The sequence below is a fragment of the Zea mays genome, chromosome 8 (genome assembly GCF_902167145.1).
Source record: "Zea mays cultivar B73 chromosome 8, Zm-B73-REFERENCE-NAM-5.0, whole genome shotgun sequence".
NCBI classification, from domain to species: Eukaryota; Viridiplantae; Streptophyta; class Magnoliopsida; order Poales; family Poaceae; genus Zea; species Zea mays.
Window position 1 is genome coordinate 120,641,254 of NC_050103.1, and position 72,089 is coordinate 120,713,342.

Here is a 72,089-nt window from a genome sequence, read left to right on the forward strand (position 1 = left end):
CTTGGAGAGGATTTGATCTTTTGATTGTGTCTTGGAGTGTACGTCTTTGCTCTAGTATTGAATGTGAAGGTCTAAAAACTTGGATGGCCTGAATGGTGATGGTTTGGGGTTATTTATAGCCTTAGCCACTATTATAGTCGTTGTTGTCGACGGGTGAAAGGGAAATAGGGTTAACCTTTTCCCAGTTTTAATTTTGGTGGTTGAATGCCCAACACAAATATTGGACTAACTAGTTTGCTCTAGATTATATGTTCTACAGGTGCATAAAGGTTCAACACAAACCAATAAAAGATTGAAGTTAGGGATCAAATTCAAAGGAGCAAAGAAACCGAGTGTGCTCTGGTCTGGCGCACCGGACTGTCCGGTGTGCCACCGGATAGTGTCCGGTGCACCAGGACCGTACAGAGTCCAACGAGCCACTCTCGGGTTTCTTCAGGCGCACTCCGCTATAATTCACTAGACTTTTCGGTGTAACACCGGAATGTCCGGTGCACCAGCGGAGCAATGGTTACTTGGCGCAACGGTCGACTGCAAAAGCTGAAGAACAGAGGAACAATGCGCAATAGAGTCAGAGCGCAGAGTCAGAGGCGCATCGGACAGTGAATAGTGCATGTCCGATGTGGCACCGGACCGTCCGGTGCCGCATGAGGACAAAGCCTCCAACGGTCGACAGCTCCCGAACCCTAACGGTTGGGTGACGTGGCTGGCGCACCGGACAGCAGCCACCCCCAACGGCTTGTTGGTGGTTGAGGGCTATAAATACCCCCAACCACCACAACTCCAAGCATCCAAGATTTCTGAGTATCACCTTCAATACAAGAGCTCTAGCATTCACTCCTAGACACATTTCAAAATATCAAAGCCTCTCCAAGTCCCTAATTCATCTCAAACACTTAGTGACTTGTGAGAGAGAGATTTTGTGTTCTTTTGAGCTCTTGCCTCTTGGATTGCCTTCTTCCTTTCTCATTTCTTTTCTCAAGTGATTTGTAATCGAAGCAAGAGACACCTAAGTGTGTGGTGGTCCTTGCGGGGTCTAAATGACCCGGGAGATTAAGGAAAAGGCTCACTCGGTCTAAGTGACTGTTTAAGAGAGCGAAAGGGTTGAAAGAGACCCGGTCTTTGTGACAACCTCAATGGGGACTAGGTTCTTTAGAACCGAACCTCAGTAAAACAAATCACCGTGTTCATCCACTTTATTTCTTAGTTGATTTGTTTTCCCATCTCTTTCGGAATCGAATTCATTTCTAACGCTAACCCCGGCTTGTAGTGTGTGCTTAAGTTTATAATTTTCAGATTCCGCCTATTCACCCTCTCTCTAGGCGACTTTCAATTGGTATCAAAGCCCGGTGCTTCATTAGAGTCTAACAACTCGAAGTGATGTCGGGAGGATCCACCAAGAGGGAGATGGAAACCGGCAAGAAGGCCACAAGCCACGGGAAGGCTCCATCAAGGGAGTCCGGCACCAAAGCCAAGGATGGATCCCCTCCCCGCGTTAAGTTGCATCAGAGTGGCGACAAGAAGAAGAAGATGAAGAAAGTGGTCTACTACGAGACCGACTCTTCGTCGCCCTCCACATTCGGCTCCGATGCGGCGTCCGCCACTTCTAAGTGCCATGAGCGCAAGAAGTATAGTAAGATGCCACTTCGTTATCCTCGTATTTCTAAGCGCGCTCCTCTACTCTCCGTTCCATTAGGCAAACCACCATATTTTGATGGTGAGGATTATTGTATGTGAATGATAAAATGAGGCTTCACCTAACCTCACTCCACGCAAGCATTTGGGAAATTGTTGATTTTGGAGCGCAGGTACCTACGGTGGGGGACGAGGGCTACGACTTGAACGAGGTCGCCCAAATACGACACTTTAACTCCCAAGCAACTACTATACTCCTCGCCTCCTTGTGTCGAGAGGAGTATAATAAGGTGCAAGGGTTAAAAAGTGCCAAGGAAATTTGGGACATCCTAAAAACCGCACACGAAGGAGATGAGGTGACTAAGATCACCAAGCGAGAGACGATCGAGGGGGAGCTCGGTCGATTCATCCTCAACCAAGGAGAGGAGCCACAAGCGATGTACAACCGGCTCAAGACCTTGGTCAATCAAGTGCGCAACCTCGGGAGCACAAAATGGGATGACCATGAAATGGTCAAGGTTATTCTTAGATCCCTCGTATTTCGTAATCCCACTCAAGTTCAATTAATACGTGGTGATCCTAGATATAAGCTAATGTCTCCCGAGGAAGTAATTGAAAAGTTTGTGAGCTTTGAGCTAATGATCAAAGACTCCAAACATATCATCAACTTGGAGCAAGGCGCCACCTCCATACCTGAGGTGCAACCCGTCGCATTCAAAACGACAGAAGAGAAGAAAGAGGAGTCTACATCAAGTAGGCTTCCCATCGACGCCTCTAAGGTCGACAACGAGGAGATGGAGCTCATCATCAAGAGCTTCCGTCAAATCCTCAAGCAAAGGAGGGGAAGGATTACAAACCCTCCTCCAAGAGGGTGTGCTACAAGTGTGGTAAGCCCGGTCATTTTATTGCCAAATGTCCAATGTCTAGTGATAGTGACAGGGGCGACGACAAGAGGGGGAAGAAAAAGGAGAAGAAGATGTACTACAAGTAGAAGGGAGGCGATGCCCATGTGTGTCGGGAATGGGATTCTGATGAGAGCTCCACCGACTCCTCCTCCGATGAGGATGCCGTCAACATCGCCGTCAACAAGGGACTTCTCTTCCCCAACGTCGGCCACAAGTGCTTCATGGCAAAGGATGACAAAAAGAAGAAGGTACAATATAGAACCAACCCCAAATATATTACATATAGTGATGAGGGTAGTTTTAGTGAAGACGAAGATGATTTGGTTACTCTTTTTGCCAACCTTAACATGCAACAAAAAGAAAAATTAAATGAATTGATAGGAGCCATTCATGAGAAGGATGAACTTTTGGATAGCCAAGAGGAATTGCTTATTAAAGAAACAAAAAACATGTTAAATTGAAAAATGCTTATGCTCAGGAAGTTGAAAAATGTGAAATCTTAGCTAAGGAGCTTAGCATTTGCCATGATTCAATTACCAATCTTAGAAATAAAAATGCTAGTTTAAATGCTAAGATTGATAAATTGAATGAATCTATTTCTAGCCTTAGAAACGAAAATGCTAGTTTAATTTCTAAGGTTAAAGATTTAAATGTTTGCAATGATTCTATTTCCTGTCTTAGAGATGAAAATGCCATGCTAGAATCTAATATAGATGAATTAAATGTTTGCAAACCCTCTACATCTACTGTCGAACACATTTCTATTTGTACTATATGTAGAGATGTTAATATTGATGCTATAAATGATCACCTTGCTTTAATTAAACAACAAAATGATCATATAGCTCAACTAACTGCTAAAATTAATGAGCGTGAAATTGAAAATGAAAAATTTAAATTTGCTAGAAGTATGCTCTATAATGGGAGACGTCCTGGCATTAAGGATCAAAGACTTGTGTTTAATATTTCATTCAAAACTTTTGATGCTTCTTATGTGCTCACTAACAAACCAGGCAAAATAGTTGCCAAATATGTTGGGGGCAAACACAAGGGATCAAAGACTTGTGTTTGGGTACCCAAGGTGCTTGTTTCTAACGTGAAAGAACCCAAGATTGTTTGGGTACCTAAGAACAAGGCCTAAATTGTTTTGTAGCTTTATGCATATGGGAGCTCAAGTTTGATAATTGATAGCGGATGCACAAACCACATGACAGGGGAGAAAATGATGTTCTCCTCCTACGAGAAAAACGAAGATCCCCAAAGAGCTATCACATTCGGGGATGGAAATCAAGGTTTGGTCAAAGGACTTGGTAAAATTGCTATATCACCTGACCATTCTATTTCTAATGTTTTTCTTGTAGATTCTTTAGGCTATAATTTGCTTTCTGTTTCTCAATTATGCAAATGGGTTACAACTGTCTTTTTACAGATGTAGGTGTTACTGTCTTTATAAGAAGTGATGATTCAATAACATTTAAGGGAGTATTAGAGGGTCGGCTATACTTAGTTGATTTTAACAAAGCTGAACTCGATACTTGCTTAATTGCTAAGACTAATATGGGTTGGCTCTGGCATCGCCGACTAGCCCATGTTGGGATGAACAATCTTCACAAGCTAGGACTAACAAATGTTCATTTTGAGAATGACAGGGTTTGTAGCGCACGTCAAGCAAGAAAGCAAGTTGGCGCTCACCATCCACACAAGAACATAATGACAACGGGCAGGCCACTGGAACTACTCCACATGGATCTATTCGGCCTGATAGCTTACATAAGCATCAGCGGGAGTAAGTACTGTCTAGTAATTGTGGATGACTATTCTCGCTTCACTTGGGTATTCTTTTTGCAGGAAAAATCACAAACCCAAGAGACTTTGAAGGGATTCTTGAGACGGGTTCAAAATGAGTTTAGATTGAGAATCAAAAAGATAAGAAGCGACAACGGGACGGAGTTCAAGAACTCACAAATAGAAAGATTTCTTGAGGATGAGGGCATCAAGCATGAGTTCTCTTCTCCCTACACACCTTAACAAAATGGTGTAGTGGAGAGGAAGAATAGAACTCTACTGGACATGGTGAGGACCATGCTTGATGAGTATAAGACACCAGACCGGTTTTGGGCGGAAGCAATCAACAGTGATTGCTACTCCATCAACTGGCTCTACCTTCACCGAATCCTCAAGAAGACATCTTATGAACTCCTCACCGGTAAAAATCCCATTGTTTTATATTTTAGAGTCTTTGGTAGCAAATGCTTTATTCTTGTTAAAAGAGGTAGAAAATCTAAATTTGCTCCTAAGGCTGCAGAAGGCTTTTTACTTGGTTATGACTCAAACACAAGGGCATATAGAGTCTTCAACAAATCCACTGAATTACTTGAGGTTTCTTGTGAAATTGTGTTTGATGAGACTAATGGCTCCCAAGTGGAGCAAGTTGATCTTGATGAACTAGATGATGAAGAGGCTCCGTGCGTCGTGCTAAGGAACATGTCCATTGGGATGTATGTCCTAAGGAATCCGAAGAGCCTCCACAAGCACAAGATCAACCGACATCTTCCAACCAAGCATCCCCACCGACTCAAGATGAGGATCAGGATCAAGACAATGAAGATGAAGATCAAGATGATGAGCCACCTCAAGAGGAGGACAATGATCAAGGGGGAGATGAAGTTGATCAAGACAAGGAAGATGATCAAGAGATTCAGGGTCAAAGACCACCACACCCAAGAGTCCATCAAGCAATTCAACAAGATCACCCCGTGAACTCCATTCTCGGTGACATTCATAAGGGGGTAACCACTAGATCTCGAGTTGCTCATTTATGTGAACATTACTCTTTTGTCTCCTCTATTGAGCCATATAGGGTAGAGGATGCACTAAGAGATTCGGACTGGGTGCTGGCTATGCAAGAGGAGCTCAACAACTTCACGAGGAATGAGGTATGTCATTTAGTTCCACGTGCTAATCAAAATGTTGTAGGTACCAAATGGATATTCCGCAACAAGCAAGATGAGCATGGTGTGGTGACAAGGAACAAAGTCCGACTTGTGGCCAAAGGTTATTCACAAGTCGAAGGTTTGGACTTTGATGAAACTTTTGCACCCGTTGCTAGGCTTGAGTCAATTCGTATATTACTTGCCTATGCTACTTACCATGGCTTCAAGCTTTATCAAATGGACGTGAAAAGTGCCTTCCTCAATGGACCAATCAAGGAAGAGGTCTATGTTGAGCAACCTCCCGGCTTTGAAGATAGTGAGTACCCTAACCATGTCTATAAACTCTCAAAGGCGCTCTATGGGCTTAAGCAAGCACCAAGAGCATAGTATGAATGCCTGCGAGATTTCCTTATCACTAATGGCTTCAAAGTCGGAAAAGCCGATCCTACACTCTTTACTAAAACTATTGCAAAAGATTTGTTTGTATGCCAAGTTTATGTTGATGATATCATATTTGGGTCTACTAACAAATTTACTTGTGAAGAGTTTAGTATGATCGTGATACAAAAAATTGAGACATCTATGATGGGGGAGTTGAAGTATTTCCTAGGATTTCAAGTCAAGCAACTCCAAGACGGCACCTTCATCTGTCAAACAAAGTACATTTAAGACATACTTAATAAGTTTGGATGAAGGATGCCAAGCCCATCAAGACACCCATGGGAACAAATGGGCATCTCGACCTCGACACGGGAGGTAAATCCGTAGATCAAAAGGTATATCGGTCAATGATAGGATCTTTACTCTATTTATGTGCATCTCGATCGGATATTATGCTCTCCGTATGCATGTGTGCAAGGTTCCAAGCCGATCCTAAGGAAGTTCACCTTAGGGCCGTGAAAATAATCATGAGATATTTAGTTTACACTTCTAAATTTGGGCTTTGATACCCCAAGGGATCCACTTTTGATTTAATAGGATATTCAGATGCTGATTGGGCAGGGTGTAAAATTGATAGAAAGAGCACATCAGAGACTTGTCAGTTTCTGGGAAGATCCCAGGTGTCATGGGCTTCAAAGAAACAAAACTCAGTAGCTCTTTCCACCGCCGAAGCCGAGTACATTGTTGCAGGTCATTGTTGTGCGCAATTATTTTGGATGAGGCAAACCCTCAAGGACTATGACTACAAATTGAGCAAAGTCCCTCTCCTATGTGACAATGAGAGTGCAATCCGCATGGCGGATAATCCCGTTGAACACAGCCGCACTAAGCACATAGACATTCAATATCACTTTCTGAGGGATCACCAACAAAAGGGGGATATCCAAATTGCTTATGTTAGCACCAAAGAACAATTACCCGATATCTTTACTAAGCCATTAGATGAGAAAACCTTTAGCAAACTTAGGAATGAGCTAAATATTCTTGATTCTCGGAATTTTGATTGAAACATTACACACATAGATCATTTGTATACCTTTGATCATATCTCTTTCATGACTACGACTAATTTGTTTTCAAGTGTATTTCTATGCTAAGTCGTAGATTGAAAGGGAAATGGAGTACTCGACGAAGACAAGGCTTCCACTCCACTCTACCAGTATCTTTTATCCTTCGTCGTCACTCCACACCACTCTTCGATTGGTATATTTTTTCACTCATATTTACTTGTACCAATGGGGGAGAAAGTAAAAAGGGCTCACAAAGTCTCCATTTTTGGCGATTAATGCCAAATGGGGAGAAAGTATAGCCCAAAGCAAAAGGACCGCACCACCATCAATTTAAAACTTCATCTCGAAAGTTTTTCAAATTGGAATCTAACCATGTTTCCAAATAGTTTTCAATTGGTTAGTATTTTCAAAAATTGGTAAAACCCTCTTGAAAACTAAGAGGAGAATTTCATTCAGGGGAGTTTTGTTTTAAGTCAAAGGAAAATCATTTGAAACAGGGGGAGAAATTTCAAATCTTGAAAATGCTTCTTGCAACCTTATGCATATATCTTTGACTAATTGCAAAAGGATTTTGAAAAGACTTTCCAAAAAGAATTTGTAAAAACAAAACAAGTGGTGCAAGCGTGGTCCAAAATGTTAAATAAAAGAAAGCAATCCATGCATATCTAGTGAAACTATAAATTGGTTTAATTCCAAGTAACCTATGCACTTACCTTATGCAAACTAGTTCAATTCTGCACTTATATATTTGCTTTGGTTTGTGTTGTCATCAATCACCAAAAAGGGGAGACTGAAAGGGAAATAGGGTTAACCTTTTCCCAATATTAATTCTGGTGGTTGAATGCCCAACACAAATACTGGACTAACTAGTTTGCTCTAGATTATATGTTTTACAGGTGCATAAAGGTTTAATACAAACCAATAAAAGATTGAAGTTAGGGATCAAATTCAAAGGAGCAAAGAAATCGAGTGTGCTCTGGTCTGGCGCACCGGAATGTCTGGTGTGCCATCGGACAGTGTCCGGTGCACCAGGACCGTATAGAGTCCAATGAGCCACTCTCGTGTTTCTTCAGGCGCACTCCGCTATAATTCACCGGACTGTCTGGTGTGACACCGGACTGTCCGGTGCATCACCGGACTGTCCGGTGCACCAGCGGAGCAATGGCTATTTGGCGCAACGGTAGACTGCAAAAGCTGAAGAACAGAGGAACAATGCGCAACAGTGCGCGACAGAGTTAGAGCGCAGAGTCAGAGGCGCACCGGAAAGTGAACAGTGTCTGTCCGGTGTGGCACCGGACCGTCCGGTGCCGCATGAGGATAAAGCCTCCAACGGTCAACAGCTCCCGAACCCTAACGATTGGGTGACGTGGCTGGCGCACCGGACATTGTCCGGTGGCGCACCAGACATCAGCCACCCCAACGGCTTGTTGGTGGTTGAGGGCTATAAATACCCCCAACCACCACAATTCCAATCATCCAAGATTTCTGAGTATCACATTCATTACAAGAGCTCTAGCATTCACTCCTAGACACATTTCAAAAGATCAAAGCCTCTCCAAGTCCCCAATTCATCTCAAACACTTAATGACTTGTGAGAGAGAGATTTTGTGTTCTTTTGAGATCTTGCCTCTTGGATTGCCTTCTTCCTTTCTCATTTCTTTTCTCAAGTGATTTGTAATCGAAGCAAGAGACACCTAAGTGTGTGGTGGTCCTTGCGAGGTCTAAGTGACCCGGGAGATTAAGGAAAAGGCTCACTCGGTCTAAGTGACCGTTTGAGAGAGAGAGAAAGGGTTGAAAGAGACCCGGTCTTTGTGACCACCTCAACGGGGACTAGGTTCTTTAGAACCGAACCTCAGTAAAACAAATCATCCGCTTTATTTCTTGGTTGATTTGTTTTCCCGTGTCTTTCGGACTCGAATTCATTTCTAACGCTAACCCCATCTTGTAGTGTGTGTTTAAGTTTATAATTTTCAGATTCCACCTATTCACCCCCCTCTAGGCGACTTTCAACACCGGACAGTCCGGTGGTGCACCAGACACTACAATGTTCACTGTCCGATGCGTGCCATGTCAGCCGACCATTGGGGTTTGGAGTGGTTGACCGTGGAAGTCCTTTGTCCTTTTGCGGTAGCGGACAGTTCGGTGGCACACCGGACAGTCCGGTGCAATCTGTCTTTGCAGTTCAGACTTTTGACTTCTGCACTATTCACTGTTCACTCGTCAGCGCAAATGATCGTTGCTCCGTTGGCTCACCGGACAGTCCAGTGAATTACAGCGGAGTTACTCTTAGAAAACCCGAGAGCGGCCAGTTCGCGATGTGCATCGACCTGGGCACCGGACAGTGTCCGGTCCGCCACTGGCTGCACCTAAACTCGTTTTTGCTCCAAACTTTGTAGAGTTGCCCATGTCATTTTCTTTGTTGGTTTATGTTGAACTTTATGCACCTGAGATAAATGACAACTAGGCAAACTAGTTAGTCCACGTGGTTTGTGATGGACGTCGAACACCAAAATCGATTATAGGAAATGTTTAAGTCCATTTCCCTTTCAATCACTAGATGTTGAACATTGGAGCATGAGGAGGGCACCGTCAGCATCAGTTGGGAATCTGCCTCCTATGGGGAAGTAAGCATACTGTTGTGCCATTGTAATTTTGTACATGTATTTGATTTTGGCATCAAATGATGCGAGGGTGATACATTACTTTGAAATTGTTAGGCCAATCTCTTCTTCGTAGCAAGCATTAGGTTTGTGTATTGATGATTGTTTTAGTTTATGATATGTAATTGTGTTGTTCTGTACTGAACATCAGAGTATGAGGATGGCACCATCAGCATCATAGACTCTAACCTACCACGTATGGGGATGTAGGCATAATGTTGTGCTATTGTAATTTGTAAAAGTAATTGTTTTTGGCATCAGATATTTAGATGCGAGTGTGACATATTACTTTGAAATTGTCAGGCCAATCTCTTCTTCACATTAAGCATCAGGTTTGTGCATTGGTGATCGTTTCAATCTATGGTATGTAATTGTGTTGTTAGCGGTGATTCAATTGATAGGTTGTTCAACCAAACTCAATCTGAAGCCGTCGTCGTCCACGTCTGCGTGGATGTTCATTCCCGTCCTGCATGACCTCTCCACACTCTTCCGGGCACGGTCCCCCCAAGAAGCGGATATGAGTGTTGTGATGCTGATCTGGCCGTGATTTACCACTGGCTTTCTAGGCTTGGTCGATTTCTAGAAGAATTCTTCTGAGTTCGTAGCTTCGTCTTCTCCCCCTCTTTCCTTTTCTTCTTTGAGTTACTGCTACCCACATGACATGGCTTTGGTATAAATTAAATTATATTTTCTTAGTATAAATAGCATATGTTTTTTGCATGTTCATTTCTTTTTTTATTGGTGTGAACAAGATTGTAGGTCTAGAAATGAGTTTCTTCTAATAGTTACCAGTGAAATAAGTTTGTTAATATTATCTTCTAATTTATTATTTTTGAACATGTGCCACTAGTACCTGAAGTCCAATAAAGTTGTCGCTCTAAATGGAACCGGTTAATGGGCTGACTTGATCCTAGAATCAATATGGTTTTCTCGAGATGAAGTGACAAAATAATATAAGGGTTGTCAACGTAGGATTGTTCTTTCCATGGTATAACGTTGTTGCTATGCACATGTTTTCTTTCTTACTTATTTATGGGATTTTTGCCTAAGCAATATTGTGTACTAATATTTTATTGAATAGTTCTTGTGTAGTTGCAATGCACGAGCAGTGTACTAATGAGTCCTAACACATGAGTGGAGGTCTAAATAAATGCATACTAAGGGTATGTACAACCTAGATACTACGTTGCAGTTCTCCAAACACTAGATACATCATACATCTAAGATACCTCTACATACAACCCAATGTATCTAAGTTCTTATATCTTATTCACTAGAACGTTTGACGATACGACTCATTTTATGTGGGTTGTATAGGTAGAATCGTATCTAGACTTAGAGAACTGTGCTAGAGACGTTCCTTCATCAAAATATCATCTCTTGTGTTTTTTGCACTTACCCCTTAATACTCCTTAAGGTATGGGGCATTTATCTCTCATGCTTTTGATTTTTATGTCTATATTTAAATAGATGACATTAAATCTAGACACATATCCCAAACACATACATCAATTGTATGAATCCATTAAAAAGCTAAAACGAATTTTAATTTAGGACAGATGGAGTATATAATATGTATATATATTAAAATTGTTTAATTTATTTTATTATGTGTGGTTGAAAATAAATAGATTTTGAAAAAAAATCAGATTCTTCGGCAACTAGGGCTAGATATCAAGTCGGCTCGACTCGACGCGTTAAGTACCGAGCCAAAGAATCAGCTCGGCTCGTTTGGAAGCTCGAGCTGGCTCGTTTAGCTTGCGAGCCAAAAAAATTGTATACACATATATACAACAATATAATCGATTATTAGTGTGCGGTGGTGAGGTGTTACGACAGCGGCGATGTAGAACGGTGGAAGACGACTGGTGGGAGAATGCGATGCGGAGGAGAGAAAGCACACACAGGGCGATATAGCCTAGCTTGACGCCAAGATCTATGACACCGGGCTAGATGCCACGTCGGACGCCAGCGCAAAATAGCTCAGCAGGCTGGCTCGGTACCTCGACGCCATAGTTTACGACGCCAAGACGTGTTACCTCAACGCCATGATTTGTGGCGGCGAGTAAAGTGTCAATAATAAGAATATCTCGTTGTCGGTGTTTTGACCCGAGGATCCTACTGAAAGTTGCCTAGAGGGGGGTGAATAGACGGAATCTGAAAATTATAAACTTAAGCACACACTACAAGCCAGGGTTAGCGTTGGAAATGAATTCAAGTCCGAAAGAGAGGGGAAAACAAATCAACCAAGAAATAAAGCGGATGAACACGATGATTTGTTTTACCGAGGTTTGGTTCTAAAGAACCTAGTCCCCGTTGAGGTGGTCACAAAGACCGGGTCTCTTTCAACCCTTTCTCTCTCTCAAACGGTCACTTAGACCGAGTGAGCGTTTTCCTTAATCTCCTGGGTCACTTAGACCCCGCAAGGACCACCACACACTTAGGTGTCTCTTGCTTTGATTACAAATCACTTGAGAAAAGAAATGAGAAAGTAAGAAGGCAATCCAAGAGGCAAGAGCTCAAAAGAACACAAAAACTCTCTCTCACAAGTCACTAAGTGTTTGAGATGAATTGGGGACTTAGAGAGGCTTTGATTTTTTGAATTGTGTCTAGGAGTGAATGCTAGAGCTCTTGTAATGAATGTGATACTCAGAAATCTTGGATGCTTGGAGTAGTGGTGGTTGGGGGGTATTTATAGCACTCAACCACCAACAAGCCGTTGGGGTTGGCTGCTGTCGATGGGCGCATCGGACACTGTCCGGTGCGCCAGTCACGTCACCCAACCGTTAGGGTTCGGGAGCTGTCGACCATTGGAGGTTTTGTCTTCTAGTGGCACCGGACAGTCCGGTGTCGCACCGGACAGGTACTGTTCACTGTCTGTTGCGCCTCTGACCTCTGTTCTGACTTCTGCCGCGTACTGTAGCGCTGTCAGGGGCACTATTGCAGTCGACCGTTGCGCTGGTAGCCGTTACTTCGCTGGGGCACCGGACAGTCCGATGATTTTTAGCGGAGTGTGCCTGGAGAAACCCGAGAGTGGCCAATTGATTCTTGTACGGTCCTGGTGCACTGGACACTGTCCGGTGGCACACCAGACAGTTTGGTGCACCAGACCTGGGCACACTCGGTTTCTTGCTCCTTTGTATTTGAACCCTTTCTTCAATCTTTTATTGGTTTGTGTTGAACCTTTATGCACCTGTAGAACATATAATCTAGAGCAAACTAGTTAGTCCAATATTTGTGTTGAGCATTCAACCACCAAAATTAATATTGGGAAAAGGTTAACCCTATTTCCCTTTCACCTACCAACTAGTGAATTAGTGTTGCGTGCCCAGATCCAGATGGGTATGCAAGGAGACACAAGTCTTTATCCTGGTTTGGGCAAGAGAAAACTCTACTTCCATAGAGGGGAAATGGGACTTATATTACTTGCACTTAAGTGCTTGTAGTAGGGGATACAAGTTGGTCAGAGAGGGAGAAGTTCCCAGGTGGTGATTGAGGCAAGTGCCAATATCAGCATGGGGGTGAAAACCGTGAAGTGTTCTCCCTCCTCGCAATGAAGCCATGGACTCCTCATTTTATAGCCTCAAGGAGGGCTCCAAGGAGCGCCATGGTTTGTCGCGTATGGGAGAGAAGACGTGTCCGAGTCCTTGTAGCAAGTACAGCTGTCGATATGGTCTTCGTACTTGTTGTTGACTTGAGCTAGGAGGAGGATGTTCGATCCCTTTATCTGCATCTTTGACCATGCAGAGAACCGAGGCTAGGGTCTAGGCTCGGACGCGTAGCCGAGCTTGCCTGATGTAGGAGCTATCCGAGTCGTAGTTGTTGGCACAGTGATAAGCATGGTGAAAAGCGTGTGGTAATCTGCCCCGTATGGCGCAAAACAAACTTGACGTGGCCCTGTAGCCATTCCGTGGCCGACACCCTTCGCGGAGGAGTTGGTGAAGTCCTTTGGTCGATGTTATCTAGGTCGAGGCCAGGCTCCGACGAGACGGAGGTCCTCCCGAGGCCTTGGTCGAGCCTATCTCGGGGCATACAATCATACAGGGAGGAGGTAGCATAGTTGTAGGAGTGGCCCCCATGGGATTCACGGGGAGTGGTTTCCTGGTGGTTGGCCGAATCCGAGCTCGGGCGAAACAGAGTTTTCTCCGAGGCTGAGGCTGACTTCGGTCGAGGCGGAGTTCCCTCTCGAGGGTGCAACCATGCTCTGTCGTGCGCACATCACATCCGGAGTTGTTTGAACTCAGCAGACGACATGAGGGATCAATGATCATTATTCCCGTGAGTGCGTCATCATAGTAGGGAAAGTGGATGGGACTGCGGTCCTGTCACTCCCTGTTTGACTGCGGCGTCACATGGGGTAGGTATTTGTATTAAATGCTCATGTCCCCGACTCCCCGCGGTTCCCGTGACCTTTGACTGGGGCCGAGCCTGGGGTTGTCCTCCTGTCCGAGACGGGCTCGGGTGAGGCGGAAACCACTATTTCGTGGAGAGGGGATCTCGGGCGAGACGAGGATTTCCCTGAGCGTTGCCTATGCCCGAGGACAGGCTCAGGCGAGGCAGAGCAAGCGACCGCCGAGTGGGGTCTCGGGCGAATCATGGCTTATCCTTTCTTGGTATCAGGGAACATGTCTTATGGTAGTTTAGATGTTAAGTATGTTTAGGGAATCTGGATACCTCTAATTACGACACTCGACACTCGTGCATGTAGAAAACATAAAAAATTCAAAAAGGGTTAAATTGCAAAAAAAAAACGGTCCCTGCACTAGAGATTGCAACGGGTACAAACCCGTCGGGTTTTGTCATCCCAAACCCATACCCGTGAAAATATCTATACCCATTAAAAATCTCGTACCCATGATGGGTTTGAAATTTTGCCCAAACCCGTACCCATCGGGTTAGCGGGTACCCACGGGTTACCCGCAGGTTTCATCTTCAATATGCTTGTTCTTCTCATAATCAATAAGCATCGTAATGATTAATGAGATCATGGTCCAAAATTTACGTGATGAACAACGAGTTCATGATTTGGTATAAAAATTATTAGTAGAGAGAATGAAATACAAATAATCAAGTGACCTTGCACTAAGTTATTCATCAACCACGTATATAACGCTAGTAAAAACTATAATAGCAAGTAAGCATCACTCTCACCAACTACTTGTACATTCACCATTTGATAAAAATAGGAAGTAAACATGGAGATAACAAGTTTGTTGTTCGTTTATAAAATAAAATGATATTATGCACTAGGTTTGGTCGGGTTTAAAAAACCCACATGTTCACGAGTTTATGTACTATATGAATAAATCCGTACCTATAAACCTGTCGAGTATAGATTTATACCTATTAACGAACCCATAAATATAAAAATTGACTCAAACCCAAGGTAAAAACCAATCAGGTTCGAGGACCCTGCCATCACTACCCTGCACCAGATCGGTACAGGGCACCCAAGATGCCCGACGACCGGCGGTTGGTACTCCCACTGATGAATGGGACTCACATACCCTGATTCGGTCCACCTTGCAGTGTACACACAGTTACACAGAGGAGGTTTCCTCCCTGCGAATCTGCGATACTGACTCTGCCTTCTTCGTTCCAGCGCCGAAAGAGAGGGAGAGCCAAGCCGCCTCCCGCCGCGACGCACGATGGATCGCGCGCAGTTGCTCCTCGTCGGACTCCCGGCCTTGCTCTTCTTCTCCGACCTCACTCACATCTTCGCGCCGCCGCCTCCCCACCTCCGCCACCCCCATCACCACCCTCCTCACCACCAACATCCGCATCCGCCGCATCATCCCCACTCGCCTCATCCCCATCCGCACCCGCCGCATCATCCCCACCCGCACCCGCCGCACCACCACCAGCACCCCGACCCCTCCACGGCAATCATACAGGTAGGTCATGAACCTTACCTGCCCGGAATTCGAATCGCGACCCGGTATCCGATCTGGACGGCGAACTGATGTGTTGCTTCGATGCAATTGCAGGAGCCACGTGTGGATGAGGCTGGATTCGGCAGCACAGTGGAGCTGCAATTCTGTGCCTCCTGCTCGTACAAGTGAGCCTGCTCGTCCACTGTGTCTTGGGGTTGCGCGTACTGTTGGTTGTTTGCTTAATTCCTTTGGTTATTTGTTATGTATGAGCGTTGTGACTTTGTCTGCTTTCTGCAAATAACCGTACTCGGTGTCGGTGATCCATTACCGGGAGGTTGACAACCATAGAAAAAAGCATCTCTAGTGGATGCGGCTCCGCGAGTACAAGTACCTTGTTGTTTACTTGTTTGTTACATGATGGGCTTGGCCACTTAGCAGTGAGAATCAGTGTTTACAAGTCGTCTGATTAATCACGATCAATCGGCCTAGTCGGTCTCTCGAGGTCGACCAGGGTTGCCGAGGCGACTAGCTCGACTAGAAACCTAGTTGTTGTCTAACAGTGATTAGTCATCTGACTAGGAGGGTGACAACCGAGCTGGATCTGTGATTTCCTGTCCTATTAGGTTAGCATAAGCGTGTTCAGACTCCACAAAAAGTACATAGAACAGAGGCAGAACTAGGGGTGGTAATGGGCTCTAAACTTTGCACTATCAAATTTAAGGATTAGATTGGATTAGTATGAGGCTCTATTTCTATTCAATTTTGAACTAAAAATCATTAAGGGCTCAAACAAATTGTGAAGAAACATTTGGATCGCGATCCAAGATCCATTACAACCCTTAGGCAGTACTGATTTTCTTCTCGCAGCCACTGTAATTCATCCCCTAGGCACTATTCTTCATTTTCCGCTCGCCTTTCCTCCTCTTCTGCGCGCCATTTTTCGTCTCCTGTGCGCTATTCTTTGTCCAATGCCGTTCCTGTGGTGAAGCCACCGCCCCTCTTCATGATGACTCCGCCAACTGTGAGTGTGCCCTTTCCCTCCCCCATCTTCTTCCCTCACTGTGCAGCTAGCGCCGCTCCCTTGCTTGCTGTGCTGCTGCCCTTCTGCTAGTTGGGTTGCTTGCTGTACTGCCTGTCTGCTACTCTACCTGCTTGCTAGTACTCTATCCCAAGGTGCTGTATTGCTGTTGTGTATATGTGCAGATGTGGAACAGTGCAGAAATAAACTAGCCACTAATGTAGTCTTGACACTTGCTTTATTGTGTATACTACTATATAGTATATATAGGTATATTTTATAATATGTCCTTAAATATATAGGATGAATAGGACCAACTAGGCTCCACTAATCGGTCTGGTCGACGATAATCATGTTTAGTCGCCTAGTCAATCCCATGGCAACTAGGTTCGACTATACAACTTGTAAACATTGGTGATAATTGTTAGCATGGACTCTTGGTGGTGGGTTACTAGGTTTTCTTCTTGCTGGTTGCAGGCTTGCAGTCGATCGTGCCACTTGGTTTCATTGTTGAGTATAGTTTTCAGTGGGCTTCAAGCCATGAGTCTACATGGTGCTTGATTTCTTTGTTTTGGCACAGGGAGGGGTGGGGGTGGGGCTGCCAGGCTGGGGAGGAGGGGGCCTAGTTTTGCCTCCACTCGCGGCATGATTTGAATTGCATAAGGTTGGTTATTTGTCAGTTGTCACACACTGCTACCACCAGTGAATGATGAATTTATGACTGTCGTGTGTTCATGGCTAGTTACTAACTTGCTATTGTGGGTTTGTGGTATTTTATCACACACAACAGTTGGTAACTTAACACCAAGTCAGTTTCTTACATGTACATTCAAATTATAGCGGGAACTGGGAAGGGAATAGGTATCAGTCACTTGTTCTTCATGGCTGTGTTGACTGTGATGAAGACCTTAAAAAAGAACAAGAAGGACTGGAAGAAGATGATTCAAGTGAATGAAAAATATTTAGGGCCTGTTTGGCAACTTAGCAATCTTTTTACAGCTGAAATTTGTTACACCTGTAATTCCTTGTGCACTAGGAATATCTTGTATCCATTCTGCTTGTAATTTGATGTTGTATTGCCGAGAGGTACTAACATGTGTCCCGGCCTTATAGCAGCTAGTGAATTAAACAGACAGTAAAAGCAAATGACATTAGGAACAATTATGTGAAATTGATGTCAGTTTAGGTACATATGGAATTCCCAGGAAACATTGATGCCTCCTATCAATATGGTAGTTCAGCTTAGAGTCAGAACATTCATATTATAGCCGGAGTTTTCACATTAGAACATCAAAATGGATATAACGGAAGAAAACGTAAGTGAAGAGTTAACATATTTATAAAGGACCACACAGAGATCAGTTGGGATGCTGTAACCGAGTAGGATTCCTCTTGTAATAGGCGGTTCCTTCCTGTATAAATATGCAGCCCCGTCGATCCTAGAGGCCAAGGCAAGCAACTTAATATCCTGGTGATGTGTTTCTTTCATGGTAATCGGAGCCACCACCTCCATCTATTAGCTGATGTCCTGGTCGAGAGAAAGTTGACATCAGTCTCACCAGCGACAAGATCTCATTGCGTTATCTAGCTCTGCAGTACTGACACCTCTCCTAGGGCAAAGCGTTGCTTTAAAGTTCAACAAGACCAACTTCACACTTTGGAAAGCTCAAGTTTTACCCATCCTTATAGGTGCACAGCTACAAGGCTACCTGGATGGCATGACTGTAGTGCACTAGCGCCTAACGAGAAGATCGTCAAGCAGGATGGCAAGATGATCTACAACATCAACCCAGAGTACATCTGATTGGTTGCGCTCCAGTAGCAGGTCCTTGGCTTCCTCATGACATCCATGATTCAAGAAGTCATGGATCAGGTTGCCATCTATGAAACACTCTATGAGGTGTGGTCAGAATTGCAGAAGACCTGCATCGCAGTCAAGAGCCCGAACCATGAACACACAGATTGCCCTGGCAACTATAAGAAAAGGTAATATGCGAATGGCTGGATATATTGCCAAGATAAAATCTCTTGCATTTGAGTTGGCATCTGCAAAGAAGATTGTTGATGATGAAGAACTCGTCTCGTATATTATAGTGGGACTATGAAGAGTGCAATTCGGTGGTCTTTGCTCTGGTAGCTCGTGTTGGGCTGGTCACCGTAGCTGAAGCCACCTCCCAGCTTCTCAGTTTCGACGCCAGGATGGATCTACTTCATGGTGGTCATCAAGCCTTTGCTAATGCTATTGGTCGAGGCACGGAAACAGCAACCACGACCACGACCGTGTTCGAGGTAGAGGGTGTCGTGGTCCTTCTAGTGGCCGTGGTGGCTACCAAGGTTCATCATCTGGAGTTCTAGACGTCCACAAGCTCAGCGCACTGACAAGATTTGTCAAGTCTGTCACTCTGTTGTCTGTGACAAGGTAGGGCATATTGCCTTTGATTACTAGTATCCTCTGTGGTAAGGTAGGGCATATTCCCTTTGATTACTAGTACCGCTACGATGAGAGCTACAGCTTTGACACCAAGACTGCAGCTATGACCGCCCATGGTGGCTATGGTGTCGACACCAATTGGTACACCAAAACCGCAGTAACAGGTCACAATACTTCTGACCTAGACATGCTAAAGGTCCAGAACAAGTACAAGGGGACATACCAGATCCTCCCAACCAGTGGGACAAGTATAAACATTGCCAATATTGGTCATGCTATTGATACCCCTGTTAAAACCTTGTATCTCAACAATGTCTTACACGTTCCTCGTGCCACAAAAGAATCTAGTCTCAGTTAGCCGCGGGGGCTGGGAAGCCCGGCGGCGCGCCGGCCGCGGGGGACATGCCCGCCAGGGGCGCGGCGAGGGCCGCCCTGTAGGAGAGAGGAAGGGGAAGGGGAGGGAAAGGGTCGCCGGAGAAGGGAGGGGGCGGCGGCCGGCCGGCCATGGAGAGGCGGCGGCGGCTGGAGGACCTAGAGCTCTGGTACCATGTTGGATTGAATGAACAGTCAACGGTACAGTGCAAACCCTAACCCTAACAGATATGGACCCCTAGTGGGCTGTGGGCTAGGCCCATGTACACAGATATAGCTAACAGTTACTAAGGCGTCGCCTCGCCTTACACCTTATCGCTTAAAAGGTAAAAACGGGGTCGGTCGCCTTACCTCACCTTGCCGCCTTAACAACTATGGCGTCAATTTTTGCATGCACCCACTACTTATCATTGGACTGCAGTGAAGAGGATTCTCATATATGTCAGGTTCACTCTTGGACATGATCTCAAAATTGTGAAATCTCTCTCCACGCTTGTGAGTGTTTTCTCTGATGCAAATTGAACAGGTGGCATATATGATAAATGCTCAATAAGAGTTTTTTGCAGTATATTTTGGTAGAAATATGATATCTTGGAGTGCTAGCAAGCAACCCGCAATTTTCGGGTCAAGCACTGAAGTTGAATATAAAGCCATAGCTAATGCATGATAGAGTTGATGCGGATCTACTAACTTTTACAGGAACTAAAGGTTCCATGTTTTCTGCTGTAAGGATCTGATGTGATAATATTAGAGCTACCTATCTTACAACAAATCCAAGGTTTTATGGCCGTATGAAATGTGTGGAGATTGGTTTTCATTTTGTGAGAGAGAGTAGCTAAAGGACTTTTGGAGGTTAGAATTATATTTACAAAGGACCAAGTTGCAGATGGCCTTACTAAGGCACTGACTATGCATAAGTTGGCTTCATTCGGGGACAATCTTAACTTGTTCAAGTTATGGTTGACGGAGGATGTTAGAATATTCTATACATAAGCTACGACCTTAGTTGTCTAGGATCTTCTTGGGCTAGATTAGAAACTGACTCAGATTAGAGGTTAGAGATAAAAACAGAACAAGGTTGCATGCATTCAATTCATTTAGAGTCAGAGTTAGTTGGGATGTAACCGAGTAGGATTCTTCTTGTAATAGGTACTTACTGCCTGTATAAATATACAGTCCCATCGATGTCAAGGCAAGCAACTTAATATCTTGGCACCATGTTTCTTTCAGCGCTGGTTGCTCAGGTCGCCTAGTCCAACATCTCCAATTCTCCAGCTCCATGTTGGCCAAAATTTCTCATGTCCTTCCTTTTCTCACAGTGCATCCTTGTGTTGGCTGTGATAGCCTTGGCATCAAGAGGATTGTGGCAACATGGAGAAATTTGTGTGTTTTTGTCTAAACTGTTAGTAGTTTCTTCTGGATTACATTCCATCTAAACACCTTTTTACAAGTTTGGGTGTAAAATTTTATGGGTATGTATTTTACAAGAGTTTTAGCTCCAAATTGAGCTTCCAAATAACCTCTTACTCTATTCTATTTTTGTTTTTGGATTAACATTGAGTTAAAACCATCAATGATGGCACCCTTTCTAGTCGATGCTTTCTGAAGTCAGCAAACTTGCACCCGTAGTATCCTAAGTATTGGAGGCCAGTTGTTGGATGACAGTAAGTTGACCTGCATGATTCCTTTTGTATGGGATGAATAAATTGTTGGGAATAGTCCCACATTGTATGTTATAGGTGGGCAAGCATGGTTTATATGTTTAAGGGTGCAACCCCCTAATGGGCTAGTTTTTTTTTTTTGGGGGGGGGTGTTGCCCCACAGACCTAAAACCTGCTGCTGTGTGTTTGGGCGCGTGTTCGCGGGTGAGTCGCGTGTGCAAGCGATCCAGCGGGCACGCCGTGTGTCGACGGTTCGGTTCCAACAATTGGTATCGGGGCTTAGGTCGGTCTAGTGCATTCTTAGACAACTCTCTGCTCACAATGTGTGAGGGGGAGATTGTTGGGAACAGTCCCACATTGTGTGGTGTAGGTGGGCAAACATGGTTTATATGGTTAAGGGTGCAATCCCCGAATGTGCTAGCTTTTTTTTTTTGGGGGGGGGGGGGAGTGTTGGCCCAACAAACCTAAAACTCGATGTTGTGCGTTCGAGTGCGTGTGTCGCGGCCCGACGGCGTGGGTGTGTGTGTGGGTGTGTCGCGTGTGCAGGCGGTCGGCGGTCCGGTTCCAACATAGATGATACATTAAAATACTTTTGTGTACTGGATTGTAGGCCTCATAGTTTGAGTTTAAAACTCGACGTGCGGGGGTAAGACCTCCTCCACAGTATTATATTAAGGTGGCGTTTGGCAGAGCTCCCACAACTCCACTCCCAGCGAGAATCACTCTCACGTAGCCAAACGGCAAAAAAGTAAACTGCTCCATGGTGGGAGTGGAGTGAATCTAGTCACCGTTTTGTACTAGAGAGCGGGAGCCAAAAAAACCTGCTTCCCGTCGCTTCCAATCTGCTCCCCACTCTCCAACCCCTCAGGAATCACTTCACACACTATTTGCCAAACAGTTTTCGTCAGATAGATTCACTTCTACTAGAGAATCATTTGGAATCACTTTATTAAAGAATCAGCTCTCGGAGCTAGAGAATCAAGAAGCGGAGCTCTACCAAACGAGCCCTAAGAAGGCCTCACACAGGTCGAGAAAACCCCTGAACCCTGTCCCACCCAGACTCAGCAACACCGTTAGGGCTGGGCGTTCGGGTATACTCGAAAATTTGGGTCGGGTTGTTCGAGTTTTTGAAAATTCGGGTATCTAGCAGTCGAACCCGAACTCGACCCGATATTAGCCTCTACCCGAAATTTTGGGTACCCTAATTGTTGGGTTCGGGTTCAGATAAAACTGAACAATCCGATATCAACGACAACCAGTCTGTGGCCAACACTCACACCCTGTGCGGCCGTGCCCCCCAGCTGCCCCGCGCCTCTCATGCTCTCCCCTCCCGTCCTCAAGCCGACGTCCTTGGTGGCTTTGCACTGTCGATTTGAAGGCCAGCCTGTTGGATCCATATGAAGGTTGGTTGGGACTGCCGGAGTGGAGCTGGTGAGGAACTGCCGGAGCGGCGTCGGCACACTTCTGCGTCGGCGAGAGGGGGGGGCGACGGTGGCACGGCAAACCGTGAGCTAGACACAAGGGGCGACGTGATGGCACGACCAACACCGCAAGAAGTCCCTCTACTGCATGCCTCCTCTCCGCCCTTCTCTTGGGAGCACATCAGCACGAGCACCACCCAGGCATCCCTTCAGATGCTCACCATGAAAGCTTTCCTCCTCCAAAGACAATCGCAAGGTGCTCCCACTCTCGCTTTTGTTGCTCACAGCTCACCCACTCCCGTGATGACGGTATCTGACCCATATGCCTTTGTCGTTCACTCGTTCTTGCCAAGTATGTGGCCATGGATTGTTCGGGTTTTTTAGGTAATTCAGGTACTGTTGTGTACAACCCGAAATTGTTTTAATAATTTCGGGTACCGGAGATTGCTACCATAATTATTATTCGGGTAGTTTAAGCTCGGGCATATCGGGTTCGGGCTATTTGGGTTCGAGTTTCAGGTATCGGGTTTTCTGCCTAGCCCTAGGCACCGTAGCCCATGTGAGAACGACCGCGACCGGGACCGGGCTTTAGGCTTGTGCTTTGGCGTGGGACAAACGAGAGGATTTTTTTTAACCACAACCTGAAAATTCGCTCCCACGGGAAGCCGAACCTAGGACCTAAGTGCTACTCAGAGTCTCAGACCACGTGACCAACTCGGCTAGAGGCCTTTTTACTCATAGCTTGAGTTTAGCTGATTCTTAATTTGCTGTGTTATCTTTAAATCTAGTGAAATGCATCTTTTATGCAAACCTTGTTATCATGTTACCCCAAAAGCATGGGCGAAAATTCTTCAACAGTCCAACGTATCTTATATGATTTGCTTTATTGTTTATTGTTATTCCCAAGCCAATACAGAATTTCGAAGGCATGGAGAATTAGAGATCAATTTGAGTTGACTGCAGTAATTCTGCCAGGCTTGATAATTTTACAAACTAGATTTTTGACGCATGTCCATGCTTTTATGGTGTCGTTTAGGGCAGCAGAGTTAGTAATTAGACAAGTGCTCCCCAATTTCAGTGCTTTAGAAGTCTGGTAACCACAGAAAGCAGTGAGACATTCTAAAATGGTACTCCCTCTAAAAGCTGACTTGATGCGCATGTCTTGCATTTTCATCCGTAAACATCAATTGTAATGCAAGGGACTGTTATGATGTCTTCTATCTTGCTATGGACCTGGAATGGCATAGAAAGACAGTGCCACCCTAGTGAAGCATTTTAGGAAATTCAACTGGATTGAAAATGGATTAAAAAACTTGCGATCTTAGCTAGCACTTGAGGGAGTACTTGGCTTCAAATTTATGGGCCAGAAGGTTGGGTAAAGAAATGACTGACATGGAAAGTTTGTGGGGTGGCCTTACAGACAGGAGTAATGTTTTAGGGTGGTACGCGGAGGTGAAATAGGGGTTGTTTCCTGGACACTTGTGTTCAATTTTCAACTGTATCACAAAAGTGCTATTTTTCTCATTGGAGGAAAAATGTCTACCTAATTTAATTCACGGCATAGCTACTGATGCCACTTGATTTTTCCCACAACGGAACTAGCCTTGCTCTGCTGCATCATTATGCTGCTTTACTCAGTCCGTGTATTGTTGCTCACTCCGATATCTAACCTGCAAAAATGTCACGAGCCAAGAAAAACTTTTTTAGGAGTGAAACTTAAATAAGGGGTGAAGCCGTGAAGGAACCATGTTAAAGGAAAGTGCATCTTTTCATGCATAGAAGTTCAAAACCCATGGTCCCATGCTTTACATCTACATGCTCCATCCTAAAATAAACAACTTTTTGAGGTTTAAAATTTGTCTAACAAAACATGGGATGCTGCTTCTTAATGTGGAAGCTAATCATGAGTGCATGTAATTGATAATTGCCAAATCTAGGATATCCTCCAGGAAAGGAGAGGAGATGAGGGTACATACGTCTTGCATTTTTGATATGTCTGATTTTTTTAGAAATATATTTATTTTAGGATAGAGGGTGTATATGTTATTCTTAAAACTTTTTTTTACATTGTAGGGGAACTGCAGTGACCATGAAGCGCATGCTGGAAACCTCATTTCCTGGCATTCATGTTATCTTGCATAATTATCCTCCTCCATTCCCCAAGCGTGTACTCAGCAAAGTTATCCCAATTGTTCAAGTTGGAGCCGTTGCAACAATAATGGCTGGTGACCAGATTTTCCCCAGAATTGGAATGGTTGCTCCTCCATGGTACTACTCGCTTCGTGCCAATAGATTCGGAACCATGGCAACAATCTGGCTATTTGGCAACTTTGCTCAGTCCTTTCTACAAAGCTCTGGTGCCTTTGAAGTTTACTGCAATGGAGATTTGGTATGCTTCCTATGTTAGATGCAACCTTATCTTTTTTCTTTTGTGTTGATTTGATGCAAAATGCTTTATATATCAGGAGTGCCCTCTGTTTTGAAATAGGGATGAGTTAGTTCTATCTCAAGTTTTACTTATGTCTCAAATTCTATTGTGAAGTTACAGCCGTTTGTTTCACCTTTTCTTACATGGCATCATCCTTTTGCCTTCCTAGGTGACAGCAGGATTTTTAAACGTCTGCAATTCCCTTCATTATTTTACTGAAACCACTTCTACTTTTCAGGTATTCTCAAAACTTGCTGAGCAGAGGTTCCCTAGCGAGTTCGAGTTGCGGGACCTTGTTGGCAGCAGATTGCCTGGGTCTCCATTTGGGAGGAATCCGGGGAAAACCCTGACTTGATGATGACCCCGGAAATCAGAGCTCAGAATGCCACAATTTATTATGTTGCTTTTAAGGTATTAGTAGATAGTAACTATTTGGTATTGATCTATCGAGGCTGCAGCTTGTCTGTAAACACAACTTTCCAGCTTGTATAATGGATCAACGGATCACCTGACATGTGACGGTGGCCGAAGTACTACGAACTCTAATGACATTGGAACGGTAAAGATATTGTGATGGCCTGTTAGTTTATGGGAGGTGTACTGTTTGGCATTGATCTCGATGTAAACAAACAATGTTAGCATTGTCCCATGGGGAAGATTAAGCGAGCAGGATGTTAAAGATACAATCATTGGCATCAAGAGGTCGTTAGATCTTTTCATGTGCGAAAAACGCATACTGTCAGTTTTCTTGAGGTCTATGATGCAAAAACCTTGACGAAAAAAGTCTCTCGATTAAAAAAAATTAGGAAAGAAAATCGGTCTATGTACAGAAAGCCCGAAGGGCCTACAATGCTTAAGGGCTGATTTGGTGACAATGGGATCACGGGGGATTGAAGGGATTATGGGGAAATGAACTAATTTCCTCCTCAATCTCCTCTAATCCCCGTGATCCCTGGTCACCAAATCAGCTCTAAAAGGGCACACCAAACCATGGTACAGAGAAGGAACGCTCTCGCGTGTGGGTGGGGAGTTATGAGGGTCTACGTAATGTTGCTAGACTCTAGTGGGAAGATTAATTTCTTTGTTTGAAGGTCACTTATTTTGCTTCCATGACAGTGTTTTGGAAAAAAAAACTAATGTTTCTTTCCCACCAAATGTTTCACATCGTATATCACCACTCCGTTAGAGTGTTAATGTATCATAGCTAGTTGCCCGTGCTTCGTTGCGGTTATTATATATCATATAAATATCTAAACACTAAGGTATGTGTGGTCTGTTAGTTAGTCTCAATTTTTTAGAGCAGGGGCCGTGGGTTTGAGTGCTCGCTCTGCACTATTTTTTGCGCGGTGTGGTAGTTGCGCGGGAGGGGTCGGATGCTAGGTAGACGCTATGGCAGTAGCTTAGAGAGCACACTACACGGCGCCGAGGCGGGCGCGTGGGGCGGGTTCAGAGTGTCAGCGCGGAGGATGAAGCCTTAATAGCACAAAACACCCACATTAGGTTCTTAATAGAGTAGTATAGATTGTTGTTGCTTTGGGACTCTGATAGCCGCTTCCTCCCACCAAACACAGTTCTGTTGGCTGGATCTTTGTCCGGATTAGGTCCATATAAAAGATGTTCTTAGACTATCTCCAGCAGTTTACCCATCTCTATACCCATATTTAAACTTCACTCTGCGAACACTACAATCAATATTGCAAAACAGTGCAAAAACAATATTTTTAGATAAACTATAGGTAAACTTATGGAGACGGTCTTAGGTCAGGGCAATGCTCCCCCATCTCTTTGGCTAGAGAGCACAATAGGCAGAGGTGAAAGCACAATTGAGCCAGTTTGTAGTACCACATTTGATGTACTCATGTCGTTTGATATTGTGATCTTTTCAAGCCCTTAACATTGTCTATGCCATTTTCACCAAATGTGATACTTCCAAACTCTCTAGTAGTGATATGTTGAGAACACTCACTTTTAAGTACACTATGCATTCCTCTAGCCTATAATTAACCTACAAAAATATATCAATCCTTTTTAGGTCCCCAAACTTGTTTGGGTCCTCTAAGGTTAGTGATCTAAATGTTTGAGTACAACTAGATGACCTAAAGGTTAGTGACCTCTTAAGGTCAGTAGCCTTATTCCTTGACTTTTTTTCGCTCTGTACCTTGAAGCATCACATCCTAAATCATAATCCATGCTTAATTTGCCTACAATAATCGAGTATGAGATGGGTTCTCATTGCTAGTGAAAGATTGGAGTTTGCTTGTTTCAGCTAATGAAAAAATAGAAGTAATGATCTAAACTATGACTAAGGTCGACTCCAGTGACAAAACCACTAGGAAAAGCAAAGCTATGTATCATCTGAAGTGTATCGATTAATTGAACCCATCGCTAGAGGAAGCGTACCATAGATGAGACATTAAAATTGAGTCATTTTTTTAGAGTTGACTACTCTTGATGAATACAAAACAAATTTGCCTACATGTTGCTGTTACTCATCCAGAATGACAAAGGTCACACTGGCACCATTGACGACCGCTAATCGCCGCGTTTGAGAGCCTGGTAAATTGACCAAGGAACGGCTTGGGTAGCACTTTTCATGGAGCATGCCTATGATGCTACAACGCACACGGCTAGTGGTTTATGAAGGAAACTAGGCAATGGTAAAAGTCTCCTGAAAGATTTATTGGGTATGGTGATGACAAAGCAGTAATCGAAGTACAAGATTGGTAGCTGTGAAATATTAGTTTGTTGGCTTGACTTTAATCCGTATCGTCTTCTACTTCTACAGTGTTTTTGTCTTTATGAATTACAGCTGCAACAACCGGCTTTATAGTGCTATTAGATGGTATTGAGCTCTTTTTCTATTAGTATGCTCCACTACTCGTCATTGATGGAGATCCAAAGTGAAGTTGGGACGAGAGGTTGGGGAAGAAAAGAAAGGAGTGGGGGAAAAGAATCTGCCGTTTGGTTCACATATTTGTATCGTAATGGGTAACGGATAACGTTAAATCATGTTTGTTTTAGTCCAACCGTAATCAGATACCACACTAAAATTTGATACCAGCCTATTCAAATTTGTTACCGCCAGTAATCGAGCCGAAACCATTACCATTACCATTTGCGTTACATTTTTTGAACCAAACAGCACCCTAATTCGACCAACGTGAGAGAAGGCAGCACCTATAGCTCTTTTCTCAATTTTTGTATGACTAGGATCCACTGCTCAGTTTAGTAAAGAACCCATGCAAACAAATTTATGATATGGCATAGAAACAACCTTGCTTGTATAGTTGGTTCTAGCCTGCAAACTGCAGGTCGTTTGCATTGGAGGTTACATCTTGTTGGGTACTAGCTTATCGTCTTCATCAACAGATATACTATCATATTTATATTAATATGTGATCCGAATCCATGTTTCAACCTACGAGTATGGTCACCTATTTCAAGTCGAGATTAATCGGCAGGGGTAAGGTAACAAATCAAGGCGAGTAAAGCCCTCACTTATTTCGTCGACACGGAACTTTCAAAATAAACGACTCTCTGTATATTAAAAACTTCGCTATGTAAACATCTCGATCTCTGCATGCCTGCTAATAAATGGATCTACAAAAAGCACCGAGCTAGCCAGCTTCATGTGCAATGCCGTTCCTAATCTAATCTAATCTAAGTCTTAGGTTTTTGTGACTGGACGATGTGGTCGGCGAGAGCCTTGTAGGTGGCCTGCGTCGGGTGCACCGAGTCGAAGAACATGAACTGCGCCGGCGACCGGCACTGCGGCAGCGCGCTGGTGCAGAGCGCCCCCATCGCCGGCAGACCGTTCCCGCAGCAGCCTCGGCTCGTCTCGGTGAAACCTGCAGCGCGCGCAGCAAATTAAAAAAAAATAATCAGCAGAGCAGGTGCTCGATATTGTAAACCCTGGTTGCCGCGCGCTCACCGTATTTCTGGGGCTGCGCGACCATGTCCATCAACGGGGTGTACACGTCGACGTACGCGAGCGCGGCGCCGGGGGACGCGGCCTCCAGCCTGGTCAGCATCTGCCGCAGCGCCGCGTTGTACCGCTCCGCGGCCGCGTTCTGGTCGGCGACGCAACCTCCCGACCCGAGACTGTGGAGGCTCTTCGTGATCGGCAGGCACCCCACCGGCGGCAGGCCGGACACCATGAAGTTCCGGGCTCCCAGCTTGTACAAGCTCTGTTTTTTATTTTTTTTGTCCATCATTAGCGACCAAAGTGACCATCAGCGCTAGCTAGATTGATCCAAACGACGTACCTGGATGTATCCCTGGAGCCTGCCGATGAGGTAGGCACTGTACTGGTCGACGGTGGGGAAGCTGATGGTCCGGACCGGCAGGACGAAGTAGTTCATGGTGACGTCGTTGGTGCCGGCGGAGACCACGTAGAGCGACCTGTTGGCGATCCCGGCGGCCTTGGGCATGCCGATCCTGCCGAGCAGGGCCTGGAAGTCGGTGATCTGCGAGCCGAACGTGGACACCATGGCGGTCTGCGCGGTCAGGTCGTCGAGGCCGGACCCGCCCGACGCGAAGCTGACCCCCGTGGACGCCTCCGCCACGGTGAGGCCGCTGCCGCGGTACGCCGGCAGGAGGTCCTTGATGCCGAGCGACTCGACGATGTAGTCGGTGATGAGCTTGCCGTCCGAGAAGCGGCCCGTGGCCGCGCCGCCCGGGAAGCCGCGGCCGTAGGGCGCGTGGTCGGCGCGCACCAGCGTGGCCAGGCCGTTGTTGTTGCCCGGGTCCAGCGTGGAGTCCCCGAACGCGAACACGGCCGGGACGGCGCTCTGCGGCGCTGCCGCTGCCGCTGCCGCTGCGGTGGCCAGATCCGGAGCGAGGACGAAGAAGGCGGCGAGCAAGATCGCGATGGCTGCCATGATGCGCGCCATTGCTTATTCGTGCAGTCTAGCTAGGTTGGCCGTGTATATATAGTGCGTGCGCGGGAGGGGCACGGTATATGGCCGCCGGATGGTCGTGGGACGAACTTTGGAGTCCGCCTGACCTAGGCACAACAAAACAGGTGATCGGCATCCGCACGCCTCTGTTTCCCCCGCGTCATGGGCGAGTTTGTTGAAACCGGTCTCTATCTCATGGCCTGTCCCGGCAAGATTGATCGCGCGACAACGAAAAGTGTACGAAAATTTTGGCTTGCGCAACTAAGGAGTCCTGTCCTGGTAACGCAAAATGCGCCGCGCGCAACGGAATACTTGTGCGGATCAAAGTCGGCAAGACGTCTCATATCAGTACTGCTTTTGTTTTATTGAGTTTATAATTGACAGACATTTTATCTTTGTTTTGTTTTTATCTATATTTATAACTACTATCTATATCAATATACAATCCACCAGTTTAAATTTTGCAAAACTTACCTAACCAAATCACCCCACACACATAGCCTCCACTAAATCCACCAAACAAACTACACCCAGACTTTACACACCAATAAAACCAACAGTTCATATCGCTGGATAACCCCCTTCTTTATTCGCTCAAATACAATAGATAATATTATTTGAATCATCTCTCATTCCTTCCCATCTCCCTCCCAGCGACCCTGTCGCCCCAGCCTCCCTCTCCCCCTCCCCGCGTCTCCGTCGCCCTCCGCCCTCACTTCATCTCAGCCGCCGCCAACCCCTGCCCTCTCTTTGCGCCGCCGTCGACCTCCCCCTCTTTGTGATCGTAGCGTTAGCATGGTCTATATGCTAGCTGTATAAGAAAGAGAGTTCCTTCTGAATTTTGATATAAACAAAGTGACGAGTATATTCTACAAGATTTGTCAATTTTTTTGCTCATACATACCCACATTTTTCCATAAAAATAAGCTTTATTAATTTTCAAGGTCATTACATCGAGTTGATACAACATCTTGAAAAAAACTCCCGACCTCTGCATAGCGAGATGCACACAACCTATAAACACAGATAAACTTGTACCAAACACACTAATGACTATCAATCTGTAGACTAGACCGCCACCCATGTGTCTGAGTAAAAATCTCCTTAACCACCTCCTCCAATCTGTGTGATGCCACAAGATCTAATTCCTGTAAAGTTGGCTTTTGTAAAATTGTCACGTACGGAGCCAATGAATAACCGAGAAGATAACCTGCAAAGGAGAAGATGTAAGTTTTTTTAATAAAAAAATGTACCATTTCTGCATAGCCATAACGACCAACAAGTAGTTGTCGCTCCTTGGTAGCCACCTAGGTTTTAAGTTCCACCGAAATAATGAGATTTTACAAAAAAAATCCATCTAGGTTTAAGTTCCACCGAAATTCATCTCGCCCATTGGTCATTACAATGTTAGCAATGCATGTAATTAATCTGTTCCATGAGAGATTTGGGGGAGACGTATTAAGGGCTTCTGCAACAGTAATTTATTTAAGTCTGACTATATTATACAGGCAAGGATACTACTCCCTCAAAGTTGAATTCCCTAACCATTTATCTTCCCAAAACCTGACTTGTGAACCATCCCTAATTATAAAGGTTCCAAAGTGTAAACATTCTCGCTTTACCTGAGAGCACCTAGAGGGGGTGAATAGGTGATCCTGCAAAACTTGCTCCAAACAACACATACTTGGTCTAATAAATGTGTTAGCGAAAACTAAAACCAAGTTTGGATGAGAAGAGAAGAGAGAAGAGAACTCTTTACTTGATTGCTCTATTGAAATGAGTATTAAACTAGGAGTAATATTCCAAGTGAATATGAGCACTCAAGAAGACGATAATCGCAATAAAAAAATAGAGAAGAGACACGACAATTTTTACCGTGGTTTAGCCAATGCCTACTCCACGTTGTGGTGACCTCCTTCGTCAAGGGTTGCACTCAACCCCTCTCAAGTGATCCAAAGATAAAACTTGAGTGCCACATATGTCTTCCTTATATCCTAATCCCGTTTGTGAGGAATCTCCACAAGTTGGAGTCTCTCACGCCTTACATAAATGATCACAATCAAAATCGGAGTAAAGGAGGGAGTAAGAGTACGCACACAAGAGCACAATCGCACCAGCAACACGCACACAAGCGAAGAAGAGAGCACAAGAACACGAAGGCAGAGTGACAGCTCAAAAACGCACTCAAATCTCTCTCAAACACTAGAACAACGTGGTCACAGAGTCTCGAAGTTATATTGTGCTCTTAAAATGCTTGGTGTTCTTGTAGAGGAGCCTAGGGGCCTATTTTATAGCCCCTAAGGGGCCAAGGATCTGTTGCTTCTTCCTTTGGAAATTGAAGATTGCCTTCTGTCCATGGGTGCACCGAACAGTCGGTGCATACCGGACACTCTGGTCTGCAACGGTCACAGGATTGGTTGATTGGTCACCTTCCTTTTTAGGGTGGGCACCGGATAGTCGGTGCATACTGGACACTCTGGTCTGCAGCGGTCATAGGATTGGTTGATTGGCCACCTTCCTTTTTAGGGTGGGCATCGGACTGTCCGGTGACCCTTCTGACCATTGGCGTGCTGACGTGGCCGGCGTCGATCGCACTGCCGATTGTTGCCGCCGCTAGAGAGACGTTGTCCGTCTGGCCCACCAGACATGTCCGGTGCACACCAGACCGTCTGGTGAATTTTAGCCAGCGAGCCCAACCAAAAACCCAAGAGCGGCCAGTTGCGACCAGCTGACCAGGCCAGCACCGGACATGTCCAGTGAAGCCCAGTCTGGCCCAAATTTGGCTCTTTTGAGCCAAACTCTTTCACTTTTTTTGAGTCTCTTTTTTATGATTCCTAGCACTTAGACAAACATTGTTAGCAACAAAAACAATTGACTAAGAGCTAGAATCATACCTTTATCACTTCATTTCAAAATGGTTTGCAATATGTTCAAGCTAAGTCCAAATGCCACTTTACTTACACAAAGAAGTTAGTAGCCAAACAAAGGTGCAAGAAACATAATATAGTGTAAGTACAACTTATTCAAATACTTAAACCTCCTGTTTTTGTAGTTTTACCCAAAGTTGCACTTTTTGGTCTTCCAATTCAACTTATTTGGACTACACATCTTCAATTTGCTTGATTTAATCTGTGCTCATGCTCATATGAAGAATGTTAGTTCAAGGTGGTGTGTTGATCATTTAATCAACAAAACAACTAGAAATGGCCCAAGGGCACATTTCCCTTTCATTACCTTAATGAGACTACCCAAAAAATGTGTCTCCATTTCTCCACTAGACCTGTGATAATGATTTGTTATGTAGGTATTTGTTTCAAAGAATATTTTGCCAAGTTCCATCCGATGTGAGCAATTTGTAAACCATTTACTAAGAAGAGCTATATTTTTTAAGTTAAGGTCCTAAATGCCTAAACCTCCTTGATCATTGGGTTGACACAAAATGTCCCATTTGAAAAGACGATACTTTCGTTTATGGTCATCACTCTGCCAGAAAAATCTTGAGCGGAAGTAGTCCAATTTCTTAACAACTCCTTTTGGTATGGCAAAGAAATTAAAGACATCATGTACATCAGTTGACTACTTAGCAATGAATTAATCAGTGTTAGTTGTCCACCCGTGGATAGATGTTTTCCTTTCCAACTACTAAACTTTTTCTCAAACCTTTCCTCTACTTGTTTCCAATCAACATTTGAAAGCTTCCTATAATGTATAGGAAAAATGTGAATCATCTAGGCCCCTAAGTGGTGTTTTGGTAATTAATGACAACCGACTGTGCACTAACAATTCTTGGAGAAACAAGAATGCAGGACTGAACCACAGGATACAGTAAAGTCTTTGGGGACTCATAACCATTGATTGTAGATCAAGTGAAGGCAAAGGTAAAACATAGTTTTTTTGCTTTTGCCGGTTAGCAGGTGTTTAGAGAAGAAACTGACCGGATTAATAGGATAGACATTCGTACTATTAAGAGGGGTCAATGAACTTGAATGGTTGCCTCGTAGAGCATAAACGATAACATGTGCATGAGGGCTAACAACGCTACGGGTTTCAAAATTAGAATTCTTTTTAACTAGCGCAAAATATTTTTTCTCTATGGACGATGGATCGTTCGGGCCATATGGTAGGACCATCTGCGACTCTGCCAGGGAGGTCAGTAGTCATCTGTTTATGTCTCCCTTTGGCGGACCGTCCGGGCCAGGAGACCGGACCGTCCGCATAGGATGAATTGAGTTTGGGCAGGGACAATGTGTTTTTGAGACTTTGTACTACGGACTGTCCGGGGTTTTTAGCCGGATGGTAAGTGGTCCATGTGCGGACCGTCCGACCATGAATGTTGGACAGTCCACTCGAATTACTGTGACTGACCAAGCGCTCTATTATTCCAAGTTGTCAGGTTCCAGACTATCTGGCCTGGTGGGCGGACCGTCCAACCTTGACCTTTCTGACAGCTCTGACAGGTTTCAAACGGTCGATATAGCCATTACTAGTACGGCGGACCATCCGGCCATAGGGCGTGGACCATCCGTGTGTGCGCAGAAACTATGCTAGTTGCACATAACGACTATGTTTGTATTGAGGGCTATAAATAGAAGTGGAGCTCGTGTGTGAGGGCTCTCTTGGCCACTCCTAGCACACATTGAACTCATTTGTGATCCTTCCACTCAAACAATCACACTAGTTGATTGAGATCACATTCTAGTGAGTGATTGAGACGCTCTAGTGCATTTGCATTCATTGTGATCTTTCAAGGCACCAGGTGGTACACTGGGCAAGCATCATCAACTTGTTACTCTTGGAGGTTGCCGCCTCCTAGACGGCTCGGGTGTTGTCTCCATCGAGCTCTCCGTGAAGATTGTGGAGGAGCTGCGGGACTGATTGTGAGGGGTTCGCGCCCACCTCGCCGGAGCGACAAAGGTGACGCTAGTGAAATCGAGGTATTGAGTGAGTTCTTGTCCACTTGGCTCAAAGATCAAGCCATGTCTTGGTAGAGGAGCAAGTGAGAGCTTGAATTCCACCTCAACGTGGATTAGGGGTGAACAGCAAATCATCGATACCACGAGATAAATCTCGGTGTCTCTCTCTCAACAATTATACATTACTTACAAGTAGTTGGTAACTTGTATATTGTTTATCTTTGTGGCATTAGCTTAAATTGTTCATTACATTTTGTTGTTTCATCAAGGCTAGTAATTTTTATATCTCTTGTCTATTTGATTAAATTTGTCTAGTGTATTTTATTTTAGTCAAAACCGTCTATTCACCCCCCTCTAGCCGGTGTCCTAGATCCTACAAGTGGTATCAAAGCCAAGGACTCCATTGATTGTGGATTTTATCATCCCGGAGTTGGACAAAATGGCTAGTAACAACAATGTGCACATTGGGAAGCCATCACATTTTGATGGGAACAATTATGACTATTGGAAAATAAGAATGTCAATGCATCTTAAAGCTATGGGGGAAAGATTTGGCCTATTGTTAGAGATGGATTTCTTGTATTAAAGGAAGATGAATCGCCACTCAATGATCATGAGAATATTCTAACCAATGATCAAGCAATGAATGTATTCTATGATGCATTAGACATAAATGAGTTCAACCGCATCAAAAATCTCACAACCGCTCATGAGATTTGGACAAAGCTAATGGAAATTCATGAAGGAACCACAATTGTGGAGATTGCAAAGTTGTATGTATGCAAAGGAAAGTTTGAACAAGTTCTCATGAAGGAAGATAAAAGTGTGTCCGACATGTTGAATCACTTAAATGAGATAGTGAACGAGCTCAAGGGACTTGGTTTTAATGTACCGGATGTGGATTTCACTCACAAGTTCCTTAGATCTCTTCCGAAAAAATATGACACTATTGCGACCATGTTAGTAAGGAGTGATTTTACCACTACCTCTCAAAGGCATATTCAAAGAAATCTCAAGCCGAAGCTATGAGTTTGGCTAAAAAGGTGAAAGGGGAATCAATAGCTCTCAAAGCTAAAGTTTCAAAGGCAATTGAAAAGGAAGAAAGTGAAGATGAAGGAAATGGAAGTGAAAGTGATGAGGAATTAGCTCTCTTTGTGAAGAAATTCAACAAGATCATGAGGAAAAAGAAGGGTCAGCCTAGAAGGGGACAAACATCAAGAAGAAATGCCTTCAATGATAGAAAATGTTTTGAGTGTGGGGAACCCAGTCACATTGCCATGAATTGTCCTAGCAAGAAGAACAAAGGTAAGGATTGAGATGATAAGAAGAAAAAATAAGTTCTATCACAAGAAGAGGGATGGCAAAGCCTATCTAGTTGAATGGGATTCAGATGCAAGCTCGGATGATGATGATAATGATTCTTCATCTAAACTAAATGTTAGAATTGCAATCAAGGAGTCTCCCTCACTTTTCTCATCTCCTCATTGTCTTATGGAAAACAAGATGCTAAGGTAAAAATCATAACCGATTTAAATGACATTGATGATATTGATGATGATGGATATTCTTATAATGATCTTGTTAGAATGTTGGGTGAGGCCGATGACTACATGCACAAAGAAAAAGAAAAAAATAGGACCTTGAAGGAACTATACAAAAACCTTCAAGTGTATTTTGAGGAGCTCAAGGCATCCCACAACAATCTAAAAGAAAGTTGTGAGAGCCTTGTGGAATCTCAAAACTCACCTCTTGTGCATGAAGTTGTGGTGGTCACCAAAGATGTTGGAATCACTTGTGACTTATTTGATATATCTACAAGTGTTTCACAACCTACTAGTTTCATTTGTGACAAATGTAAAATTTCTCTTGAGAATGATGATATTAGTTGTGATGAATCAAACATCATTATTGAAAATGAAGCTTTGATAGGAAGAGCAAATGCTCTGACTCATGACTTAGAAAAAGCATATGGTGGAAAAGCTAAACTTGATTTTATCTTGGGAAGTCAACGTTGCTCCCTTAATCGTGAGGGTCTTGGGTATCTTCCTAAGAAAGGAAAGAATGCATTTGTAAAGCAGAAGTCCATGCTTGTGAAAGAATGTGACAAAGTGTGTCACAAATGCCACAAGAAGGGACATGTCAATACAAATTGTCCTAAATTCAAAAATGTATCCTTGCCATGTTTTGAGCATTGCTATGCCCTTTCACATAATGCAAAATGTGTACATGCTAAGTTTGTTGGCACTTCAATTGTTGGTACCAAAAAGAAAGAAATTTGGGTGCCAAAATCCTTGGTCACTAACATCCGAGGACCCAAACAAATTTGGGTACCTAAAAGAGATTGATTTCCTTTTGTAGGTAAATTACAAGGCGGGAGGAAATCATTGGGTGTTGGATAGTGGTTGTACTCAACATATGACCGGTGATATGAGAATGTTCACCGAAATGAGTGAGGAATGTTGCTCAACCTATGATAGCATCACTTTTGGAGACAATCGCAAAGGAAAGGTTAATGGTTTGAGTAAAATTGTTATTTCAAATGATCATTCCATTTCAAATGTACTCTTAGTTGAATCTCTCAACTTTAATTTGCTATATGTAGCTCAACTATGTGATTTAGGTTTTAGTTGCAACTTTACCGTTGATGATGTCCTCATCTCAAGTGTTGATGGTAGCAATCTAATATTCAAAGGTTTTAGACATGAAAATCTTTATCTTGTTGATTTTTCATCTAACGAGGCAAAACTTACAACTTGTCTATTCTCTAAGGCTTCACTAGGTTGGCTATGGCATAGAAGACTTGGTCATGTTGGTATGAGACAATTGAATCAATTATCCAAGCATGATTTAGTTTGAGGGTTGAAGGATTTGAAATTTGAAAAAAACAAATTGTGTAGTTCATGTCAAGCCGGGAAGCAAGTGGCAAATACTCATCCCTACAAGAGTCAAATGTCTACTCATAGACCATTGGAATTACTTCACATGGATCTTTTTGGACCAACATCCTTCATAAGTATTGGTGGTAATTCCTATTGTCTTGTAATTGTGGATGATTATTCTAGATTTACTTGGGTCTATTTTCTTCGAGATAAATCAAATGTATTTGAAACATTTAAGTCATTTGCTTTATTGGCCCAAAATAAATTTGATTTTGACATCAAGTTAGAAGTGATAATGGGTCGGAATTCAAAAATGCTAGAATTGATGAATATTGTGATGACAAGGGCATTAAACATGAATTCTCTTCCAAATACACACCTGAACAAAATGGAATTGTTGAGAGGAAAAATAGGACTCTTATTGATATGGCTAGGTCTATGTTAGCCGAATATAATGTGCTAGACTCCTATTGGGCTGAAGCCATTAATACCGCTTGTCATGCATCAAATAGATTATATTGCCACAAGTTCTTAAAAAAGACTCCCTATGAATTGCTTATTGGAAGAAAACCAAACATTTCTTATTTTAGGGTGTTCGGTTGCAAATGCTATATTTTGAGGAAGGGTAGTCGACTCTCTAAATTTGAGAAAAAAAAATGTGATGAAGGCTTTCTCCTTGGATATTCATCAAATAGCAAGGCATATAGAGTTTTCAACAAAACTCATGGGATCATTGAAGAAGCATATGATGTAGAGTTCGATGAAACAAATGGTTCTCAAGATGAAAATGGAAACCTTGATGATGTTAGTGGAGTTCATTTGAGAAACGCTATGAAAACTATGGCTATCGGTAAAATAAAGCCAATGAAAGACGATTATGATAGTATGGTTGTTATTCCATCCTCTTCAACCATAACTGAGGAAATTCAAAAAGGCCAACATAATGATGAAATTTAGGATAATCATGTTCAAGACATCTCAGGTCATTTGATCCCTCCTCAAGCTTCAACTAGTGATTTTCAAATTACTTCATGAATTCATCATTCAATCATAAAAGATCACCCACCAAATCAAATTGTGGGTGATATAAGTAAGGGTGTTCAAACTCGATCACATATAGCTTCATTTTGTGAACACTTCTCTTTTGTATCTTGCATTAAACCTAACCGTGTAGATGAAGCTCTACTTGATGTTGATTAGGTGAGTGCAATGCATGAGGAATTAAATAACTTTACCCGTAATGAAGTTTGGGAGGTTGTTGAAAGACCAATGAATCACAATGTTATTGGAACCAAATGGGTATTTCAAAACAAGCATAATGAAGATGGTTTGGTGGTAATAAACAAAGCAAGACTAGTGGCATAAGGTTATTCTCAAGTAGAAGGATTGGATTTTGGTGAGACGTTTGCACCCGTGGCAAGATTGGAAGCCATTCGAATTCTTCTCGCCTATGCTTGTGCTCATAATATCAAGCTCTACCAAATGGATGTTAAGAGCGCCTTCTTCAATGGTAAGATTAGTGAATTAGTGTACGTGGAATAACCTCCTGGTTTTGAGGATCCCAAAAGACCTAACCACGTGTACAAGCTCTCTAAGGCCCTCTATGGGCTTAAGCAAGCTCCACGCGCTTGGTATGAAAGGCTTAGGGATTTCTTTCTTTCCAAAGACTTCAAAACTGGGAAAGTTGACACTACTATATTCACTAAAAGAATTGGTAAAGATTTATTTGTTTGTTAAATTTATGTTGATGATATTATTTTTGGATCAACTAATGAGCTATTCTGTGATGAGTTTGGTAAAATGATGTCAAATGAGTTTGAAATATCCATGATAGGAGAATTGAGCTTATTTCTCGGCCTTCAAATCAAACAATTGAAAGATGGAATCTTTGTAAGCCAATCTAAATATTTGAAGGATATGCTCAAAAAGTTTGGATTGGAAAATGCAAAATCTATTAAGACTCTTATGACAACAAATGGTCATCTTGATTTAGATGAGGGAGGTACCATTGTTGATCAAAAACTTTTTCCTTCAATTATTGGTAGTTTGCTCTACATTACCGCATCTAGGCCCGATGTTATGTTTAGTGTTTGCATGTGTGCTCGTTTTCAAGCATCACCTAGAGAGGTTCACTTAAAGACCGCTAAAAGAATTCTAAGATATTTGAAGCATACCCCCAATATTGGTCTATGGTATCCCAAGGGTGCTCACTTTGAATTAATTGGTTATTCGGATTCAGACTATGCGGGTTGTAAGGTTGATAGGAAAAGCACATCAGGATGTTGTCAATTTCTTGGAAGGTCTCTTGTTTCATGGTCATCCAAGAAACAAAACACGATTGCTCTCTCTACCGCCGAGGCGGAATATATATCGGCCGGTAATTGTTGCGCTCAATTATTATGGATGAAACAAACCTTATTGGATTATGGGGTTTTGTTCAAAAATATTCCTCTCTTGTGTGATAATGAAAGTGTCGTAAAATTGGCTACAAATCCTGTTCAACACTCAAGAACGAAGCACATTGATATTAGGCATCATTTCTTAAGAGATCATGTTGGCAAAGGAGATATCTCTGTTTATTCTATCGGCACAGATGATCAACTGGCGGATATATTTACAAAGCCGCTAGATGAAGCAAGGTTTTGCAAATTGAGGAGTGAAATGAATATAATTGATCACTCGAATATTGCTTGACTATGAGTACACACGTGTTGCACTTGGTTTGATTTCTAGGATGCTACTTTTTGTGATATTTATCTTCTATTTTTGATCATTTATTCTTATTACATGATGGCAATACTATATATGCAATAGACTACACTCTCAAGTTTATTATCTATAAACTCATCTATACAAATCATTGGATTGATGAAATGGTCTATTTTTAAGGTAAGAATCTATGTTGAAACTCGTTTTCAATAACTGCACAAGGTATGGAAAACTCTATGTCAATCCGCGGACCTTTCGACACTTGACCGCGGACCGTCCGACGCATCGGCTGTTGGACTATCCGGTGGACAGAGCAGACTGTTTGCGCCCATCATGTCGCGGACCGTCCGGTCTCTATCGCGGACCGTCCGCGAGTGGGCTTTTTTGTTACCCAACGCCGTCAGCAGCATTTCCTCCTCCATTTGCCTCACTCTCTCTCTCACTTTCTACCCTTTTGAAAAATTGTTCTTTGTGTTTGCTGTCATTTCGATTTTGAGCGCGCACTGTCCGAGAGTCTTTGTGGTGATCAACTACGATGTCTTCCTCTCGGTATTAAAAGTTTTCATGCACTTTATTCAATTATTGCATTTATTAGGGTTTACATAAATCAGTCTCTGATCTGTTCTTGGATAGATTTTTCATCAAATTGTTCGGTGGAACTTGTTATCATTGTCCAAATGAACTCACTGCAAAAATTTGGTTTCACATTCTTGGATATCTTTGTCTAATTTTGCGATTCATGTTTGGAGCACATTAGGGATCTAAAATCGCCCCTGCCCTATCGCGGACCGTCCGGCCCTGGGTGCGCGGACCGTCTGGTACACTAGCTTGGACCGTCCGCCTTCTGGCAGATTACCCTATAGATCTTGTTGTCATTTTTTCAGGTTATTATCTTATTATTGGGATTCTTTATATTATGTTTTTCAGTGTATTTGGTGGTCTCAAGAAGAAGCTTGCAGGGCGGTTTCTGTCCAAACGTCGTCGTGTAGACGATTCAGGCTATAACCCTGCCACAGACTCTGAGGCCCAATCATCAGTTGGGGGCAGTGTTTCATTGGATACTGAAGATGCTCCCCACTCTCATCCAGACTACCCTATTGACATTACTGGATGGACATATCCCAGGATGCGTTTTTCAATGGCTGAGTATTCCTCTAGGAGGACTGTGGATCAATTCTCTTCGCCCAGTGACACAAACATCCAATACTTTCGTACTCAGTTGTAGTTTGATGCGTTCTGGGGTACTCTGATGGACATAAAATTTCATAAGCATCAAGTTATTGACTAGGACTATATGCAGGGCCAAACTATTATGGAAGGATTACTCGCTAAATTCCAGACATGTGGTTTATATGAGTTCATGGGTCAACGAACTGACTTCAATGAACTAACTGTCAAGCAGTTTCTTGCAACTGTTGAAATCAATATTGAAGATCAGCTCATTGTCTGGATGACTGGGTTTAAGAGATATGTGGCTACATTTGCTGAATTTGCAGTGACAAATAGTCTAGATTATGCAATTATCTCTGAGACCGTTGATCTTTATACTGAGGACCAGTTTGAAGATTTTGTTCAGTATTATGAACCTGCCAGGCTGGGTATACCTAGGCGGTTCGGTGAGACTCCAGGCCTGTGCCATCATCCGGCCATCATCAACAAGATTGCTAGAGTCACCATTCTTCCAAAGACTGGGGACAAAAGAAGGATCCGTGACAAATTCTGGAACATTATTGATCATATCATGAAGGGGGAGGTCATGGATGGTGTTCTCTTTATGATGCGATAGTTGAATGATCTGAAGATGGACAAGAACCAGAATCTGGCTTATGCTCCATATATTATGGCTCTGATTAAAGCCAAAACCAGATTCGAAGGGCGGTGTGAAACTGCCCACACCCCGTTCAGGCCATTCAAAAATGAAATTGGTTTTCTTACCAGGCCTCTCACACCGTTTCTTGATAATGAAGGAGCTCAGGGAGATGCTTTTGATGATCAGCCTGAACCGCATCCCACCACCTCCACCTCCATAGCAGCAAGGACAGTACTGGTAGCCTGCACCTATCTATTTTGATCCATATTTTCAACAAATGCATCAAGGGATCTAGACTCATATTGATGGTCAGTTTCAAGGCATGATGTCACATGTTGATGACCGGTTTGATCACATGCACTCCATATTTGATGGTCAATTCTCTGACTTGCATAAGCGATTTACAGTTGTTGACACTCAGCTGGATGGGGTTCATACACATTTCAATGATATTCGTTCTCATATTCAATCTACTGTGCATGATCCAATAATGAGCAGAATGAACAACATGCAACAAAGCTTTCAAGATAATATGGGTGCTTTGTCCAGCCAATTTGAAACTCTGTCTACCAGTGACAGCGTCCACCCACTGGATGAAAGACAACAACAACTTCAGAATGATTTCAGTCAGTTCTCATTTTTACAACATGTATCCTCGTCCTCCACCTGGTGCGCAGTAATGTCCCCTTTGTGGAAATTGATGCCAAAGGGGGAGAGAGAAGTGATGATTCAAGGGAGAGCTTGCTGCATATTTATGATACTTATGCTACATCTGTGTTTAATGCTACTTAGTTATTATGTCGCTTTGAACTTTGTTTACATTGTTGTTTTTAAGGCTCTATCCGTTTGAATTCTTAATGGTTAATCGAAGTAGTATTTCACTTGCCGCTTTCATTTTCATACTACTATTTATATGTGCCTCGGTAACCAAGATTATAGGAAGGTCTCCGCCAAAACTCTGATATACTATGTGTGCGAATTCCTGATCTGGATATTCTCTATGCACACATATAGGGGGAGTTATTCCTATTATCTGAGTTTTTCTATGCTGACTTATCAACATTTCAGATGAACCTCAAAATCAAGATAAGTCACTCGAAACTCATCTCAAATCTTTCTTATAACCAGAATGTAAGAAAGGTTGGAAAACAAAATCTACTTTTCTCTAAAATATGCAATGTTGTCATCAATTACCAAAAAGGGGGAGATTGTGAATCATCTAGGCCCCTAAGTGGTGTCTTGGTAATTAATGACAACCGACTGTGCACTAACAATTCTTGGAGTAAGAAGAATGCAGGACTGTACCACAGGATACAGTAAAGTCTTTGGGGACTCATAACCATTGATTGTGGATCAAGTGAAGGCAAAGGTAAAACATAGTATTTTTGTTTTGCCGGTCAGTAGGTGTTTAGAGAAGAAACTGACCGGATTAATAGGATAGACAGTCATACTATTAAGAGGGACCAATGAACTTGAATGGTGTATAACTTAGTGCCTCATAGAGCATAAACGGTAACATGCGCATGAGGGCTAACAACGCTACGAGTTTCAAAATTAGAATTCTTTTGAACTAGCGCAAAATATTTTTTTCTCTGTGGACGGCGGACCGTCTGGGCCAGATGGCTGGACCGTCCGTGACTCTGCAAGAGAGGTCAGCTAGTCGTCTGTCTCTGTCTCCCTTTGGCGGACCGTCCGGGCTAGGAGGCCGGACCGTCCGCATAGGATGAATTGAGTTTGGGTAGGGATGGTGTGTTTTTTAGACTTTGTACTACGGACTATCCAGGGTTTTTAGCCAGACAGTAAGTGGTCCATGTGCAGACCGTCTGGCCATGAATGGCGGATAGTCCGCTCGAATTACTATGATTGACCAAGCGCTCTGTTATTCCAAGTTGTCAGGTTCTGGACTTTCCGACCCTGGTGGGTGGACCATCCGACCTTGACCTTTCTGACAGCTCTGACAGGTTTCAAACGGTCGATATAGCCGTTACTGGTACGGCGGATCGTCCGAACTTAGGGCGCGGACCGTCCGTGTGTGCGCAGAAATTGTGCTAGTTGCACATAACAGCTATGTATGTATTGAGGGCTACAAATAGAAGTGGAGCTCGTGTGTGAGGGCTCTCTTGGCCACTCCTAGCACACATTGAACTCATTTGTGATCCTTCCACTCAAACAATCACACTAGTTGATTGAGATTGCATTCCAGTGAGTGATTGAGACGCTCTAGTGCATTTGCATTCATTGTGATCTCTCGAGGCACTAGGTGGTACATCGGGCAAACGTCATCGACTTGTTACTCTTGGAGGTTGCCGTCTCCTAGATGACTCAGGGTGTTGTCTCCGTCGAGCTCTCCGTGAAGATTGTGGAGGAGCCGCGATATTGATTGTGAGGGGGTTCGCGCCCACCTCGCTGGAGCGACAAAGGCGACGCTAGTGAAATCGAGGTATTGAGTGAGTTCTTGTCCACTTGGCTCAAAGATCAAGCCGTGTCTTGGTAGAGGAGCAAGTGAGAGCTTGAATTCTACCTCAACGTGGATTAGGGGTGAACAGCAAATCACCGATACCACGGGATAAATCTCGGTGTCTCTCTCTCAACAATTATACATTACTTACAAGTAGTTGGTAACTTGTATATTGTTTATCTTTGGGGCATTAGCTTAAATTTCTCATTACATTTTGTTGTTTCATCAAGGCTAGTAATTTTTATATCTCTTGTCGATTTGATTAAATTTGTCTAGTGTATTTTATTTTAGCCAAAACCGTCTATTCACCCCCTCTAGCTGGTGTCCTAGATCCTACAAAAATCTAAGTACTTTAGAGGAAAGTCTCTTGGATTGCAACCAAACAATTCTATGTCTTGGTTCATTGCATCATATGCCTCCCCAAAGCAAAATAGCTCGCTCTTATGAAAATTGATTTTTAGCCCCGACAATTGCTCGAAAGCATAAAGCAATAGATTCATATTACGAGCTTTCTCCAGGTCATGATCCATAAAAATAATTGTGTCATTAGCATATTGAAAAATAGATAAACCATCATCTACTAGATGTGGTACTACTCCACTGATTTGGCCATCTGCTTTGGCTCTTTTTATCAAGATTGCTAGCATGTATGCCACAATGTTAAAGAGTAAAGGTGTTAAGAGGTCACCTTGTCGAAGGCCTTTCTTTGTATGAAAATATGGCCTGAGATCACTATTAACATTGTCTGCCACACTTCCACCCAAAACGAAGGACTGAGCCCAATAAATCCACTTAGGTGAGAAACCTTTCATTCGTAGTATTTGTATGAGGAAAGGCCATCTTACTTTATCATACACTTTCTCAAAATCTATCTTAAGAATTATTCAATTCTCTTTTTTCGATGTAGTTCATGTATGGTCTCATGCAAGATAACGACACCCTCTAGGATGTTACGTCGTCTCATGAAGGTTGTTTGAGTTGGGCTGATTATATGGCCCGCATTTGAATTAGCTCTTATTGTTGCCATTTTGGTGAATATTTTAAATCTAACATTGAGAGGACAAATTGGCCTATATTGTTGGATTCGATTTGCCTCTTGGGCTTTTGGGATCAATATTACGCTAGAGGTCCTTTCGCGGCTTTTGGGATCAATATTATCACACTGTTGGGACCATGCTTCGTCGCCGAAGGTCCTGCAGGAAGAAACACCTTCGGCAAAACCTGTTTATACGTGATACCGAAGCTACCGCTCATGAAGCTTCGATATTATAGCGTATCCGAAGGTGAAGGATCGAACCGACTTAAAGACGGAATGACTTTTTAGTCCATAAGGGTCTGAGTCATAATTGTAATCTTTTGTAAGGGGTATGATTGTAATTTCTTACAGGCTGCGTCCTGTGCCTATAAATAGTGAACAGTACTCCTTTACTGTTCACAGAATCCGGCAATTGCTAACGCATTACTCTGGAATATTTGTTTTCTGCCAAGACGAAGGTATAAATGTAACTAAACATCATGTTTTAATATTTCATTTTATATTATAAAATAAGTAAATAATGTTATTTATTCTTGGTATTCTTTAACGTTTTATATTTTATTTCATTTCGCATTATTTTATCTCTGAACACGAAGGTAGGACCTTCGTGGTTTATCATCCATAACCTTCGTCCGAAGCTCATTAAATCCTCAGGGAAATAATGCTTCAGCGGACGAAGGGCTTTAACATTTAACATTTTATGTTGCCTTGTTCTTAATTTATAGCATTTGAGAACAAGTTCCCAACATTGGCGCCCACCTCCGGTGAACTCACTTCCACTTTTTTGAGACGATGGCTTCGTTCAAGAACCAAGCTGGAACTGCTTCGGCTCCGAAGCTGATTCTCCCGATAACAGGCGGTTCATGTTCAGAGCCGGCTAACAAGAAACAGAAGAAGGAGGCACAGAGAAGAGTACAACATGTAGGGGTACAAGGACCCTTCATCAAGTCAATATGGTCTCACATTCCAATTACCTTCTCTCAAGAGGATCTTCAGCTCAAGGATTACCCACACAATGATGCTATGGTTATCTCTTGCGTGATCAAAGGATTTTTGGTCCACAATGTTTTGGTTGATACAGGCAGTGCAGCGGATATTATATTTGCTAAGGCCTTCAGACAAATGCAAGAGCCCGAAGACAAGATTCATGATGCTACGCACCCTCTTTGTGGCTTCGGAGGAAGACAGATTGTAGCGCTTGGTAAGATTATCATGCCAGTGACCTTCGGATTCATCAACAATACAAGGACTGAGCAAGTTGTGTTTGACATTGTCGACATGGAGTATCCTTACAATGCTATCATTGGTCGCGGAACACTCAATGCTTTCGAAGCAATTCTTCATCCAGCATATCTTTGCATGAAGATACCTTCGGATCAGGGACCTATTGCTATTCATGGGAGTCAGGAAGCTGCCAGAAAGGCCGAGGGGAATTGGACTGATTCAAAAGCAATCCACAATATAGATGAAGCAGAAGCTTGTGAGCAGTACAAGTACAGAAGGGAGAAGGCTGCTTCGGTCGATCAGCCGAAACCCATGCTTTTATGTGAAGATATCGCAGAGCAGAAGGTGCTGCTGGGATCTCAATTGTCTGAGCAACAAGAGAAAACCCTCATAAGGTTTCTCTTCAACAACAAAGATGTCTTTGCATGGTCGGCTAACGATCTTTGTGGCGTCAACAGGGATGTTATTGAACACTCGCTCAATGTTGATCCATCTTTCAGACCCAGAAAGCAGAGGCTTCGGAAGATGTCTGATGACAAGGCCGAAGGTGCTCGAAATGAAGTAAAAAGACTCCTCAGTGCCGGAGTCATTAGAGAAGTGAAGTATCCAGAATGGCTGGCTAACACTGTTATGGTAAAAAAGGCCAATGGCAAATGGAGGATGTGTATTGATTTTACTGATCTCAACAAGGCCTGTTCGAAGGATGAGTTTCCATTGCCAAGGATAGATTCCCTAGTTGATGCAGCAGCTTCATCAGAACTTATGAGTCTATTGGATTGCTATTCAGGCTATCATCAAATTTGGATGAAGAAGGAGGATGAGCCAAAAACCAGCTTCATAACCCCTAGCGGAACATATTGTTACCTTCGGATGCCTGAGGGGCTCAAGAATGCTGGAGGAAGCTTCAGCAGAATGACAGCAAAGGTTCTTCATTCTCAGATAGGCAGAAATGTGCTAACTTATGTTGATGATATCATTGTAAAAAGCACGAAGCAAGAAAATCACATTGCTGATCTGTAGGAGACTTTCGCTAATTTTAGACAGGCTGTTCTAAAACTAAATCCAGAAAAGTGTGTTTTCGGAGTGAAGAAGGGGAAATTCCTTGGCTGCCTAGTTTCAACAAAAGGGATTGAGGCTAATCCAAATAAAATCGAAGCTATCCTTCGAATGGAACCACCAGGCACAAAGAAGGGGGCTCAACGATTGGCAGGAAGACTGGCATCTCTCAACAGATTCATATCTAGATCAGCAGAGAGAAATTTACCATTCTTCGAAGTGCTGAAGTCAGCCAAAGTTTTTCAATGGGGACCAGTTCAGCAGAGAGCCTTCGAAGAGCTGAAGCAATATTTGATAGACCTAACGACGCTAACTCCACCAACGCCAGGGGCTCCTCTGTTGTTATATGTGGCAGCTTCACACTCAGCGGTAAGTGCGGCACTTGTCCAAGAGAAGCTTGAAGGGCAAGTCAAAAAGCAAGCCCCAATATACTTTGTATCCGAAGTTTTTAGTTTATCAAAGAAAAATTATACAGAATTGGAGAAGGTGTTGTATGCTGTTTTGATGGCTTCCATGAAGCTTCGGCACTATTTTCAAGCATACAATATAATTGTCCCTTCTTCACAACCATTGAAGGATATTATGAGAAATAGAGAAGCTACTGGAAGGGTTGGAAAATGGGCTGCGGAACTCAATGAGTTCTGCATTGATTATGTGCATAGATCTTCGATTCAGTCTCAAGCGTTAGCAGACTTCATTGCTGACTGGACGCTAGGGGCTCAGGAAGAAGAAGCGAGTAAAGATGCCGAAGTTTGGACAGTATTCTGCGATGGTTCTTGGGGAACCTTCGGGGCAGGAGCAGCCGCTGTGTTGGTGAAAGGGAAATGTGCCCTTGGGCCATTTCTAAGTATTTTGGTGATTTAGTGTCCAACACAAGTGCCTAAGTGTTAAATGGTGGACAAAGTACAAATCAAGTATAAAGGTATGTTTCTCAGACTTAGTACATTGTTTTATAGACTAATGTATTGTGTCTAAGTGCTGGAAACAGGATTAATCAAGTTGAAATTAAAGATGGCTTTGTTCAGCCAAAGTCAGCTCTGTCTGGGTGCACAACCACCGGACAGTGTCCGGTGCGCCAGGCTGGCTCAGGCGAATTTGCTGCTCTCGGGAAGTGATTAACGGCGTATGGCTATAATTCACCGGACTGTCCGGTGTGCACCGGACTGTCCGGTGAGCCAACGGTCGGCCGGGCCAACGGTCGGCCGCGCGATCCGCGCGAGACACGTGGCCGAGCCAACGGTCGGAAGGGGGCACCGGACAGTGCCCGGTGCGCCAACGGCTCCAAAGCGCCAATGGTCGGCTTCGCCAAAGAAGGAAAGAAATCCGCACCGGATAGTGTCCGGTGGTGCACCGGACTGTCCGGTGCGCCAGGCAACAGAAGGCAATAATTGCCTTCCTGGAATGCACTCAACGGCTCCTAGCTGCCTTGGGGCTATAAAAGGGGCCCCTAGGCGCATGGAGGAGTACACCAAGCATTCTGTAAGCATTCCTAAGCACCAAGACTTCGATTTCGCGCATTTGATTCTTTGTGATAGCAACTAGAGCTCCATTTGAGTTGTGAACTCGCCGGGTTGTGTTGTGAGCTCTTGTTGTGACTTGTGTGTGTGTTGGTACTCTGATTTCGTGTCTTGTGTGCGTTGCTCATCCCTCCCTTACTCCGTGCTTCTTTGTGAACATCTTTGTAAGGGTGAGAGACTCCAAGTTGTGGAGATTCCTCTCAAGCGGGATATAGAAAAGCAAGGCAAAACACCGTGGTATTCAAGTGGGTCTTTGGACCACTTGAAAGGGGTTGATTGCAACCCTTGTCCGTTGGGACGCCACAACGTGGAGTAGGTAGGCGTTGGACTTGGCCAAACCACGGGATAAACCACTGTGTCATCTCTGTGTTGATATCTTTGCGGTTATTGTGTTTTGCTAAGACTCCTCTCTAGCCACTTGGCTTAATTGTGCTAACTCCTAATCAAGTTTTGTGCATTAAGTTTCAAGTTTTACAGGATCACCTATTCACCACCCCCCCTCTAGGTGCTCTCAATTGGTATTGGAGCCGTTCTCTTCAAGAAAGGGACTAATCGCCCGAAGAGATGGATCCTAAGGGCAAGGGGATTGTGATCAATGATAAGGAGAAGGAGTCCTTCGTCAACGAGCCGAAAGATGACAAGCATACCGACTCGGGCTCGGGCCACAAACGAAAAGATGGAAAGAAGAAGAAGACGAGGCGCATCAAGGAGATCGTCTACTACGACGACAGCGACGAGTCCTCTTCTTCCCAAAAGGACGACGACAACGACTACGAGAAAAAGAAGACGGTTAACTCAAACTTCTCTTTCGATTATTCTCGTATTCCGCATAGCTCGAATGCACATTTGCTTTCCATTCCTCTTGGCAAACCTCCTCACTTTGATGGAGAGGACTACGGATTTTGGAGTCACAAAACGCGTAGTCACTTGTTCTCTCTCCATCCAAGCATATGGGAGATAGTCGAGAATGGAATGAAATTTGATAGTACGGATAGTCCCATGTTCATTAATTAGCAAATTCACAAAAATGCACAAGCTACTACTGTTCTTCTAGCTTCCTTGTGCAGGGACGAATACCATAAGGTGAGCGGCTTGGATAACGCCAAGCAGATCTAGGATACCCTCAAGATCTCACATGAAGGGAACGACGTCACCATGCTCACCAAGATGGAATTGGTGGAAGGCGAACTCGGGAGATTCGCGATGATAAGAGGGGAGGAGCCAACCCAGACATACAACAGGCTCAAGACCCTCGTCAACAAGATAAGGAGCTATGGAAGCACACGATGGACGGACCACGACGTCGTCCGCCTAATGCTAAGGTCCTTTACTGTACTTGATCCACATCTAGTAAACAATATTCGTGAAAATCCTAGGTACACCAAGATGTCGCCCGAAGAAATTCTTGGGAAATTTGTAAGCGGGCGGATGATGATCAAGGAGGCGAGATACGTGGATGATGCATTGAATGGCCCAATTCACGAGCCTCAAACAGTTGCTCTCAAAGCGACAAGGAGCAAGGAGGCACTACCTAGCAAGGTGGCTCAAGTTGAGGCGGCCGGGCTTAATGAGGAAGAAATGACCCTTATCATCAAGCGATTCAAGACGGCGCTAAAGGGTCGCAAGGAGCACCCCAACAAGAACAAGACGAAGGGGAAGCGCTCCTGCTTCAAATGTGGTAAGATTGGTCATTTTATTGCAAATTGTCCCGATAATGATAGTGACCAGGAAAAGAAGAGTGGAAAGTGGGAAAAGAAGAACTACAAGAAGGCGAAGGGTGAGGCACATCTTGGAAAGGAGTGGGATTTGGATTGCTCCTCGTCCGACTCCGACAACGAAGGACTCACCGCCACTGCCTTCAACAAGTCATCCCTCTTCCCCAACGAGCATCACACATTGAAAGTGCATTCATCCCTTTTGTGAGTTTTGGTGATTTGGATAACAACACATTTAAAGGTCTAACAAGTTTGCTAAGTGTTGAACAGGAAATTCAGTATGATGAACATACTTGAATAGTGTATAATGATCAGTGAACAAGGTTCAACACAAGGTCAAATAACCAGTGAGACAATGCAAATGGATATAATATGGTCTCTATATTGGTTTGAATATATGGACAAGTCCTGAGAAATCACTATGCATAAATATGATCATAATAGAGGTTGAAGTGATTAAGAGGATTGGTCAAGCCAAAGTGAATAAGATATGAGGAATCGTGAATTGGCTTGACCATATTACTATTAGTCCATATATGAATATATGAGAATCAAACTAGAGCTTGATTGATCTTAGCAGTTATATCTAGATGACATTCAAGCAAGGTTCACAATATTGAAGAAATGATTCTCTCAATGGATGCTCAATAGGATGTGACTCAAGAATGGCTTGATAGGGTGAAGATAGCAAGGAAAGGGCTTCGAGGAACTAAGCGAAGGTGAAGGCCAAGCGACGGTTGTAGACCGAGGTACCATGGCTAAGGTGAAGAAGAGAGTACTTGCACTAAGTCGATGAACTAATCAGCTATGAAGAGTTACAACATGTTGATGCATCAGTAAGGTGACTTGAAGCCATGATTTGAACTCATATATGGTGAAATGGCACAAGTCACAGGCTCGATTTGTGTTTGCTTCAAAAGGTGAGGCAAAGATGTTTGTGATCCTTATGAAGCAACATCATGGAGAAATCACACTTGAGACACCAATGACTCAAGGAGTTTACTTAATTATATTTTATTTGACTTGAGTATAGGAATCGTCGTACTATCAAGGGGGATCCATAAAGAAGGTTGGTGTTGGTACTAAATCTCAAAATCCTTGATCTAAAACTTTCATTTTACCCTGGTTTCACTTCGGTTTTCTCAAAATATGTGCAACAGTTCAAAAACCGGTTCAACCGATTTCAGCACTGTTCCCCTCTGTCACTACCAGTCTGCCAGTCAGTCCTGTCAGAAAAGTCATGTGCAGATTTTTGGAAAACCGGTTCAACCGAATTTTGAATCTGGTTTAACCGAATTTGAAACCGGTTGAACCGAATTTTGAATCCGGTTCAACCGAATTTGAAACCGGTTGAACCGAATTTTGAATCCGGTTCAACCGAATTTGAAACCGGTTGAACCGAATTTTGAATCCGGTTCAACCGAATTTGAAACCGATTCAACCGAATTTGAGTCCGGTCCAGTCTCCGGCTGAGTCCGCCAGTGAACCGAAAACCGACTGGTGGAATCCGGTTCAACCGAATTTGAAACCGGTTCAACCGAATTTCAGTCAGATTTCCCCAACGGCCTCCAGCTTTTGGGAGCACCTTTATATACACCTCCCACACTCTTCCCCACAGAAGAGCACGACTTGGACTCCATTCCTAACCTGAGAAACACCTCCCACTCTCTCTCACACACCTCTTGCCTCTCCCATTTCAAATCTTTGGAGAGAAATCTTTGAGTGAGTTTGAGAGCTGCAGTTTTTGTGCTTCATCTCCAAATCTCTCTTGCTCTTCTTGATTCAAGCTTTGGTACTACATCGAGTTCTTTGTGGATTCATTACTCTTGGAGCTTCTAGCTCCTAGACGACTAGGTGTCTCTTGTGAGTCTCCAAATCTTGTGGAAGACCACAAGAAAGTTTGTATTACCCGCTCGTTTGAGCAAAGATTATTGTGTAGGCTTGACCTTTGTGGTCGGCAAAGGGAGGATTAGGGTTGAAAGAGACCCGACTCTTTGTGGGCGCCTCAACGAGGAAGTAGGGCACCTTAGTGGTGTGACCGAACCTCGGGATAAATCTTGTGTCTCTTGTGTTCTTGCTCATTGTGTGTTTGTGTTCTTCGTTCTCTCACCATTTCGTGGAAGATTTGTTTATATCCTTTTGGTGTGTGGATTTTGAGAAGTGCCCTTCTCAGATCTACTACTTTGAACCCTGTGGATCATTTAGAACATCTCATTTCCAAAGTTAACTGGGTGAATTTCGAGATCAATTCAGTTTTACCCAGTTTGCTTCTAGTTTTTGTTGAAAAAGTTTTAACTTGCCTATTCACCCCCCTCTAGGCAACTTTCAATTGGTATCAGAGCCTAATCCTTGTTCTAACGCTTAACCGCGTGAGGAAAGATCATGTCGAGGGGACTAAGAAACAAAAGTGCTTCTAAGCTTGAAAAAGTTGAGGTTGCCTCGACTTCATCTTTTGGTGCAGATGTTGATCCTAGGGCAATAGATCTTGCCATGAGAATCGCCGAAAGGATGTTCCTCAAAATGAAGGAAGATGAGGCGAAGAACAAAATTGAAGAAGAAAATGATCGATGGAGACCAAACGACGAATCCACCTCTTCACAAGGTTCGTATTTCAAATCCACTTCTCATATGTGCTTTGTTGCTAATGAGAGTGACAGTGAAAGCGAAAGTGAGGATGAGGAGGAGCATGAAAGTGATAGTGAAGATGAGGATGATCTTCAAAAATTCTTCGCTCAACTAAGCAAGAAGAACCGGATGAGCTTGCTCAAACTCATGAAAAGAGCAGAAGAACAAAAGGAAATGCTTCATAAGCAAGAAGATATCCTCATCGAAAAAATCAAAGACTTGGAGAAGTTGACCAAAGAGCATGAGAAGCTAAAGTGCTCTCATGATGATTTGGTCCAAAGGTATGAAGACATTTCAATTGAGCAAATTAAAGTTGTTCATCATTCATCATATATTGCTCAATTAGAAAATAAAAATGCTATGCTCAAGAACACAATAGAAAAGATAAATATTGAAAATGTAGCTTTGCAAGAAAAACATGATATGCTTATGTACTCTCATAATAAATTTATGGATTCACATATCATGTTAGAAATGGCTCATGAGGTTGTGTTAACTAATTTGAAATCATACCAACCTCACATATGCACATGTACTCAAATAGAAACTATATTACCATGTGCTAACAATTGTTGTTATCAAGCAAGCCAATCTTCCATTGAGCTAGAAATTTCAGGAATTAGTGATATTTCTATCACACAAGAAAATAAAGAGCTCAAGGAAGAAAATGAGAGGCTAAAAAGGAGCTTGACTCAATTGAAGGGAAAATGTCATGCTCAACCTTCTCAAGATAACCGTGATAATATGGTGAAAAAGCTTGAGAAGGGGACAACTGTGGCATGCACAAAACCCCTTCAAAAGAATACCAAGCTTTCCAAGAAGGGCATGAGCAAAATCCATGGTGAGAAAATTAATGCTTATATGATTTGCTCTAACAATGTACCTATGTGCTTCAATAAAGAAAGATCAAAGAGAAGCGATAGGAGGTGCTATGGATGCAAGGAGAAGGGCCATGAAATTGATTCATGCCCCCACATGAAGAATCAAGACCTTGAACGATCAAGAAAGATGACCATCAAAAAGGATGAAAGCAAAAGGCAAATGCATTACAAGGACAAGCATCGCATTTGCTACAATTGCTGTGAAAAAGGTCATCTATTCAAAGTTTGTCCAAAGGGTAAAACTCCTAAGCCTAACTTGTCAATACATTCAAATATGCTTAGGAGACCCAAATTTGACTCTTGTGCTAGAAAGGTGATGAGTTCACCATATTCTAGGACCAAGGCTATTTGGGTGCCTAAGTCCTTATTGGCTAACCTTGATGGACCTATCATGAGATGGGTACCAAAATGTACTTAATAAGTTTTGCAGGTACCCAGAGATGATATGAAGCTTTGGGTGCTTGAGCGGTTCAACTCAATTCTTATCTCAAGCTATCAATCTTACATTGTCTATCCTTTAAGATTGACCCAAAGATGAATTGAGTTGTTATATCACTAACTTCATATTCATCTCTAGCAAGAACTTGTGTTGTAGGGAATAAGGATTAACCTTTGTGGGAATCAAGCAAAAGGCCTACAACCAAGTGATATCCAAAGGATGGTAACAATTAATTCTTAAGTGCACATTGCTTTTAATTGGTATATTCCTTTGTGTCTTTTGTAGCCACATAGGAAAAACGAAGCACTTGAGAATGAACTTAAAAGATTTTACCTTGCTTTGGAAAGGATCTAATTATATGGTAGATTGCAAGTTCATATTTTTATATTGTGACAATCTACATGCTTTAAATTGATTGTATGTATCTTGTGGCATATTTCAAGTTAATCATCATATTATTGCCATGACCTAGACATAAAGAGTATTATCCCATGTTCTTAAATGAATAGAGTGCTAAGTAAGAAATTCAAATTCTTATAGCACTTACCAAATGGGGAATTCTCTATATGACTAGAGTTGTGAGACTAATGTTTCTATCTAAGTGTTTATGTAGTCTCACAACATGAAAATGTGTTTCCCAAATGGAGTGTGCCATTCAACATTCAAAGAAGATCGAACCAATACTATGTGATGTATTCATTCTTGTTTAAATTGGTTTTGAGTCTTCTACATTAATCACTCACCATGCTATGAATTAAACTTGCCATGTAAACTTAATTAAATAATCATGCTACTTTCATCTTTTTTACAATTGATGTTATGCATGATGCTTGTAAGAGTAATTTAGTTCATATCATGAGGTTTCCTTGTTTTAGTAACCTTCTTGTCATTCATATACTAGAGGTTGCTAAATAGGAAACTATCGCTTGTGTTATTAATACAATCTCTTTTAAGATATTTCATGGAAATTCATAAGTAGAGATTGTGCTCTTTCAATTGGTAAAATCACAAGTTTTAAAGGTTAATCTTCACCTAAAATAAAGATTAGGAATGCTCAAGGCAAAGGTATGGAACTAGTTGTTTCATTTGGTATGTGACCAATAATAGTTCCTTTCAAGTGTTATTCTTTCAATTGGTAATAATCTATTCTATGGAAAGTAATGTCAATATGAAGGTTAAATTCCTTTGGCTTACATTTGTAAATTGGTGCATATTGTTAATTCACTCCTCCATGTGCATTAACTTAAAAGGAATTTAATTTATGCCTTTACGCCTCATAAATGATGATTTGTTTGCCATTCATATATAGATATCATCATTCATTAAATACTTTCTTGTACTACTAATACCTCTTTTCAAAGTGTTTTATCGACTAGTTTTAAAATGAAAAGAGATAACAAAGAAGGAAGTCTCCACAAATGATGAAAAGAAGAATACTAAGGTGACACCACCACAGATAGTAAGATCTGTCAAATTGGTATAACAAATGGTATATTCTATATGGTGGTAAGTATTCTTAGGCATAAGTTAATTCATTGCAAATTTGCCATGCCTTGACCATGATATGTAATATACTCCTCATGAGACTCTTAACTGAATTGAAAGTGCATGTGGCAAGTCATTCAAATACTTGATGCACATATCTAGTAGAAGAACATTATATATCTTGTGTCGTAGAGAATAAGTTTCACTTGAGTAAGCTATACTAAGACAATCCAAAATGATAAATTTGTATCTCATTCATATGGATTGTAATCTTTGTTTTCTAAATAGCTACTCTTGATGCAGTTTAAAATTCCCTTATCGTTAATTCTAAAAGTGCATAAGAATCCTTTTTGTTGATATTCATCACATACATATGCACTAACATGGATATGATTTTTAAACTGTAAAAGGTACAATTAGTGATCCATACTCTCTAAATTTTGGAAACCCATATTTTGATATCTTAGAAATCTACTTCAATCGATATCATATGCTTCACATTGAATTGGATCACTAAGTTGTAAATTTCATGCATAACTTGTCTTTATGATATGAATGCTTGTGCGACTAACCTTGATAAGCTAGGTGCACACAAAGTCAAGGTAGGTTCATCATCAAGAAGGCAAGATGTCGCCCGAAGAAATTCTTGGGAAATTTGTAAGCGGGCGGATGATGATCAAGGAGGCGAGATACGTGGATGATGCATTGAATGGCCCAATTCACGAGCCTCAAACAGTTGCTCTCAAAGCGACAAGGAGCAAGGAGGCACTACCTAGCAAGGTGGCTCAAGTTGAGGCGGCCGGGCTTAATGAGGAAGAAATGACCCTTATCATCAAGCGATTCAAGACGGCGCTAAAGGGTCGCAAGGAGCACCCCAACAAGAACAAGACGAAGGGGAAGCGCTCCTGCTTCAAATGTGGTAAGATTGGTCATTTTATTGCAAATTGTCCCGATAATGATAGTGACCAGGAAAAGAAGAGTGGAAAGTGGGAAAAGAAGAACTACAAGAAGGCGAAGGGTGAGGCACATCTTGGAAAGGAGTGGGATTTGGATTGCTCCTCGTCCGACTCCGACAACGAAGGACTCACCGCCACCGCCTTCAACAAGTCATCCCTCTTCCCCAACGAGCATCACACATTGAAAGTGCATTCATCCCTTTTGTGAGTTTTGGTGATTTGGATAACAACACATTTAAAGGTCTAACAAGTTTGCTAAGTGTTGAACAGGAAATTCAGTATGATGAACATACTTGAATAGTGTATAATGATCAGTGAACAAGGTTCAACACAAGGTCAAATAACCAGTGAGACAATGCAAATGGATATAATATGGTCTCTATATTGGTTTGAATATATGGACAAGTCCTGAGAAATCACTATGCATAAATATGATCATAATAGAGGTTGAAGTGATTAAGAGGATTGGTCAAGCCAAAGTGAATAAGATATGAGGAATCGTGAATTGGCTTGACCATATTACTATTAGTCCATATATGAATATATGAGAATCAAACTAGAGCTTGATTGATCTTAGCAGTTATATCTAGATGACATTCAAGCAAGGTTCACAATATTGAAGAAATGATTCTCTCAATGGATGCTCAATAGGATGTGACTCAAGAATGGCTTGATAGGGTGAAGATAGCAAGGAAAGGGCTTCGAGGAACTAAGCGAAGGTGAAGGCCAAGCGACGGTTGTAGACCGAGGTACCATGGCTAAGGTGAAGAAGAGAGTACTTGCACTAAGTCGATGAACTAATCAGCTATGAAGAGTTACAACATGTTGATGCATCAGTAAGGTGACTTGAAGCCATGATTTGAACTCATATATGGTGAAATGGCACAAGTCACAGGCTCGATTTGTGTTTGCTTCAAAAGGTGAGGCAAAGATGTTTGTGATCCTTATGAAGCAACATCATGGAGAAATCACACTTGAGACACCAATGACTCAAGGAGTTTACTTAATTATATTTTATTTGACTTGAGTATAGGAATCGTCGTACTATCAAGGGGGATCCATAAAGAAGGTTGGTGTTGGTACTAAATCTCAAAATCCTTGATCTAAAACTTTCATTTTACCCTGGTTTCACTTCGGTTTTCTCAAAATATGTGCAACAGTTCAAAAACCGGTTCAACCGATTTCAGCACTGTTCCCCTCTGTCACTACCAGTCTGCCAGTCAGTCCTGTCAGAAAAGTCATGTGCAGATTTTTGGAAAACCGGTTCAACCGAATTTTGAATCTGGTTTAACCGAATTTGAAACCGGTTGAACCGAATTTTGAATCCGGTTCAACCGAATTTGAAACCGGTTGAACCGAATTTTGAATCCGGTTCAACCGAATTTGAAACCGGTTGAACCGAATTTTGAATCCGGTTCAACCGAATTTGAAACCGATTCAACCGAATTTGAGTCCGGTCCAGTCTCCGGCTGAGTCCGCCAGTGAACCGAAAACCGACTGGTGGAATCCGGTTCAACCGAATTTGAAACCGGTTCAACCGAATTTCAGTCAGATTTCCCCAACGGCCTCCAGCTTTTGGGAGCACCTTTATATACACCTCCCACACTCTTCCCCACAGAAGAGCACGACTTGGACTCCATTCCTAACCTGAGAAACACCTCCCACTCTCTCTCACACACCTCTTGCCTCTCCCATTTCAAATCTTTGGAGAGAAATCTTTGAGTGAGTTTGAGAGCTGCAGTTTTTGTGCTTCATCTCCAAATCTCTCTTGCTCTTCTTGATTCAAGCTTTGGTACTACATCGAGTTCTTTGTGGATTCATTACTCTTGGAGCTTCTAGCTCCTAGACGACTAGGTGTCTCTTGTGAGTCTCCAAATCTTGTGGAAGACCACAAGAAAGTTTGTATTACCCGCTCGTTTGAGCAAAGATTATTGTGTAGGCTTGACCTTTGTGGTCGGCAAAGGGAGGATTAGGGTTGAAAGAGACCCGACTCTTTGTGGGCGCCTCAACGAGGAAGTAGGGCACCTTAGTGGTGTGACCGAACCTCGGGATAAATCTTGTGTCTCTTGTGTTCTTGCTCATTGTGTGTTTGTGTTCTTCGTTCTCTCACCATTTCGTGGAAGATTTGTTTATATCCTTTTGGTGTGTGGATTTTGAGAAGTGCCCTTCTCAGATCTACTACTTTGAACCCTGTGGATCATTTAGAACATCTCATTTCCAAAGTTAACTGGGTGAATTTCGAGATCAATTCAGTTTTACCCAGTTTGCTTCTAGTTTTTGTTGAAAAAGTTTTAACTTGCCTATTCACCCCCCTCTAGGCAACTTTCAATTGGTATCAGAGCCTAATCCTTGTTCTAACGCTTAACCGCGTGAGGAAAGATCATGTCGAGGGGACTAAGAAACAAAAGTGCTTCTAAGCTTGAAAAAGTTGAGGTTGCCTCGACTTCATCTTTTGGTGCAGATGTTGATCCTAGGGCAATAGATCTTGCCATGAGAATCGCCGAAAGGATGTTCCTCAAAATGAAGGAAGATGAGGCGAAGAACAAAATTGAAGAAGAAAATGATCGATGGAGACCAAACGACGAATCCACCTCTTCACAAGGTTCGTATTTCAAATCCACTTCTCATATGTGCTTTGTTGCTAATGAGAGTGACAGTGAAAGCGAAAGTGAGGATGAGGAGGAGCATGAAAGTGATAGTGAAGATGAGGATGATCTTCAAAAATTCTTCGCTCAACTAAGCAAGAAGAACCGGATGAGCTTGCTCAAACTCATGAAAAGAGCAGAAGAACAAAAGGAAATGCTTCATAAGCAAGAAGATATCCTCATCGAAAAAATCAAAGACTTGGAGAAGTTGACCAAAGAGCATGAGAAGCTAAAGTGCTCTCATGATGATTTGGTCCAAAGGTATGAAGACATTTCAATTGAGCAAATTAAAGTTGTTCATCATTCATCATATATTGCTCAATTAGAAAATAAAAATGCTATGCTCAAGAACACAATAGAAAAGATAAATATTGAAAATGTAGCTTTGCAAGAAAAACATGATATGCTTATGTACTCTCATAATAAATTTATGGATTCACATATCATGTTAGAAATGGCTCATGAGGTTGTGTTAACTAATTTGAAATCATACCAACCTCACATATGCACATGTACTCAAATAGAAACTATATTACCATGTGCTAACAATTGTTGTTATCAAGCAAGCCAATCTTCCATTGAGCTAGAAATTTCAGGAATTAGTGATATTTCTATCACACAAGAAAATAAAGAGCTCAAGGAAGAAAATGAGAGGCTAAAAAGGAGCTTGACTCAATTGAAGGGAAAATGTCATGCTCAACCTTCTCAAGATAACCGTGATAATATGGTGAAAAAGCTTGAGAAGGGGACAACTGTGGCATGCACAAAACCCCTTCAAAAGAATACCAAGCTTTCCAAGAAGGGCATGAGCAAAATCCATGGTGAGAAAATTAATGCTTATATGATTTGCTCTAACAATGTACCTATGTGCTTCAATAAAGAAAGATCAAAGAGAAGCGATAGGAGGTGCTATGGATGCAAGGAGAAGGGCCATGAAATTGATTCATGCCCCCACATGAAGAATCAAGACCTTGAACGATCAAGAAAGATGACCATCAAAAAGGATGAAAGCAAAAGGCAAATGCATTACAAGGACAAGCATCGCATTTGCTACAATTGCTGTGAAAAAGGTCATCTATTCAAAGTTTGTCCAAAGGGTAAAACTCCTAAGCCTAACTTGTCAATACATTCAAATATGCTTAGGAGACCCAAATTTGACTCTTGTGCTAGAAAGGTGATGAGTTCACCATATTCTAGGACCAAGGCTATTTGGGTGCCTAAGTCCTTATTGGCTAACCTTGATGGACCTATCATGAGATGGGTACCAAAATGTACTTAATAAGTTTTGCAGGTACCCAGAGATGATATGAAGCTTTGGGTGCTTGAGCGGTTCAACTCAATTCTTATCTCAAGCTATCAATCTTACATTGTCTATCCTTTAAGATTGACCCAAAGATGAATTGAGTTGTTATATCACTAACTTCATATTCATCTCTAGCAAGAACTTGTGTTGTAGGGAATAAGGATTAACCTTTGTGGGAATCAAGCAAAAGGCCTACAACCAAGTGATATCCAAAGGATGGTAACAATTAATTCTTAAGTGCACATTGCTTTTAATTGGTATATTCCTTTGTGTCTTTTGTAGCCACATAGGAAAAACGAAGCACTTGAGAATGAACTTAAAAGATTTTACCTTGCTTTGGAAAGGATCTAATTATATGGTAGATTGCAAGTTCATATTTTTATATTGTGACAATCTACATGCTTTAAATTGATTGTATGTATCTTGTGGCATATTTCAAGTTAATCATCATATTATTGCCATGACCTAGACATAAAGAGTATTATCCCATGTTCTTAAATGAATAGAGTGCTAAGTAAGAAATTCAAATTCTTATAGCACTTACCAAATGGGGAATTCTCTATATGACTAGAGTTGTGAGACTAATGTTTCTATCTAAGTGTTTATGTAGTCTCACAACATGAAAATGTGTTTCCCAAATGGAGTGTGCCATTCAACATTCAAAGAAGATCGAACCAATACTATGTGATGTATTCATTCTTGTTTAAATTGGTTTTGAGTCTTCTACATTAATCACTCACCATGCTATGAATTAAACTTGCCATGTAAACTTAATTAAATAATCATGCTACTTTCATCTTTTTTACAATTGATGTTATGCATGATGCTTGTAAGAGTAATTTAGTTCATATCATGAGGTTTCCTTGTTTTAGTAACCTTCTTGTCATTCATATACTAGAGGTTGCTAAATAGGAAACTATCGCTTGTGTTATTAATACAATCTCTTTTAAGATATTTCATGGAAATTCATAAGTAGAGATTGTGCTCTTTCAATTGGTAAAATCACAAGTTTTAAAGGTTAATCTTCACCTAAAATAAAGATTAGGAATGCTCAAGGCAAAGGTATGGAACTAGTTGTTTCATTTGGTATGTGACCAATAATAGTTCCTTTCAAGTGTTATTCTTTCAATTGGTAATAATCTATTCTATGGAAAGTAATGTCAATATGAAGGTTAAATTCCTTTGGCTTACATTTGTAAATTGGTGCATATTGTTAATTCACTCCTCCATGTGCATTAACTTAAAAGGAATTTAATTTATGCCTTTACGCCTCATAAATGATGATTTGTTTGCCATTTATACATAGATATCATCATTCATTAAATACTTTCTTGTACTACTAATACCTCTTTTCAAAGTGTTTTATCGACTAGTTTTAAAATGAAAAGAGATAACAAAGAAGGAAGTCTCCACAAATGATGAAAAGAAGAATACTAAGGTGACACCACCACAGATAGTAAGATCTGTCAAATTGGTATAACAAATGGTATATTCTATATGGTGGTAAGTATTCTTAGGCATAAGTTAATTCATTGCAAATTTGCCATGCCTTGACCATGATATGTAATATACTCCTCATGAGACTCTTAACTGAATTGAAAGTGCATGTGGCAAGTCATTCAAATACTTGATGCACATATCTAGTAGAAGAACATTATATATCTTGTGTCGTAGAGAATAAGTTTCACTTGAGTAAGCTATACTAAGACAATCCAAAATGATAAATTTGTATCTCATTCATATGGATTGTAATCTTTGTTTTCTAAATAGCTACTCTTGATGCAGTTTAAAATTCCCTTATCGTTAATTCTAAAAGTGCATAAGAATCCTTTTTGTTGATATTCATCACATACATATGCACTAACATGGATATGATTTTTAAACTGTAAAAGGTACAATTAGTGATCCATACTCTCTAAATTTTGGAAACCCATATTTTGATATCTTAGAAATCTACTTCAATCGATATCATATGCTTCACATTGAATTGGATCACTAAGTTGTAAATTTCATGCATAACTTGTCTTTATGATATGAATGCTTGTGCGACTAACCTTGATAAGCTAGGTGCACACAAAGTCAAGGTAGGTTCATCATCAAGAAGGCAAGATGTCGCCCGAAGAAATTCTTGGGAAATTTGTAAGCGGGCGGATGATGATCAAGGAGGCGAGATACGTGGATGATGCATTGAATGGCCCAATTCACGAGCCTCAAACAGTTGCTCTCAAAGCGACAAGGAGCAAGGAGGCACTACCTAGCAAGGTGGCTCAAGTTGAGGCGGCCGGGCTTAATGAGGAAGAAATGACCCTTATCATCAAGCGATTCAAGACGGCGCTAAAGGGTCGCAAGGAGCACCCCAACAAGAACAAGACGAAGGGGAAGCGCTCCTGCTTCAAATGTGGTAAGATTGGTCATTTTATTGCAAATTGTCCCGATAATGATAGTGACCAGGAAAAGAAGAGTGGAAAGTGGGAAAAGAAGAACTACAAGAAGGCGAAGGGTGAGGCACATCTTGGAAAGGAGTGGGATTTGGATTGCTCCTCGTCCGACTCCGACAACGAAGGACTCACCGCCACCGCCTTCAACAAGTCATCCCTCTTCCCCAACGAGCATCACACATTGAAAGTGCATTCATCCCTTTTGTGAGTTTTGGTGATTTGGATAACAACACATTTAAAGGTCTAACAAGTTTGCTAAGTGTTGAACAGGAAATTCAGTATGATGAACATACTTGAATAGTGTATAATGATCAGTGAACAAGGTTCAACACAAGGTCAAATAACCAGTGAGACAATGCAAATGGATATAATATGGTCTCTATATTGGTTTGAATATATGGACAAGTCCTGAGAAATCACTATGCATAAATATGATCATAATAGAGGTTGAAGTGATTAAGAGGATTGGTCAAGCCAAAGTGAATAAGATATGAGGAATCGTGAATTGGCTTGACCATATTACTATTAGTCCATATATGAATATATGAGAATCAAACTAGAGCTTGATTGATCTTAGCAGTTATATCTAGATGACATTCAAGCAAGGTTCACAATATTGAAGAAATGATTCTCTCAATGGATGCTCAATAGGATGTGACTCAAGAATGGCTTGATAGGGTGAAGATAGCAAGGAAAGGGCTTCGAGGAACTAAGCGAAGGTGAAGGCCAAGCGACGGTTGTAGACCGAGGTACCATGGCTAAGGTGAAGAAGAGAGTACTTGCACTAAGTCGATGAACTAATCAGCTATGAAGAGTTACAACATGTTGATGCATCAGTAAGGTGACTTGAAGCCATGATTTGAACTCATATATGGTGAAATGGCACAAGTCACAGGCTCGATTTGTGTTTGCTTCAAAAGGTGAGGCAAAGATGTTTGTGATCCTTATGAAGCAACATCATGGAGAAATCACACTTGAGACACCAATGACTCAAGGAGTTTACTTAATTATATTTTATTTGACTTGAGTATAGGAATCGTCGTACTATCAAGGGGGATCCATAAAGAAGGTTGGTGTTGGTACTAAATCTCAAAATCCTTGATCTAAAACTTTCATTTTACCCTGGTTTCACTTCGGTTTTCTCAAAATATGTGCAACAGTTCAAAAACCGGTTCAACCGATTTCAGCACTGTTCCCCTCTGTCACTACCAGTCTGCCAGTCAGTCCTGTCAGAAAAGTCATGTGCAGATTTTTGGAAAACCGGTTCAACCGAATTTTGAATCTGGTTTAACCGAATTTGAAACCGGTTGAACCGAATTTTGAATCCGGTTCAACCGAATTTGAAACCGGTTGAACCGAATTTTGAATCCGGTTCAACCGAATTTGAAACCGGTTGAACCGAATTTTGAATCCGGTTCAACCGAATTTGAAACCGATTCAACCGAATTTGAGTCCGGTCCAGTCTCCGGCTGAGTCCGCCAGTGAACCGAAAACCGACTGGTGGAATCCGGTTCAACCGAATTTGAAACCGGTTCAACCGAATTTCAGTCAGATTTCCCCAACGGCCTCCAGCTTTTGGGAGCACCTTTATATACACCTCCCACACTCTTCCCCACAGAAGAGCACGACTTGGACTCCATTCCTAACCTGAGAAACACCTCCCACTCTCTCTCACACACCTCTTGCCTCTCCCATTTCAAATCTTTGGAGAGAAATCTTTGAGTGAGTTTGAGAGCTGCAGTTTTTGTGCTTCATCTCCAAATCTCTCTTGCTCTTCTTGATTCAAGCTTTGGTACTACATCGAGTTCTTTGTGGATTCATTACTCTTGGAGCTTCTAGCTCCTAGACGACTAGGTGTCTCTTGTGAGTCTCCAAATCTTGTGGAAGACCACAAGAAAGTTTGTATTACCCGCTCGTTTGAGCAAAGATTATTGTGTAGGCTTGACCTTTGTGGTCGGCAAAGGGAGGATTAGGGTTGAAAGAGACCCGACTCTTTGTGGGCGCCTCAACGAGGAAGTAGGGCACCTTAGTGGTGTGACCGAACCTCGGGATAAATCTTGTGTCTCTTGTGTTCTTGCTCATTGTGTGTTTGTGTTCTTCGTTCTCTCACCATTTCGTGGAAGATTTGTTTATATCCTTTTGGTGTGTGGATTTTGAGAAGTGCCCTTCTCAGATCTACTACTTTGAACCCTGTGGATCATTTAGAACATCTCATTTCCAAAGTTAACTGGGTGAATTTCGAGATCAATTCAGTTTTACCCAGTTTGCTTCTAGTTTTTGTTGAAAAAGTTTTAACTTGCCTATTCACCCCCCTCTAGGCAACTTTCAATTGGTATCAGAGCCTAATCCTTGTTCTAACGCTTAACCGCGTGAGGAAAGATCATGTCGAGGGGACTAAGAAACAAAAGTGCTTCTAAGCTTGAAAAAGTTGAGGTTGCCTCGACTTCATCTTTTGGTGCAGATGTTGATCCTAGGGCAATAGATCTTGCCATGAGAATCGCCGAAAGGATGTTCCTCAAAATGAAGGAAGATGAGGCGAAGAACAAAATTGAAGAAGAAAATGATCGATGGAGACCAAACGACGAATCCACCTCTTCACAAGGTTCGTATTTCAAATCCACTTCTCATATGTGCTTTGTTGCTAATGAGAGTGACAGTGAAAGCGAAAGTGAGGATGAGGAGGAGCATGAAAGTGATAGTGAAGATGAGGATGATCTTCAAAAATTCTTCGCTCAACTAAGCAAGAAGAACCGGATGAGCTTGCTCAAACTCATGAAAAGAGCAGAAGAACAAAAGGAAATGCTTCATAAGCAAGAAGATATCCTCATCGAAAAAATCAAAGACTTGGAGAAGTTGACCAAAGAGCATGAGAAGCTAAAGTGCTCTCATGATGATTTGGTCCAAAGGTATGAAGACATTTCAATTGAGCAAATTAAAGTTGTTCATCATTCATCATATATTGCTCAATTAGAAAATAAAAATGCTATGCTCAAGAACACAATAGAAAAGATAAATATTGAAAATGTAGCTTTGCAAGAAAAACATGATATGCTTATGTACTCTCATAATAAATTTATGGATTCACATATCATGTTAGAAATGGCTCATGAGGTTGTGTTAACTAATTTGAAATCATACCAACCTCACATATGCACATGTACTCAAATAGAAACTATATTACCATGTGCTAACAATTGTTGTTATCAAGCAAGCCAATCTTCCATTGAGCTAGAAATTTCAGGAATTAGTGATATTTCTATCACACAAGAAAATAAAGAGCTCAAGGAAGAAAATGAGAGGCTAAAAAGGAGCTTGACTCAATTGAAGGGAAAATGTCATGCTCAACCTTCTCAAGATAACCGTGATAATATGGTGAAAAAGCTTGAGAAGGGGACAACTGTGGCATGCACAAAACCCCTTCAAAAGAATACCAAGCTTTCCAAGAAGGGCATGAGCAAAATCCATGGTGAGAAAATTAATGCTTATATGATTTGCTCTAACAATGTACCTATGTGCTTCAATAAAGAAAGATCAAAGAGAAGCGATAGGAGGTGCTATGGATGCAAGGAGAAGGGCCATGAAATTGATTCATGCCCCCACATGAAGAATCAAGACCTTGAACGATCAAGAAAGATGACCATCAAAAAGGATGAAAGCAAAAGGCAAATGCATTACAAGGACAAGCATCGCATTTGCTACAATTGCTGTGAAAAAGGTCATCTATTCAAAGTTTGTCCAAAGGGTAAAACTCCTAAGCCTAACTTGTCAATACATTCAAATATGCTTAGGAGACCCAAATTTGACTCTTGTGCTAGAAAGGTGATGAGTTCACCATATTCTAGGACCAAGGCTATTTGGGTGCCTAAGTCCTTATTGGCTAACCTTGATGGACCTATCATGAGATGGGTACCAAAATGTACTTAATAAGTTTTGCAGGTACCCAGAGATGATATGAAGCTTTGGGTGCTTGAGCGGTTCAACTCAATTCTTATCTCAAGCTATCAATCTTACATTGTCTATCCTTTAAGATTGACCCAAAGATGAATTGAGTTGTTATATCACTAACTTCATATTCATCTCTAGCAAGAACTTGTGTTGTAGGGAATAAGGATTAACCTTTGTGGGAATCAAGCAAAAGGCCTACAACCAAGTGATATCCAAAGGATGGTAACAATTAATTCTTAAGTGCACATTGCTTTTAATTGGTATATTCCTTTGTGTCTTTTGTAGCCACATAGGAAAAACGAAGCACTTGAGAATGAACTTAAAAGATTTTACCTTGCTTTGGAAAGGATCTAATTATATGGTAGATTGCAAGTTCATATTTTTATATTGTGACAATCTACATGCTTTAAATTGATTGTATGTATCTTGTGGCATATTTCAAGTTAATCATCATATTATTGCCATGACCTAGACATAAAGAGTATTATCCCATGTTCTTAAATGAATAGAGTGCTAAGTAAGAAATTCAAATTCTTATAGCACTTACCAAATGGGGAATTCTCTATATGACTAGAGTTGTGAGACTAATGTTTCTATCTAAGTGTTTATGTAGTCTCACAACATGAAAATGTGTTTCCCAAATGGAGTGTGCCATTCAACATTCAAAGAAGATCGAACCAATACTATGTGATGTATTCATTCTTGTTTAAATTGGTTTTGAGTCTTCTACATTAATCACTCACCATGCTATGAATTAAACTTGCCATGTAAACTTAATTAAATAATCATGCTACTTTCATCTTTTTTACAATTGATGTTATGCATGATGCTTGTAAGAGTAATTTAGTTCATATCATGAGGTTTCCTTGTTTTAGTAACCTTCTTGTCATTCATATACTAGAGGTTGCTAAATAGGAAACTATCGCTTGTGTTATTAATACAATCTCTTTTAAGATATTTCATGGAAATTCATAAGTAGAGATTGTGCTCTTTCAATTGGTAAAATCACAAGTTTTAAAGGTTAATCTTCACCTAAAATAAAGATTAGGAATGCTCAAGGCAAAGGTATGGAACTAGTTGTTTCATTTGGTATGTGACCAATAATAGTTCCTTTCAAGTGTTATTCTTTCAATTGGTAATAATCTATTCTATGGAAAGTAATGTCAATATGAAGGTTAAATTCCTTTGGCTTACATTTGTAAATTGGTGCATATTGTTAATTCACTCCTCCATGTGCATTAACTTAAAAGGAATTTAATTTATGCCTTTACGCCTCATAAATGATGATTTGTTTGCCATTCATATATAGATATCATCATTCATTAAATACTTTCTTGTACTACTAATACCTCTTTTCAAAGTGTTTTATCGACTAGTTTTAAAATGAAAAGAGATAACAAAGAAGGAAGTCTCCACAAATGATGAAAAGAAGAATACTAAGGTGACACCACCACAGATAGTAAGATCTGTCAAATTGGTATAACAAATGGTATATTCTATATGGTGGTAAGTATTCTTAGGCATAAGTTAATTCATTGCAAATTTGCCATGCCTTGACCATGATATGTAATATACTCCTCATGAGACTCTTAACTGAATTGAAAGTGCATGTGGCAAGTCATTCAAATACTTGATGCACATATCTAGTAGAAGAACATTATATATCTTGTGTCGTAGAGAATAAGTTTCACTTGAGTAAGCTATACTAAGACAATCCAAAATGATAAATTTGTATCTCATTCATATGGATTGTAATCTTTGTTTTCTAAATAGCTACTCTTGATGCAGTTTAAAATTCCCTTATCGTTAATTCTAAAAGTGCATAAGAATCCTTTTTGTTGATATTCATCACATACATATGCACTAACATGGATATGATTTTTAAACTGTAAAAGGTACAATTAGTGATCCATACTCTCTAAATTTTGGAAACCCATATTTTGATATCTTAGAAATCTACTTCAATCGATATCATATGCTTCACATTGAATTGGATCACTAAGTTGTAAATTTCATGCATAACTTGTCTTTATGATATGAATGCTTGTGCGACTAACCTTGATAAGCTAGGTGCACACAAAGTCAAGGTAGGTTCATCATCAAGAAGGCAACACAATGATGTATTAATAAAAGGAGAAAAGGCTCCTATTCTTAACTCTAGTTTTTATCTATGTGATTAAATATTGACTTGAAACCATGTAAGATGCTTATCAAGTATATGTGGGTGCCTACACATAGAGAAATGCCACAATAAGGATTGTGTGGGTACTCAAGGCTCTTACTACTAATCTTAAAGGACCCAATTCAAATTGGGTACCAAAGTACGAAGCTTAAACTTGTTTTGCAGGATCACTTCTTCAATAGATCAAGTTGGGTGCTCGATAATGAATGTATAAATCATATTTGGAGATAGTAGCAAGGGTGATAACAACTGAATCTCAAATGCATATTATTTTCAAATCTTATCTTTTTGTGACTTGTATAGCCACTAAGGAAAAAGAAGCATTTGAGGATATACATCAGTTGTTGATTATGAAATAAAGGTCTAATTGGAAGTTGAATGAATATTATCATATGGTGAACAATCCAAAATTATGTGACGTATTCTCTATATAGTTAATTTGGATTTGATTCTTCTTTATTAGACACTCACCATAATATGGATTAAGTCAGCCCTTTAGACTTCATTGAATAACCATGCATATTATCCATGTCATTCAAAATATATTGTGCATGAGGGCTCAAGGGAAATTTAGTCCATATTATGATGTTTCTCTATTTTAGCAACTCGTTTGCCCTTCACATATAAAGGGTTGCTAAATAAGAAACTAGTGCTTGTGCTACTAATGCCATCTCTTGTGTTGAGTTTATCCATAGAAAATCTATGTTAAGAGATGGTGCTTGTTTTAAATTGTATAAATCACAAGCTTAAAGAATACTATTCAACTAAAGTAAGAAGAAGTTGATAAGAGGCCAAGGTATGAAAACTTCCTCTCCTTCAGTTGTTTTAGTATTCTATCCTTAGTGGGATGTACCATAGTATAGGTTAAATTCATTGCATTATAAAATGTTCAATAGTGCATATAACTTTGACATCAACTATATGTGTGCACTAATTTAAAGGAATTTAGTCTATCCTTTTGGGTTTCAAGAATGATGGTTCATTTTCATCCACATATAAGGATCATCATTTGTGAAACCTTCCCATGTGTTTTTAATGCTCTCTTTTCTAAGTGTTTGAACAAGGTCCTTCCAAGTGCTTTCAAGATGGATTCAAAACCTACGGATATAAGAGTCTTGGTTATTTCAATCATTGAGTTTCAATAGGTCTCATATCATGTATGATCGAACCATGCCAAGATGAATGAAGTTCAAGATTGCCTGGTTGGATGAAATCATAAAGAGAAAAGAAATCATAGTGATTCAAGAAGGGAGTTACACTTTTTGTCAACCAAATAATGAATATGTAGTGACATATTTATATGATATCCTTCATTATGAGGTTTGAGGTTCATATTAGCATGCTTTACCCTTCAGAATTTCAATTGATATACTTTCAGTTCTTAAACTTTCAATTGGTTTAATTTTCATCATCTATGTAAAGCATGTTATGTTAAACCAAGATATAGTACAAACATCTCCTTTAACCTCGTATTGTTGATGTGCATAAGTGTACTTTGTGTACTCTTTCATGCACAAATTGAGGAAGAGTTTAGCCTATATCTTGTGAGGCTAATGATTTCTTCAAGTTCATGTTTTGTAGTCTCACACCTTGGAGAACATCAAATGAGGATGAGTGGTTCCAAGAAAATGATCAAATATTTACCACATGTCACCCCATGGATTAGTTCTATTGGGGAACGATATGTGTTCTCTAGCATAAATTCAGTTGTTTCAAATATATTATGCCTTGACCAAGATATATGATGAACTCCTCTAAGAATCTTAATTGAATCAAGTGCATGTTACAAGTAATTCGAGTACTTGATGCGTACATTTAGGGGGAGCTCATTCTATATCTTGTGTCCTTAAAGACTAACATTTTCTTTTAGTGAATTTGTGTAGTTCTTTGAAGAGAATGAGTTTCTCTTGATCGTTTAAAGAGGATAAGTTTCTTTTTGAAATGTCAAGCCTATCAAAAGCTAAGATAGAAATTCATGATTATAATGAAGACCATATGGCATGGAACAAAGGTGTGTCACTCCATGAACTATTGTATTACATTTGTGTATCTAGGCTCTTACAAGTTAGTGTATGCATGTATATGCAATATCTTAAGTCACATCATAAGGTTGCACTTGAATCTTGGCTTAAAATATTGCATATCTTGTCTATTAGTATACCGTTTGATTATGAGTAATTCCTTAAATTG

The 72,089-nt window shown here is 41.7% G+C and overlaps 2 protein-coding genes across 2 annotated transcripts; one reads left to right on the forward strand and one right to left on the reverse strand.

The window, feature by feature from the left end:
* The first annotated feature begins 15,115 nt into the window (after nucleotides 1–15,115).
* Nucleotides 15,116–25,464, forward strand: LOC100191150 (uncharacterized). Its single transcript, NM_001136586.2, has 4 exons — nucleotides 15,116–15,475; nucleotides 15,569–15,639; nucleotides 24,431–24,746; nucleotides 25,024–25,464. Exons 1-4 carry the CDS (start codon nucleotides 15,230–15,232, stop codon nucleotides 25,138–25,140), a joined length of 750 nt encoding a protein of 249 aa, NP_001130058.1. The 5' UTR covers nucleotides 15,116–15,229; the 3' UTR covers nucleotides 25,141–25,464.
* A 2,842-nt stretch (nucleotides 25,465–28,306) lies between these two features.
* LOC100284537 (uncharacterized) lies at nucleotides 28,307–29,711 on the reverse strand. Its single transcript, NM_001372002.1, has 3 exons — nucleotides 29,051–29,711; nucleotides 28,717–28,972; nucleotides 28,307–28,633 (listed from the first exon to the last, which is right to left on the reverse strand). The coding sequence occupies exons 1-3, from the start codon at nucleotides 29,675–29,677 to the stop codon at nucleotides 28,446–28,448; spliced, it is 1,071 nt and encodes a 356-aa protein (NP_001358931.1). The 5' UTR covers nucleotides 29,678–29,711; the 3' UTR covers nucleotides 28,307–28,445.
* Between the last annotated feature and the right edge of the window lie 42,378 nt (nucleotides 29,712–72,089).

What these genes read in the sequence shown, in the direction of transcription:
- LOC100191150 (NM_001136586.2), top strand. Translation starts at nt 15,230, where the DNA reads ATGGATCGCGCGCAGTTGCTCCTCGTCGGACTCCCGGCCTTGCTCTTC. An exon ending in CCTCCACGGCAATCATACAG is followed by an intron (nt 15,476 to 15,568) that starts GTAGGTCATGAA and finishes ATGCAATTGCAG; the next exon opens with GAGCCACGTGTGGATGAGGC. An exon ending in TGTGCCTCCTGCTCGTACAA is followed by an intron (nt 15,640 to 24,430) that starts GTGAGCCTGCTC and finishes TTTACATTGTAG; the next exon opens with GGGAACTGCAGTGACCATGA.
- LOC100284537 (NM_001372002.1), bottom strand. Translation starts at nt 29,677, where the DNA reads ATGGCGCGCATCATGGCAGCCATCGCGATCTTGCTCGCCGCCTTCTTC. An exon ending in GGCTCCAGGGATACATCCAG is followed by an intron (nt 28,973 to 29,050) that starts GTACGTCGTTTG and finishes AATAAAAAACAG; the next exon opens with AGCTTGTACAAGCTGGGAGC. An exon ending in CGCGCAGCCCCAGAAATACG is followed by an intron (nt 28,634 to 28,716) that starts GTGAGCGCGCGG and finishes CGCGCGCTGCAG; the next exon opens with GTTTCACCGAGACGAGCCGA.